Below are 72,089 nucleotides of genomic sequence, written 5' to 3' on the forward strand. Positions count from 1 at the left end.
CCCATAATCACAGAGACTGCAAAACATACTGATATTACAATCTATTCTGAAAGGACCAAAACAGTTATCATCATTGAGCTTACAGTCCCAACTGAAGAAAACCTGTCAAATACCAATGCAAGAAAGAAAAGCAAATGCCAAGATCTTATAGCCGACTGCGAAAATAGGGGATGGTGTACGCACTACTTCCCAATTGTAAATTGGAAGCAGAGGCATTTACAACATCGCTGACAAAATGCATCGCTGCTCTTGGAGTACCAAGTGGAAAGAGACGTAACATCATGGATGTGGCTTCTAAATTCGCACTCAGAACCAGCTATGTGATATGGTTATGCCGTCAAAGTAAATCATTCCGACAGATAGACCTGATTCAAAGCTGGAAACCGTCTCCAAGTGAAGATAAAAAAGACGAACCAGCACAAGACACTCAGATCTAAATATGCCAAGTGACACTTCAACTGATAGTAAGACTAGGTTCCTGTGACCAGTCTTGACTTAGCACGCAGGTTTACGCCACTCATACCAGCTGTTCCTAGCCTAAAAGTAGGATGGAGTGCCCAATCTCTGATGATGGTTTAATTAAATCTATCTCTAAGGGAAGCGGGACGGTTGGGCCCATATTGTAAAGATACAAGATCCTCTGGTCCTCTTACTGTTCATATCAAAGATCAGCCCCTTGAATGTGTCCCATATTTTAAGTATCTTGGCATTATTTTTGATCAGCGGTTAACTTGGGAACACCAAATTGATAAAATCTGCATGTCACTTTATAAATATATTGGTCTTTTTACCGTATCAGAAAGTTTTTAGCTGTTGACACCCTGAAGTTGTTGTATACATCTGTTGTTTTACCTAAAGTTGATTATTGTGATCTAATTTGGTCAAATGCAGGCTTAACTCTCCTGAACAGGTTGGATCGCCATCAAAAACGTCTCGGTATAGCAATCATTGGTGTCCCAATGCGCACTCCAACTCATTTTGTCTTTGATTCCCTAAACTGGGAAACTTTTTCTGATCGTCGTAAATATCATATCTGTCTCAATGTTTTTAAATGTCTTGGGGGCTGGTACCCCCAACCTGTGCAATATTTTCACCAAGTGTATTGATGCTTATAGCAATCATACTCTCAGATCATCGACCGCTGGGAATCTGGTTATAAATAAGATGCGCACTGAGACTGGCAAGAGAACTTTCCTGTTCAGGGGGGCTAAGGCCTGGAATGATCTTTCCCGAAACATCAAAAATCCCCTTCCTGTCAATGCAAATGTTTTCAAGAACATATATACTAACTTGCAATAATATCTCTTTTATGTAGCACATTGTAAATGTAATTATCATATGTTATTTAAATTTCTTGTACCTAGTATGTGTATAATTTATATGGTATTAATTTTATGACTTTTATGTATATTTTAAATACTTTTAAATTCATGTTTGTTGTTTATCTGTGTTGTATCCTGGGCAGCAAGGGAGAACAGTGCTGGTCACTGATTGCATGTCCCAGGTTAAAGAAGAAATAAATAAAATAAACAAGTATTTGATGGAAGATTTATATTTGTCGGTGTAGATTTGATCCGACCATACTAGAACCCCAAGAACAGTAAACAAATTCCCAAAGGGTGGTCGGTTCTTTTAAGCATCCTGAACACTATGAAATATTTAGACTTATATTGTGAAAATGAAAGGTTTGATCCAAACCGCTTTTTGAAGAACATGCTGAATATCGCAATGGAGACCGATTTAACTAGTGCATATTTGGCGGTGGTAAACAGGCATGTATAGGTAAACCATTTGCCATTCTCCTGCTCAAAGTACTGCTTATTGAGTTAACACGTAACGTGAAATCAGAAGTACTACATTCAGATGATCTCAAGATAAAGATGATGCCCGTTCTACATCGCGTAGATGGAATGTCCGTTCAATTCATCAAATTGCAGGACCAGAATTCAAACAGTGTGAAAACAGTACCCGCTGCAAAAAGCAAGTGTGACTTCACAGACTCTTTACGAACGCTGATTGCAGCGTGATTCCGAAGTACTGCTTTACTAAGGACAGCTTACTAATCACTGCCTATGCCTGTGTATGTGCGGCGGCAATTTGCATTTGGTGACTGAGCCAATCCGTTGCAGATTCGTTCTGGTGAACAGGAACCACCAGCCGCTGCAGGTTCAACTGTAAGGGTGTTTCGGAACCACTCTGAAATTGTAAAACTTTATGCATTCTCAACATCTAATTAGAATGTATGTATATTGGATCTTGTAGATTCAAAAGGAAGTAGATATTTGCCTGTGATCCGCTCTATACAAGTGTTCTCACCGCACATGTTTTACAATTAGCACTGATGTATCATGTATTCTTTCTTAAACAAACCATGATGATCGCAGTCACCATTTGCGCTTGAGATGCCCAAAGCACAAAGACGCAGTATACATGCCCGATTTGACTCGATACTTCAGATACACAGAGTAAGCTCCATGGCCAGGGGACATCGCCTCTGCCAATTGATCCAGATGCTATCCAAATACCCTACCGGCACTGTGTGTGATTGTGTAAAAGGTGGGGATGGATACGCATGTTTAAAAGTGGCGGAGGTGTGCGATTTCATTCAGCAATCCGAATCTATGGGTTTGCTTGTGAAAGTTTGACGTCGAAGAAAATGTTCTAATTAGGCGACATACACCTGAAATGTAAGTCGGTTAGACTAAGTGACTAAAAGCAAAAACACGCATTACAAAAAGCAGTCTCAGTCGTTTAAAATTATAAAAATACAGGAAACTTTATGAAATTCAATCTTTTTTAGAAGTGGAAACCGGGTCATTTTATTCTTAATAAGTTTATAGGGTCAAATTGGGATTGTGTCCGCATTTTTCCGTCACTTTCATTGTAAGTAAGTGGTCGTAGAATAATTTACGCCACTACAACTTTCGTTTCCCACCAGTCTTGCGATTATTATGCATCAAATAACTCATATTTTTCACATCTTCAGTTTAATTTTAAAGAGTGTTGCTCACAAATAATAAGCCCCCCCCCCGATGGGGTCTCTCCCTGGTTGAAGGTATACGCAGATGTACCACGATTTTGGGGTACCTTTTCAGCGATTTTTTTATATCGATGGGTAGCTTTTCAGTGACGACGGAAATGTAAGTGATTTGGGGTGTTTTTTGTTGAACATTGGTATACTGTTGGGTAGTTATAAGTAGGTATAGAGAAAGTCAGCATCCGAAAGTCTGCGTGGCATATCCCCGTACATTTTTTTGAAGATCCCCCCACCTGGAAATAGGACATGCTCCAACTCAGGATCGCCAACAAAGCTCACACTTTGGACGGCTTGTGTTGTGATAAAAAATATTGGCAAATCCTGTGGATGCCTGACAAAAAACAACAACATAATTTTATGGCGTTGTCACAGCTCTTTAGAACTGCAGGATGGGACATGTACGAATTAGGGTTCTCGCCCGATGAACGTCCCCGTATTGATTATGTCTGGCCTCTGCTTTCCTGCTTTCAGCGGCGCCCTCTATACAAAAACTAGAGTTTCTTAAAAATATCTGGAGTGTGGCGTTTAAATTTGTTCATATAAAAAGAAAAGTAATGAATGTCATTGAAAACCAAAGAGATCAGAAAATTGTGTAATTTTTAGTTTCTTGATACAAGCAAAGAGATTATACCCAAAGACTACCGAGTCAAATCTGGCTCTTGTGTAACGCTATGGTAATACGCCATGTAGGGTTGTCTACCTCTGGCGTTTTGGGACAATCAGCCCGAAATCAAATGATAATTTGGGTCTTTAAGTTTGTGCGTTACAAAGGTTTGCGCATTCAGCGCTTAGCGGGCATTTTTGGCAAAACGTGGTACACGCAGAACACAACCAGCAAGTTGTGCTTTGAATCGAAGTTTGCCAGGCGCATAGTGAAATTATCCCGCGGAGGTACGCTATTTGCCCTTCATTAGCATATCTAGTCAGGGCCGTGACACTCGTATTCAATCTCTGTATAAAAATTTAAGCCACTTCACGGCAGTTTGATTGACAGTTGCTAAGGAGTTTGGTTCACCTAGTAACGCTTACTAGTCGCTTAGCCTAAATTTTACGTATGTGCACGACAATGTTATGCGTTCTACTTCAATAATGAAACAGACTTATCCCGTAGTTTGATTGACAGTTGTTGGGGAGTTTGGTACACCAAATTTTTCCAAGATGACATCGACTGCCAATTATTCGGACCCTTTCCGGCAAAAATACAGCTTATAGCCAAAGTCGACATAGGGGCATCGGTTTGAATACTTTCATAGCATATTGAGAAACTGCTAACTCCTCAGATACTTGGTTTTTCACAATAATGGAAAGAAACGACCAAATGTTCGCCGTTTTTCGCATTAAAAAAAAAATATCATCATCATCGTCTACGCTTTCCGGCTATGTTGCCATTTTGCGCACGCTACTACTGCTCTCCAGGCTATTCTGTCATTGGTCTGTGTAAGAGTTTGTTCATCTACTTTTTTCTGCATTTGCGCCACCCACGTTGGTTTTGGGCGTCCGACAGGACGCTTAGTTTTTCTTTGAAATTCAGCTAGGGCTTGACGTGCTGGAGTTTCTTCTGGAAGTCTGTATAGATGACCCACCCAGTTTAGTCTTCTTCTTTTGATGATTTTGCTCCATGGTTCAGTATTTGTGTTTGTATATAAATCAGCATTTGTCATTTTGTCTAGTTTTGTGATGGATATTGTTCTTCTAAGTAGAGTTCTTTGGAATACATCTATTTTGTGTTTAAAGCGACGACATAAACATGCATCACCTCTTACACAGGTCAAACTCTTCCACAGCACAGGCCGTCACATGCATGAACGCGCATTGAATGTGTGACTGACTTCATTTGCGCAAACGTGTGGCTTATCCTATAGTATATTATTACTCGAGAATCCTTGGTCCAGTTACGCCACTGCACGAATGCACACAATTTAATCATGTTTAACCCAGTGTTAGATGGTACACAGGTGCCTCTTGATGTTGATTAACAGTCATTGTCGCTAATTATGTACCATGTGGTGATAAAAGTGCGTCATGGATATTTTTATTAAGAAAATACGTAGATAGCATGTTACCACAAGATACTATAGCCAAATTTTTGCGTCCTGTCCATTTCGGTTTGTTGGGATAAAACTTCTTGAAATTTTGGACCAAAAAACCTCATGACACGATTATTTACTCATTTACATTCACAGTGAGCAAAATCCAAGGGGTAGGTGTGCACTCAGTCTATTTTGGCATGGAGTGACCCTGATGTAAAACAATGCGAAAATGTCAAATATCCCAATTATTTTTAACTGATACTTGTTTGAGAGCATCCAAATAAACTAAACATGAAGCAATTTTGTTGGGATCTTGTTGGCGCATAGATCTACCAGGACTCAAAAAGTGCTTTTTGCGCCGTGCAACAACTCAAATTGAACTTTGAGTGGATGTGCACTCAGTCTATTTTGACATGGAGTGACCCTGATGTAAAACAGTGCGAAAATGTCAAATTGTCTAAACTGAATTTTAACCTTTCTCAAAGTCATGCGCCAACATGATCTCAATTAGTTTTCAAGTGGAAATTGTTTGGGAGCATCTAAACAAACAAACAGGAAGTAATTTTGTGTGGATCTTGTTGGCGCATAAATCTACAAGAACTTAAAAAGCGCATGTTACTCCGTGCGAATGCCTTTCCAAATGCTGGCCAGCACTGTGAATGTGTTAATCCTCACCAAATTTGGCTATAATATTTTGAGGGTGTATGCTATCAACATTTTTAACCCACTCGTATCACACACACCCTAATATACAGCCTGTCTCAAAAAAATTGTGCAAGTGAAAAGCGCCCTCTGTGGCAATTAGAAAATACCGTTGTGACATAATGCTTACATCGACGTCAAGGGCATAGTCTTAGCTCTCAAATACCGTTTAGTCTGTTCAATTTGCTTGTTTTAAACTCGAGATATGCTTACTTAACAACGAAAAGGTAAAATCACAATTGTGCCACTTTTATAATATAGGGAAGAGGGCTGATATGTAAATCAATAATAGCATTAAGTTTATCAAGAGCTCCTTCGTGAAATCAAAAGAATGCATCAATTACACAACAATACAAAATTGTTTTTAATGTTTTATCATGATAAAGGTATAATGATTCTCTTTGTCCTCTTACGACAAATTAAACGATAAATAAATATTTCACATTCTGCTGTAAAATTAAATACATGTGCATGTCAATGATTTTACCACGGTAAATACTATTCTTTTTGTCATTCAAGACATGTTAAAAGACAAACAAATATTACACACTTTAATGACAAGTTCATGAAATTTGACAAATTAATGAAATTAGACAAAATATGCACGCGCGCTGGTGTTGATGCGTCTAATGCACGAGCCTCGAAGAGGGAAGTGCATTAGACGCATCAACATCAGCTATCATTGATTTACATGTACAGCCCTATTCCCTAGTAAAAGTGGCACAATTGTGATTTTACCCTTTCGTTCTTAACTAAACTTATCTCGAGATTAAAAAGAGCAAATTGAACAGAACAAACGGTATTTGAGAGCTAAGACTGTGCCCGTGACGTTGATGTAAGCATCATGTCATAACGGTATTTTCTAATCGCCAATGAGGGCGCTTTTCACTTGCACAATTTTTTTTGAGACAGGCTGTATGGTACAATCTTAGCGACAGTGACTGTTAACATGTAAGTTTATAGAATTGTTAAGATTATTAAGGGATCTAAAATGAGCGTTTATTGCGTTTCGACAGTATTTTTTGTGGGACATGAGAGCACCTCAGACCTATCGAATTGCATTCTGAATACGAAGCATGTCTTTCTGATATCAAATAATTTTCATTTTTGAAAATCACAATATAATACAAATTTTATGACAAATTATAAAAATTTGATATTTTTCAAATTTTTGATATATAACAGTCCTCGAAGTAAATTATATAAATCTAATGACATATTCTTAAAGTGTATGTAGCAGGGAGGAAAAGCCGACGAGTCAATTGAAAATTTTGACCTTTCATATTGAAGATATGGATTTTTTTCCCAAAAGACCTAATTTTTTTTTGTGTTTTGGGAAAAAAAATCCATATCTTCAATACAAAACGTCAAAATTTTCAATTGATCGTCGGCTTTTTATCCCACCTACATACACTTTAAGTATAAATCATCAGATTTATAAAGTTTACTTCAAGTACTGTTAAATATCAAAAATATCAATTTTTAATGATTTGCCATAAAATGTGTATTCAATTGCGAATTTCAAAAAATCAAAATTATTTGATATCAGAATGACATTCTCCGTATTCAGAATACAATTCGATATGTCTGATGTGCTCTAATGTCCCACAATAAATACTGTCCAAACGTTCATACCCCAGCCCTTAACACATTGCAGCGTCTAAATATTTTACACTATTAAAAATAATAGAAATGTTTAACTTTCAAAGTGTGTAAAAACACATTAATATTCAACTCCGTCTTTGTTACACTGTGGTTAAATTAATAACTAGATGATGATGTCATACGGACGTATAACAGTTAAAAGCCACTTGAACCAAACCAACTTTCCTATTCGCCGTATACACGCTGGTGAAGTGCTGTAATAATCGGATTAACTATCATAGCAATAGGTGAAAACAATTTTTGAATATACCGCGCTGCACTGGTACGTTCACGAGGTACCTCTGCATTGAACCATATCATTCGGAAAAACAGTGGCATGATCGACGGGAATTATATAAATAAACATTATTTTTCATCAGGTTCGCCGTCGCAAATAATAAAGGAGACAAGGAGAAAAAGTGATCCCGCCTGGGAATCGAACCCAGGACCTCAGGTTTACGAGACCTACGCCTTAACCACTTGGCCACGAGAGCTTCATGATTAGGCTGGTTGAAATTCATACCCATAAGCGGTCACCATATCATGCTGATCACTCGCACCTGTAAGATTAGTATCTTTGAAAAGACTGGTATTGTATTCAATCTATGCTTGCAGACATACACAGATGATGAGTGCAACCTGCTTGTAGAACAGCGTGATGTATTCAAAAATTGTTTTCACAATCTATGTTCACATATTGCTATGGTAGTTAATCCGATTATTACAGCTTATTACATCACTTCGCCAGCGTATAGAAGTGATGATGTAACAGGATTAACTACCATAGCAATATATATAGTTTTAAACAATTTTTGAATATATCGCACTGCACTGGTACGTTCACGCGGTACCTCTGTATTAAGCCACAGACGTCAAAGAACATGGATATGATAAAGACCTGGATCGTAATTCTATAGAATATTCATATGATGCTAATCACTTTCACCTGTAAGATTAATATCTTTGAAAAGAGCGGTATTGTATTCAATCTATGATTGCAGACATACACAGGTGATGAGTGCAACCTGCTTGTAGTGCAGGGTAATATTTTCAAAAATTGTTATAACCTATTGCTATGGCAGTTAATCCTGTTACGTCATCACTTAATTCTACTGTGAATAATATTACGCTGGCGAAGTTACGTAATTAATCGGATTAATTACCATAGCAATAGGTGAAAACAATTTTGAACAATACATAACTTGTTTGGTACAGTCTATGGTGGGATGTGCAGATTTTAGAAAAACATAAATTTCTTCCATGCATCATACGAAGCTGACCTGTGAAATTTGCACGCATAGTATAGGCAAAATTTTCTCAAACCATATGCAAATAAGTATCATACTGGAAAGGTTTGATATTAATGCATAAATACATTGCAACAATTTTGAATTGAGGCTGAAATATGCAAAATTTTCTAAGATATGAATAATATATCGAAATGTTAGTACAATTTTGACCAATTCAAAATTACGATAGGAATAATGTGCTTTTTCTACTTGTCTAACATTTTCAAGTGCGTGACTTTCTTCTAATGCGGGCCATACACGATCAATTTGATTCATGACTCAATATTTGGGATCCTAGATTCAGGTCTGGATACTAAATATTGAAGATATCTAATCCAGTTTGATTTTATTGACGGTTGAACAAAACAATAACATCACTGTATACAGTGCATAATGCTAGATTTTGTATCCACTCTTGTATCTAGGCCGTTATTCTAGGGCCTTTTGATATTGATCAAATTGATCGTGTATGGGCCGCATGCGGCTTTTACTGTAGTGGCATTGTCAGCAACATGCCTGTATAATGTATCTCAATTTGATATCTTTACAAACTAATCCCTTATCATTGTGAGCGATCATTGTCTTTTTAAACACTTCATCTTGTTTTAAATATAAGCGTACACCAAAGAATATTATATATATAAAAAAAAGTTTCGATTATGCTAGATTTTATTTCTCTTAATTATTCTTGTCGTGCTTAGAAGAGTTGACTCGTCATATCCAACGATATCAGCCACTTGACTTCTCTTTTGTGTACCGTGACCAACATCCCTATTGATCGGGGTCTACATGTACAACCTGCTCGCAACACTTGTACCCTGTTACATAATCACACCTATAGGCGGTCCTGTGAAATTAAGAATTAAAATAAATGATTAGAGTCATAAAATCAGCTTTTGGTCAATTCAGTTTTATTATTTTTATTCTTCGCAATCGCAAAAATATGAAATAGGCTAATCACGGAGCCTAATATTATAAGTAACAACTGTCAGGAAGATTTTCTGGTCATTTAAAGCCGAAATAATGAGGTTAGGACCAGAGAAGATGTAAAGAAAGGAGGGAGAACGGAATTATACCCTTGAGATAATCCCGTAGGTAATCCTGTCGCACCTATTCATAGTCCTTTATTCTCAAGTAATTACATATCTACTTGAAAGTAGCCTTTGATGTGATGTGTGTTGCCGACTACGGTTGATTAACTTTCACTCCAGAATTGAAACCACATCCAATGTTTCTATAGAGAATCCCTTGAAAGTATGACAAGTGTGTGTTAAGTACCTGATGTTGCTCTGAAGGGATACCACACGTGGATACTATAAGAAAGAAATGTAGTTTTGTAAAGATTCCAAAAAATCCGCCCATTTTGGAACATATATTAATGATTTAGGAGAGTGTTTTAGGATTTTGTTAGAAAAGGGATGATTTTTGATCATCTATATTTTATTGTTTTATGTATTTTCCTGTCATTTCCTGCAAACCCAATAAAGATATTTTGATAATTGAAAATAGTCTGTATCATAAATCGTAGAGGTTGAAAGCGTAACCAAGCGTGCAAAATTATTATTTGCCATGGAACTTCGGTCATATTTTATTTGAAATAAACTGGATGTTAGGATCTGCATGCATGGTGTGCATAGTATTGATGGTATACAGACACTGACCTTTCCCTAAAACTAGTAAGCAGTAACTTGTGTATCACACCCGTCATGGGTTCGAACCCTTTTGTTGTATTTTATTGTTAAACCTAAATAGCGTGATTGCTTTTGAATGAGCGGCAACACACATATTTTGTTTGAGGATAGCTGGATCTATCTCCTTTCTTTACATCTTCTCTGGTTAGGACTAAGGCCCATTCTCCAATTTCACGCATTCCTACACCTCAATGGCAGCCATAGCTGGGTTCCCCCTTAGGTCTAAAATGTGGAATGATGTGGCCTTGGCGGGGATATTAAGCTGCATTCCATCACCCGTGTTACACGTAGACAAAAGAAGCTAAAAGAATGATGAAAGTTTACAACACAATACAATTCAACATCGATTTTTAAGCGGATTTGATACACCCAATATGACAGGAACAACTGCAGTTTTGTGCACGGGACCCAGTAATGGCCAACTGAATTCTGACCATCACTTGGCTCGTTGGATTCGTTTATAGACGAATTATTATTAGCTAATTACTCCAGACTGATTGGTCGTATGTAGGTCAAACTACATTATTCTGAATCCTTGTGGGGAATATTTTGCAACATGTTTGAACAAAATCAGAACAATTTTGAGTTTTGACCCCTGCTATATTCTTATTCAATATACCTTAGATGTCAATATTAATGCAAAAATGTTACCCAAATTTACATTCACAAGCAAGTTCTATCCAGTAGCGTTACCCAAGGACAAAAAAACTGGAAAGAAGAGCAAAAAATACGGCAAAACTTAAGCAAAAAACTATGCTCACACCTAAATACTATAACTTTTGATCAGAAATTGGGAAATTTTTAATCTTGCACCCCCAGGCCTTAAAAATTGGTCCCACTCCTCTCTCTTTTGTGTCTTCTGCCAAAGTGTTGGGTATTTGGCTCCAGACTGACCTCAAATGGGATGGTCAAGTTGACCACATGTGGAAGAAATCCAATAGAAGGCTATTCATGCTTCGTTCTCTAAAGAAGTTTGGGTTCAATACACCCGAGTTAGTGACCGTTTACAAAGGATATATTAAACCCCTGGTTGAATATTCCGATGTCATTTGGCACTCCACTCTCACTTCCAAGAAGGCCATCAAGCTTGAGAACATCCAGAAAAGAGCTCTGAGAATTATCCTTGGGTCCAATTATGTATCTTATGACAATGCTCTTGTTGTGTGTAATCTTGATAAGCTGTGTGATAGGAGGGAGCAACATTGCCTTAAATTTGCTCGTACATTGTCCAAGTGTGATCGGACCACCAAGTTGCTTCCTCCCAGCAGAGGTCAGACTCATGGTAGACAATTAAGAAACAATGCCAATCTCTCCCAACTCCGTGCCCGTACTGACAGGTTTGCTAGGAGTCCAGTTCCTTACTTTGTTAGGCTGCTAAACAGCAACCCATCCTAATCCTGGTTCATCCCTTGAATTGCTTTGCTGTGGATCCTGTTTTTTTTGGCTGCCTTGAGTTCTGACCTCATTTGTTGTTTATATTTATTTATTATGTTGTTATATATATACTGCTTTTCTCGTTGTTGTTTTTTGCTTTATACTTTGTGTACAATGTAATTCGGCCTCCGGGCCGCGATTTTGTGCCAATAAAATCATATCATATCATATCATATATCATATCATATATATCATATCATGTCTGGTTACGCCACTGGTTCTATCCGACTAATAAATACGTTACATGCTAGCGTAAATTACAAGGTAAGTTTTGTCAAAATCTGTTGTTAGTAGCCTAAGCTTTCCAAAATGAAGTGAATTTGTGCATGGTGCTTGAATCATGTAAAAAATCAAACACTAGTAACGAAGGTTTCCATTTGGCTCAGAATAAAATGATTATTAAAATAATCATTTAATAGACCTTAAAATACACTGTGCATTTTCAGAAATTTTTGTTGAATGTTTGTGGTCAAAATATTGCGTAACCTTATTACATATTCATGCACAATGTCTTACATACGTGGCTTTCGGCTTAACCACTATTGTTATAGCAGGCTATGTTAGCACATCTACGACACTAACAAAGGTACCAAATTCTAAATGCCTAAGCCTTTAAGGGCGAATTTCTCGACGGGTGGCTAGAGTTAAGACTCGGGCTTCAAGAGCGGGCTAGGCTTAGTAGCCTCAAGGCCACCTTAAGACTAAGGCTTACTAAGACTCCTGTCGGGAAACTCGAAGTTGAGACTTACCTTGATACACGTCTAAGACACGTACTCCAACCCCAAAAACCACAACTATAACGTTGGCTGTAGAAGTGCTGGTAAGTAACTATCTTACATACGGAGTACGAACAACGCGGACTGAAAAGAAGAAACGATTTCAACCAAAAAAAAAAAAAAAAAAAAAAAAAAAAAAGAAAGTATGTCTCAGACACATTTGGTAAAAATTTGCAAATATGCTAATAAATTATGCGAATATGCAAATTAGAGGTATATAACATATTGGAAACACTTCGACCAAGTTATAAGGCAAAAGTATGCAAAATAAAAGTACCCTGAATATTTAGGCCTATGCATGGATTTTTAGCAAAATATTGGCAAAAATTACATATTAATGAGCTCCTCCAGTCTAGTCATTTTAGCCCATTAACTTTATTGATTATTGATAAAAAGCAATAAGATACAAAGCAAATATAAATTGATATATTTTGAAACCCGTATGTCCAATTTGCTTCAAACAAAAGCCATATTGAAAAGTGTGCTTTGCTCTACTCAATTAATCTGTTTAAAATATGTTTAATGCAATTCCATAATCCATAATGCCTCACATACCACCTTAAAGTCGTATTATGAATTTAAAATCCCCAATTAGAACACCACAGTCATAAGGAACACTACTAGCCTATTATTAAAACGCAAAAGTGCATAAAAGAAGCCTTGTTCGTACGAGTGTACGTAACGTTGCGATGTTGGCATTATTTCAATGACGAATATTTATAAATAAATTAAACTATGAACAGACAAATATGTGAATTTTACTCCAATCCATTGACAAATATTATGTCAATTGTTTACAGGGAATGATTTATATGCCCGGGATTTATGTATACATTATTATTTCAAAGGTTTCCATGGGTACTTGATTCATGAGAAGAATCAAGAATATTTTCATTTGTATTTTCATTCATTATAGGTAGACTTAGGTCTATTAATTTTATAAAAATATGGAATAACTTCCTCTTCCACTATTTTGCAGTCATCAAAGTTTCAAAATTCATAACCATAGAATTTTGAGCCAAGGCTTATAGACCTAAGCAAACATGCAAACATATAAATTAATTTCAATATAGTTTACAAAATTAATTCAGACAAAATAGGCAGATAATTTAATTATTTTTACTTCAAAATCGTCTGAACATTCTTTTAATAGTGCATTTTTCATTGGTTATTTCTAGCCAGACGAGTTAAAAGGTTTTCTACTCCTGCTTTAGATGGATGAGGATGACACTCTCATTAACAATGACAGATGAATAAACACGTTCACATTATTCCCAGTCCAAGAACCGCGAATGCCGAGAACCACTCTAGTTATCCCGCAAGTGCATGAATACAAACATTATATTAAAAAATATGATTTTACTCACCAAAAAGAGGGTTTTTCGAAGGCATAACTAATGCAACCCAGGTACAAAAAACAGACCAGAAACATGGTAACAACCCGTGAAGAAGCCATTTCGTCCAAATTGTTCCTGAAAATATATAAAAATTATAATAATAACACAACAACAATTACAACAACAACAACAACAACAACAACAACAACAACAACAACAACAATAATAATAATAATAATAATAATAATAATAATAATAATAATAATAATAATAATAATAATAATAATAATAAAAATAATAATAATAATAATAATAAATAATAATAATAATAATAATAATCATAATAATAATAATAATAATAATGATAATAATAATAATAATAAAATAATAATAATAATAATAATAATAATAATAATAATAATAATATTAATATAATAATAATGATAATTAGTTGATATACGGCCTTTGTTCCAAATATGACAAACGATGGCCAAAACGCGTTTCTTTAAATGCAATCTTGAAACTCAGTAAACTAATGTTGTGTTAGAAATACATCTGCTATTATGATACATGTAGTGTGTTTCGTCGCAAGTCACTGCCACTGTGAAATCCAACATGGTGTTACTCTCAACTTGAGACAGACATGGAAAATTTTCATTTCTCAACTTTGAGAGATTGCAAGCGCAGTTCTAAAAAGAACTGAAAACGTCACGTCGGCGCGCTCGCAAAAGCGTCGGACTATAAACTGGGCGATGGACATGTAGAACTAGAACTGGCTTCAGGTAAGTCCTGACCATGTCCTGACACATAAAATATCTTCTTCGGCATCATCGCCCGGGATCATCGCATCGCGCACTATCCTCGTCGGTTACAGTATCTAAAGCTTATATAATAAAAAAAAAAGAAAAGCAGAAGCGGTGAGAAGTAGCAATCAGTCATTTTTTTTTACAATAACATACCATTTGCGGTTCTTGGAGATGGGAATAAGTCCATAAACTGCCCTAATGCTGCTGCATGATGACTAATATTGTACGCTGTATTGAAATCAGGGTGTGGCCATACCTATTTGACGACATGCATATTCTACCAGGGAACCCAAATATTACGATTTTAGCGTTATTAATAAATTGTGATTATTATCATGATTATACGTCTTACCTTGAAATCTATACTTGTCAACAAAATCCTAGTAAAGCCAACAGAAAGTTAATAAAGTTGATATTTTGTTAGAAACCTGTTGAATGTAGTCCTCAACTATACATGAAAAACTTCCGTGTGAATTCCGAAAACAAAGTGTCGACCGCAGCCCGGGTATGTGATAGGCGTAACAATTGATATTCATTTAAGCATTATTTTGCCTAATTCTATCTACCTTGACCTAGATATGCCTATTCGCCGGCGTAGTGCACGTTAGAACATGACTGTTGCTAGGTCAACTGGCTCACGCTTTGTTTGTTACGAACCACTGATCGAAATGATCGCAACACCAAGCCTATAATGACATATCATAATTCGGAACAGGTGTATGAGCCCAGGCTCGAACCAGTAACCAATGGTTACTAACGTGCACTGCGTCAACGAATAGCACATCTCAGGAATCAATGAAAAATCGACGTCTTCGTGTGGTTGATTCTCGAGCAGCTCCAACCTTTTTACAGGATTGTACCACACCACTCCACGCCATACATAAATTCTTTAGGTCACATTTCCCCAATTTAAAAAAAGTTAAATTTTAATTTTACTTCTTTTAAAGTTTGGCAGAGGCGGGGTTCGAACTCACGGCGCACCACGCCGCTTTGGATATGCTCTATGAGCCTAGCGCCTTAGACCACTCGGCCACTTGTCTTGATGGAATCTACTATGAAACTTATTTGAAGATATAATCGCAACTTCAATATAGGCCTACCACGTGACAAGCAAAAGCAGAAAACGTACCATATTTTGGAATTTTATTTGCCGAAAAACATTAATGTGTATTAATAGCGCTCAATTGTTGTTAATCCGTCAATAAACATGATAAATGCGCGTCTATATGGACAATACATTGTATCGATTTTGACATGTGCTCGCACGGTGTCAGTACATTTATGGTCAGTAAAATACTATAGAGGAACCTACCATTTTTCTTGTATACACGTTCGATGTTTTTATCAATTACATAAAAAATCCATTTTAGACCCCAAATGTTTCTTCAGGAAATAGAAGATTAGATTACCATAAAAACGAAACAGTAATCTTTTGCCGGGTCTAATGTTATTTATACATAGAATTTTCAATGTTTTTTTTTTCCTTATTCTTGCTCAATTAAAAAAAATATTTTGGCGTATATAAAATTGAAATAAAATTCTCTGCCTCATAAACGACCTCAAATGTGCCACAATTGGGTATCACGAATCGTTATATATGATGTGCAGTTAATATTCATATTTTCTTTTATACAGAGGATGCTTCAGGAAAAATATTTTCTTGAAAACCCTCTCACTCGGTTATTTCAAAACGGTAACCACGCTTCCCTAGAATGTGCAATAATTTAGCATTAAAATTTTTCTTATTCTAACAGCAAGCATTTCTAGAATGCAGTATGGCGAAATGTGGTGTAGGATTGTACCAGCCTGTGTGAGTGGCGTATCCAAGTCCCCCTGTGAGAAGTCTTGCCCCCTCCCCCTGCCTTCCACTCAGTGGCGATTGTCTTTATAGTTGATAACTGAATCAACATCCTGTCCTTCCACAACTGTTAAATAACTGGCTTATGACCATTAATAAATATGATAAAGACTCGGTGACTATTGTTAGCCGAGTCAAAATTCAGCTGGGCAAAATCAATTAAAATCAAAACAACAAGAAAATCACATATTTCACAACTTAACAGTCTTCGTCGTTCACATGTTCACATGACCGAAATTCATCTGTATGCAGATGCCACTCTCCACGACACGGCATGCACACCACGTCTTGTGCCATGCGTCTCTGGAGTTCATCAAGGTATGCAGGAGGACTTGTGACATCCTTTGATTTCAGATAGCCGGCCCAAAAAATCCACTGAGGTGTAAGATCAGGGGTTCAAAGGGCCATTGCACATGGTGATTCAAAGCAATCACACCAATGCCAAATAATTCTGCAAGGCGTTCTGTAAACTAGAGCATTGTGACCAAATACCTCATAAATGTACTTTTTAATCTAATGACATTTTCAAAGTTACTTCATTTTGATACGCACTGTATAATAAATGTCATAAATACCAGGGTCATTCAAAAAGTTCTACTTCCACTCTCTTATCTCAGCTTCTGCAAGTAGTAGTATTATAGCCCCCGGGTATAGCCCATTCATATTTTCCAAGATGATAACATTATAGTTTCATCTAGCCGATGAGAAAATTAAATGCTGATTTAGTACCTTTTCCCGTTTGTTGTAAGCAAAGTAAAAATGAAACAAGGATTAAGGACTGCGGAAACGGAGAAAATCAGCACATAATTATTATATCCACAAAGTACACAAAAAGTAGACCAAATTGAGGTTACTATAAAATGCGATTTAGTCCCTTCAGATGGCTTAATTTGCATTGAAGCTGACATATGTAAACATATTGAAAATTATGTAAAACGACAACAAAACTGCACCACTCCAACAAAAACCGTTGCTGTTTCAAAACTTTGAAAGACAATAAAGATATCTTGGTTGTCCCTGCGGACAAGGGTAGGGCATTGGTCATGGTAGAGGCTACTGAGCTCCTGAGTGATGAGAAGATGCTGCATCAGCATGGAGTCCATATACATCTAGGGACATTGGAAACAGTCCAGCGCCAAACAGCCCGATTTATTTGTGGAAACTTTGATAGGCGGGCTAGTGTCACACCACTACTTCACCAGTTAGATTTGGACCTTCTTAAAACAAGGAGACTGTTCATTCAGTGTTCAATGTTCCACAAAATACATCATGGACTCATAAATGTCAACTTTCCACCCATCATCAAACTTCATCCAACCGTTGGGAGATTAACCCACCATCTCCGGTATCAGCCCCTCCGAGCATCTCGGGACACTTACAAGTATTATTTCTTCATCCGCACGATACCAATATTTGGAACTGCCTGCCTGTGGAAGCTGTAACATCAACATCAGTCTAAGCCTTCCAGTCAGCAGCACCCTGCAGTTAGAGCTTTACAGCCTTCTGCAGTCCACCAGGTTCTCTAAGCATCTAGAGTTCGTTTTTACTCGAACATCTTGTACATATCCTGCACTATTGGCACATCTGCACCTGTGTTTTGAGCAGCACATTTAGGCGCATAAAGACTGAAGACTGAAGACTTATAATAAAATAAAATCTAATCCCACCTCCAAATACAAGAACAAACTTATCAAAATATTACAAGGTGTGGAACGTAGTGGAGCGATTACATACGTCAAGTACAGGCAGTTGTATCCGACTAGTGAAGAGTTGCCCAAGTTTTACGGGCTTCCCAAAGTACACAAAACTACTCTGTCCTCTTCGCCCCATTGTTGCGTGCAGGGGCTCCATGTGGCCAGATAACCGCAGATATAATCTCGCCTTTAGTGGGCCAGTAGGGACACCACCTACAGAACAGTAAAGACCTTGTTGACAAGTTGAAAGATTTCCAACTAGAAAGCGATGAGGTGCTGGTCAGCTCCCGACGTTACCGCGTTACCCTGGTGAATGAATCTCTGTTGATCATCAAAGAACGGTTGCGCAATGACCCCACATTATATGAGCGTACTGAATTGTAGGTTGATCAGATCATGAGCTTACTGGAATATTGTTTGACCACCACTTACTTTCAGTACGACGGCGAGTTTTATCAACAACTTGAGGACGCATCCATGGATTCACCCGTATCACCAATCACCGCTAATCTCTTCATGGAGGATTTTGAGCAGAAAGCGCTGTCATCTTGCCCTGAGCCACCCAGGTTCTGGGGCCGTTATGTCGATGACACGATCGTGATCATCAAACAAAACCAAAGTGATCACTTTACGAACCATATTAACTCGTAACATCCGGCTATCAAATGTACCATGGAGAAGGAAGAAGAAGGAAAGATCCCGGTACTAGATGTACTCATCTTGCGGGACGATCGCGGCCACTTATACCGGAAACCCACACACACCGCACAACATTTAAGCTTCTCTTCCCACCACCCGCTTCAACACAAGTTTGGCGTAATTCGGAAACTATAAAGTGACAGAGCAAACACCATTGTGTCTTCTGAGAAGGACAAACAACAGCAATTGAAGACCTGAGCGCAAGAAGACCGTAAGCCCACTTGGCCCCTCAAAATGTATACACTCATGTTGCGTATAAATTCGTATATAGTTTGGTAATGTTTTAAACATGTTCAGGGGCCAAAACAAATCTTTCACTACCTTTCATGATGTTTTCACCCTGGAACATGTATTAAACATTATAAAACCCTAAGAAACTATACGTAACTTTAGTGCATACATGTTGAGGGGCCAAGTGGACTTACGGTCTTCTTGCGCTCAGGTCTTCAATTGGACAGAATCCGCAGCAGTGTGCGGCTATCAGGACTGGTCCTGGGACACGTTCACGAGAAATACTGTCCGGGACGAAAACAGACTACCTATAGACACAGTAATGTTGTGTCAAGAGGCAATGTGTCCATCCCCCCTAATGTGGCAGGAGTTACTTAGTCCTTGCAAAGACCGTTCCGCTCCAATGGCATCAGCACTCACGTCAAGCCATAGAACACTCTAAGGTCGCTTCTGGTGGCATCTAAGGACAAAGCTAAAATCTCGACAAGTTCGGTGTTGTATATCAGAATCCTTGCAAGGAATACACATCCACTTATGTGTGTGGAAAGTGCCAGAACCCTCAAACTCGCCTGGGTGAACACACCAGACCCCCTCTCCATCCAGTCGGCAAACATTCGGCCACTTTTAAGCACTAGATTGACTGGGAGGGGTCCGAGGTTTGGACAAAGAACAGAACTGGTTCAAGTGAGGAGTTAAGGAGCCAATTAACATAGGAGAACCAACAGCGACCTAAACAAAGACAGAGGACGCCACCACCTTCCAAGATCATACAACCGGCTCATCGCGTCACGTGATTCTAGTCTTAACGGGCTAGGTCACGTGACCCATCCAACCTCCCAGTAACATCAGTTGGCATCGAAGGTCGATGGATGTCGGCCGCTGGCCACCACAGCTTAACAAGTAAGTCGTGAGAAATTGGTTCAACCTTTCATTCATTCAAAAACCGTTGCTTTTTAGCAGAGAAAAGATTAGAGCAGATAAGAAGTGTAATCAAATTTAATGTTTTAAAGGAGTATTTCGTGATTCTAGCATCCTCTTTTTATGACATTTTTCAGTAGATATCCACGAAAAAAGCTTATTCCCAAAATTTCAGTTGATTCCGATTTTGCTTTTGGGAGTTATGCATGATTATGTGTATTACACTGCTCCATAGAAAACGTGTTGTAATTTCGAAATTCAAATTTCACGATATCTTTGCTAAACGAATTAATCTGCAAGATAATTTTTGTACATAATCATTATGTAGCCAGAGGTTTCCAGTGATATAAAAAACTCAACTTTTTTGAGAAAAGTGGGTGATGATGCTGTGGATCACGAAATGCCCTTTTAAGTGCCCAAAAGACTTTTAAGCAGAATTCTATTACTCTTACGACCCATTATTCAAAATCTCGCACTGTGATTTGTTAAAACACGTCACGTGAGAGCCCATTATTGCAGTAATGGGTCAAGCGCCGTAACACATTCTACGCACAGCATTACGCCTGGTTACGCGGGCAATATTTCCGCGATACGCGCTGTCACTTACGCGTACGCGCTCCACCTTGAAGTAAACAACTTAAAATATTTGTGCCAAAAATGTTATTTTCTCTTTAAATCGCACTATTTTCTGGTAATAGAATAGAAATAAAGGGTGCATCATTATCCTTTACAAGCAAATAATGTGTCCTCGACAGTAAAAACGTTTAAATAATGGGTTCGGCTGCGCCTCACCCAGTATTTACGTTTTTACTACCTCGAACACATTATTTGCGTGTAAAGGATAATGCTGCACCCTTTATTTCTTAAATTGTACGTATTGGGAAAAAGGGCTAACTGGAACCATATTAAACCTGCTATGGAAATGGCACCTTGGTAATTAAACAACAAGGAAACTAATTTGAAACTAGCAAGTGACAAAAATGGTTGGGTATCTTTGTTTTTAACTTTGAACTTTGAGCTCTCAAGACTTTAAAGTTTCAAGACTTTTAAGTTATTTCATACAGATATGGTCCCAAAACAGATTCGCAAGCGCTGAAAGACTAGTATATAGATACAATATTATAAATTAGATGCTCGGATAAGTTTTAAAGATAAAATGCATGTTTTATCTTGATGTTGGGTTACATTTGATGATATTTGGGTTACAATCTGCTAGCATAATCATAACACTTGCATATCGAGCTAATCTTGTAAAGGGATACGCACATGTTTTCATTCAAATGTTTTACGACTTTTTACCTTTTCCGGTATATGAAATCTTAGTTTGGTTCTGAGGTCGCCTACAAAAATCTGGAATAGGTATTAATATACATTTGCAACCAAAAGTAAATGATATTCCAATGGATGAGTATGCCAACAAGTTTGAAGAAGCTACCATTTACAAAAGCAACGTTTATAAGAATGGAGGTAGAACCTTTTGAATGACCCACGTATATTCAATACAATTTGAAAGCACATTTACCAGGACCCCAATTTTAGCATCTATTCTTCTTTGTATAATGTCTCATATCCCTGGTATAATGTTACTGTGGTTATAATGATAATAACGACAAAAAGTTACTACAAAATCAGGTCCCGCCCACGTATGATATTCATTGACCAGGCTCATTGCGTTTATTGTTATGAACTATTGTAGGCGGCAGCCGTCATATTACGTCGAGTTTAAAAACACACGTCGAATTTAAAAACCGCACGTCGAGTTTAAAAACACACGTTTGAGTTTTAAAATGACTTCGAGTTTTAAAAAATGACGTTGAGAAACAAAGCGCCACCTAGAGTTTCTGTTAGTTAATGAGTTATAAGGGCCACTCTGGGGACAGCCAGTGGCATATTAAACCACCTCCCCTTGATGTTTCTGGCTGGGTATTTTGGTTTGTTTAAAATAATATTGCATAATATCACAAGGTGATTGGTAGAAACAAATTACAGAAGTTGACATATTTTCTCTCTCGCTGCTCGCCCAATAGCAGTCAGACTGTGGCCTACAATCCACGAAAAAAGGTTGGCGCACTTTGCCTGTCTTTTGGTATATCTCGACCCCCGCTCCCCCCAATTCAATGTTGGACCAAGCCATGTTGTCAACAGGTCCGTGAGACCCTCCAACATTGAAAGATAGGGAGTGGGGAAGGGTGAGATATAGGGGGGAGTCTGTACTTCACATATATTGCATGCATGTTTCCCTCGCCTGCCCAATTTTAATAGGGCACGCATTTCCATTGTTTAGTGTAAGTGTGCCAACTATTAATTTCGCGGATTGTAGGTCTATTACGGGCCCAAATGATAATCACACGCTGTATTAAGCCCAGCTCAAGGTGATCATAGCGGATATACTGCTATTGATAACAAGTATCTTCCTGTAAAACGATTCACCTGAATAGCCACTATCAGAGTCATTCTGGACCACTTTTTCATATAATTTCATATGATTTTCTAAACAAAGTACTCACATTTTATGGAGACTCGACGTTTCGAAACCTTCTTGTCTGGTTTCCTAATCATGAGTGATGACTTGATCCAGCAACACTGGTGGTGTTTCTAGAAGATGTAGTGTTTCTAGAATTGTTCTGGATCAAATGGTCATAACTGTGACTGAGGTTGAATGCTGCGCCCCCTTGGTTGTTCATTGCTTTGTCTCCCCTGCGACGAATCCATATGGATTCCCTTATCCATCTGGGATATCTTTCATCTTCTCGGTGGAGGAGCTTTGCTCCCTCCCAGTCTATAACGTGGTTTGTTGCGGCTACATGGTCTGATATGGCCGATTTGTGTTGGTCTGATATTGAAGAGAGTCTATTTGCTCTGGTTTGGATTTTATTGATGATTTTGTCCGCTTCCTTCCTATGTTCTTTGATACGTGTGCTGAGGAGTCTTCCAGTTTCGCCCACATAGACAAAGTCACAGTTGTTACAGCCTATTTCGTATACGCAGCCCGTGGTCTCTGTGGGTTCGCGTTTGTCTTTTGGATGCACAAGTGATTTTCTTAGTGTGCTGTGAGGTTTGAAGGCGGTGGCGATATTATGTTTCTTGAAGACGCGTTGGAGTTTTTCTGAAGTTCCTTGCACATATGGAAGTACTACCATGCCTTTTGACTGTTGGTTCTGGTCAGTCTTTTTCTTGGTTTGGGGCGTCGCAGGGGAGACAAAGCAATGAACAACCAAGGGGGCGCAGCATTCAACCTCAGTCACAGTTATGACCATTTGATCCAGAACAATTCTAGAAACACTACATCTTCTAGAAACACCACCAGTGTTGCTGGATCAAGTCATCACTCATGATTAGGAAACCAGACAAGAAGGTTTCGAAACGTCGAGTCTCCATAAAATGTGAGTACTTTGTACATGGATATGCTTTATAGAACTCAGACTTGTAGTCGAGTCACTGAAAGTCGAGTCCGAGTCGAGTCGAGTCATCGAGCCCTCGAGTCTCGAGTCGAGTCGAGTCATGAAGCCTTCGAGTCCGAGTCGAGTCGAGTCATTTGAAGTTGTCAGTCGAGTCGAGTCGAGTCGAGTCAGACCATTCTGTCGAGTCGAGTCGAGTCGAGTCGGATATATTTTGTCGAGTCATTTCGAGTCACTTCACGTTTTATATGCTCATGATACCAGTTGTCAACTTGATAGCCCAATTTGCATGAATTTGTACTTTTTTGAAATTAAAATCCCAGTGAGAGTACATAATATTAATTTATGAATCTATGTGCTCCATCCAGTGCATTGTGGAAATCAGTAATCAATCAAGACTTGTAGTATTGCCATTAGGACCCGCCATGAGTATGGGTACGGGTGCGTGTCCCGGACCACGAGTACTTGTACGGGTACGGGTCCCAGGCCATGGGTACGGATTTCAGGTCATGGGTAAGGGTACGGTTACGGATCCCTAGCCATGAGTATTCAGTACGGGTCCATTCCAAAAGTACTAAAAGAGATCAAATATTTGTGGTCATAGTGAAACTAGCCTAAAGGTGGCATATTTTGGGATGCAAGTGAAAAAACTATGTCTATGTACAGTATGGACAGCCAGACTGTACTAATTTCAACATATATTTAGCAATTATGTAGCTTTCGAGTCTTATTATGCACATCTGGATAATTATATCCATGTTTTATTAATATTTTAAAATTCATATACATCCCAAATTTCAAATGGTAAGAACCTCTCTATTCATTTGACAAGCCCAAGCCTGGGCACAAGAAGTACATGTGGCTGGTGGAAATGCTCACACCAGTCAGTCACATTGCAATGTAGTTCTTCATGTGTGCAGCATGTAGAGGAGTGTATTTGGATGGGGAATAATCAAAATGATTAATAAAAGCTATAATAATGATATTTTAACATGATAACTTGAAAGTCACCACAAAAAGAAAGTATCTCGAAATGTTTTCCCAGTTTGCTGGGTTTTTTTTCTGTATTGATCAGTCATTGTGTGAATGAGACATGCAGCATACATGTAGGGGTATGTGCACAGGCTGTTACAATGACATGTGTGTAGCATTCATGTACATTTTGTGTAGCCAGGGCTGGATTTACCTTTTTCAGGGCCCAGGACCAGGCTAAAATAAAATTAAGGGCACTTGCTATAGCTTGCTATCTGGATCCATGCGTTACTCCCCACCCAACCCCATCCATGATGTAACCTATTTGTTTTGATTATGATCAGAGGACTCACAGTGGGATTTCCTGCATTTGTGTAGCCATATACTGTATGGTACCCATGGGTACGGGTACGTGTCCCGGACCATGAATACGGGTACGGGTCCAATGCCATGAGTATGGGTCCGGGTCCCAGGCCATGAGTACGGGTACGGGTCCCAGTCCATGAGTTCGAAGACAAAATATGGCATGAGTACGAGTACGGGTCCAAAGCCATGGGTACAAGTACGGGTACGGGTATGGAAATTGGGACTCGAGTACGGGTACGAACACTATTATAAGTCTGGTAATCAGCAATGATGGACAATGGACTTTTCCACCATGCCAAGTTTGAAGCATGTAAAAAAAATGGTGGATCCATTAGCCAGATCGACAGACAATCATACATGTACATTGTACACACATACATATAATTTATATTTTAAGTTATTATATAAAGATGCTGAGAGATAGTAAGCCCACTTTGTAAAATATAAGAATCACAATACACTGAGATGTGTGGAAGAAAACGTGCAGGTATTATTAGAAATATTAAGGTATAATTAATAGTTTTCTATTAATATTTTCGAGTCATTTTTGAAAAGTCGATTCAGCCACAGTGACTCGAGTCACAAGCCTCGAGTCATCGAGTCGAGTCATTAAATTTCGAGTCGAGTCGAGTCATCGATTCATCAACCCTCGAGTCGAGTCGAGTCGTCGAGTCACCTTGCCTCGAGTCGAGTCATCGAGTCACCAAAACTCGAGTCGAGTCGAGTCGAGTCGAGTCATTTCGAGTCGAGTCACTACAAGTCTGATAGAACTTAGCTACAATTGAACATTGAACTATCCAAATGAACCTCTTCCAGAAGATTTTCTAAACGTATTTGATACCTACAAATTAAAGGAGTATTTCGTGATCCTAGCATCCTCTTTTTATGAGATTTTTCAGTACATATCCACGAAAAAAGCATATTCTCAAAATTTCAGTTGATTCCGATTTTGCGTTTGCGAGTTATGCATGATTATGTGTATTACACTGCTCCATAGACAATACGTTGTAATTTCGTTCTGGTGCACCAGAACGAAATTCAAATTTCGCGATATCTTTGCTAAACGAATTAATCTGCAAGAAATATTTTGTACATAAACATTATGTAGCCAGAGTATTCCAGTGATATAAAAATCTCAACTTTTTTTGAGAAAAGTGGGGGATGAGGCTGTGGATCACGAAATGCCCTTTTAATAAGTGTATTTATGTACAACTATTGTCTTAACAATTACCGAACTCGTTTAATAACTTCTTTACAACACGCTCTGATATCCATAGCTATCACACAGCAACAATCAAACAAGAAATAAAAAAGGTTTTTACTGATCAAGCAGTCAGAATCACAGGCCCTATCCTATGGAACTCCCTAAACGAAAATATCAAAGAAGTTTTAACTTCAATGATTTTTAAAAAAATCATTGAAAAACTTTCGAAAAAATACAAATCGCATCTTTTCTCATCTTCCAATTAATTTGTGGAGCAATTTTTTATGTCTTATGTGTCTCTAATTTTGCTTTTCTTTTTTTTCTGTTTTATTGGTCTTTTGGTTATTCCCTTGTTTTGTTTAATCTTTCTTTGTAGTAATGTATGTAATAAGTATTTGTCTGTTTTTTGATTTCTATTGTTGGCAATATCAAAATGTTTACAGAAAGAAAACATTGCTTTTGTCAAAAATAACACATATTTGACCACACATTCCAAATAAAATAAAACCTTTCCAGCCCGAAGTTTATGTTCTTAATATTCCAAAAGGCAGCACTCTCCATACTTAAATCGCAGGAAAATCTAAAATATTACAACAATACCTCATTTCAGTTCCATTAACAAAAGCGACCCATTTTCGGCCAGGGACTGTAGTCCATTGATTTTATGCAAATGCTAATACATAATTAAGTGTGTGATATAATTTTTACATGTGCTGTTTGAAAGACAAAGGTACTGTGTTTATGTGATCATAGAGAAATGCCATGAAATTAATCCATAAATCGGGTTACAAGTCAACCTTTAGTACATACTGACCGACCCTCGTGTGATGGGCATCTGAAAGGTGACAAGGAGACAATAAGACTGTTCCAGACATTTATTGTAGAAGTGTCAAGAGGACATAACGTTGTTTAATACAGATTCATATGAGTTACGCTTACCATAGGCTTGTCAAATGCACAAGCTTTATTTTCTGCTATCCCTGGATTGTATAGGTGAATACAGCAAGAGTTGTCTGTTTTATTTAATTGAATTTGAAAAGCGACTTCAGACAATATTTATAGTGTTTATATTGCAAAGTATAGATAAAAGGATTACAGGCAGAATTCAACATTGCCAAAATAATCACAAAACTATGTAAAACACCTCCAAAATTGATGTATCCTCCTAAATTGAACTGAAGAAATAACAGTTGATCTGGAGCCCAACAAATAACATACATCAGAAACACAAATGCAAGAGTCTTGGTTACGTTTCGAACATGCTTTTTTGAGGGTTGCCTTTTCGATTGGTCGTCAATCGATAACTGATTTCTGGCCGTTTCAGATTTTCCCACACGCTTCTTTTGCTGACGAATTTTGACAGCGATTCGAGTAAAAGAAAATGCCATTATTAGGCAAGGAATAGTGAAGTTCCACAGAAACAGTGCCACTCCAGTCGCGGCTTTTTTGCCCACGGACGGAAACAATAAGATACATTTACCATTTCCTAATGAATATTGTGTGAAGGCTAATGTGAGTTGAAGTAGAGGGGCAACACACCATGCCACAGCAATGAAGATAATGGTCGTGTTCCTTGAAAAATGGTGTCGGAACCATGTGGAATACACAACTGCGACGTACCTTTCTAAAGATATGGCTACTAAATTATAAGTGGATATCACGAACATGGTCCACATGCAAGTGCGCGGATGCCATAAAACACAGTAGAGGTATCCCAAAACAGGGTTTTGAGGAAGTGGTGAAGGATATAGCTCAGAGAAAGTTGTTGCAATGAGTACAAGAGATGCAAGAAAGTCAATAACAGCCTGTGAGACAATCAGCCTGTTGGTAGAGTTCTGCTGATGAGAGGAGCGCATTTTGGCAATGACGAGGCAGACGCTAAAATTACCCATTAAACCGATGATTCCAATAAATATTTTCGTCGACGCTAGTGATAACTGAGCAACTGTCTTCGGAGTAAACTCTGGTCCTGACGCACCAGGTGACGCGCTTGAGTTGATCCAAAGCAGGTCTGTTTGATTAATTGGTGTTGCCATTTTATGTTGTAAATATCAGTCTTGTAAGTTGGTAAACGTTCTGTTCAATAAAGGAAAGAAGCATTTATGATATTTTAATATGAAAAGGTATGTAGCATGACATGACTCAAAGGTAGTTTTAAATTTAAGGTAAAATTAATCAGAGATCCTTTGCATTGGTTGCAGATGATTACAGTTGCTATGTTTAATACCCCAGGAAAAGAAGAAAAAGAAGCTAATAATTATTTTGTTGATAGTTTGGCAAAATACTCATTTAGTTGCACTACTCACAGTCCTTATGTCAGAGGGTTACTCGTATTTTGTTATTTTTGTTTCGCTTGTGGCCAATTATGCGCTACGCTTAATTTGTAACGCTACAACATTAATAATTTTGAAAGAGCTGTTATTTTGATATGTTTAGAAATTGAACTCGTTGATTATTGTTTTTCTTTTATATCGTATTGGATGGAATTGATATGTTTAATAGCCCCAGAAACGCCTTTTTTAATTTGTAATTAACGTAAGATGTGCATCGGAGAATTAAACATCATGTGATTGGTAAGACGGCTTCGATCGGGTGATATGCAAAATAAATCTATAAAGCGGTTTACAACAAAACTGTTTCGAAGCGCTTATTATACTATACAGCTGACTGACTTGAGAGAAGCTTGGAACGTGACTGCGTGCACAGTATAGAAAACAGAAAATCTTGAAAAAATAAAATCACGTACTCGGTTCTTGATTCCAGTTGCTAAAGTAATACAGACTTGGATGATTTGTGAAAGCCGCGTTGATATGTATTCGTTGTGTGTACATTGCGCCAGCAGAAGTAAAAATGTTGTAATATGTGTAGACCTATCATGCCTATAGATCATTTCAAAGACGGTTGAAGTTATCAGTGCCTCCATGTAGTTGTAAACCGTATTATGAAGTCTTCATGTTACCGCATTGCCTTCAAATCTCTCTTCAAAACCGTTGAACGACAAGAAAAATCAACATTTTATCTGGGTTACCACCACATCATGATCACAACTGAAAATTACAATATTGTTCAATCTGTTTCTATGGCAATATTTTCTGACATTACAACTAATTGCGTTTACCATCCATTACTGTCGCAATAACTATTATTTTAGTAGCACGTTCGTGTGCGTGACTACTAGGCTTATGTCATGACAAATAATTATTAAACCATTGCTATGACGTCTAACTATTCAATAAATAGATTATTTTCTACGAATCAACATTTTTCTGCACGAATCTACAGTAAGTGTTGATTCGGCCATTATACTTTGATTTGTGTCATATTTCTATTATTCCGCTAAGATTTGCTAGTGTTATGTTCTTTCTTTTTCTACTATTTTTAATTAAAAACATTTCTTTTCTAAATCCCAAAATCAAAAATTGCAATTTTAACGATTTAATTGTGTCTGGTACATTATGTGCTTTATTGATTGGCCCGTGGTGCTGTGTGCAATACAACACGCGTTCCCATTGAAAATCGTTAAAATTGCAAATCCTCATCATGGACTGGAGTCTTGACTTTTAATAAGTCGTGTTTAATAAATGAAAATGTTAAATGCTTTTAATATTGTGCAATCATTGTATAGGATTTTACTTAATGTTTAATGTTTATATCTGGCAAATAAAATTAAATGAAATGAAAATAAAAAAGGTCGTTCACTGCAGACTATCCCTTGTCAACAAGCAGATCTCGCCTATCTGCCAATATAAAAGAGAACAAGCAGATCTCGCCTACCTGCTGATATAAAAGAGAACAAGGAGATCTCGCCTATCTGCTGATATAAAAGGTTTGGTGGCTCTGAAAAGAGCCGTTCACTGAAGACTGCCCCTTGTCAACAGAGAACAAGCAGACCTCACCTATCTGCTAATGTAAAAGGATTGGTGGTGATGGCTCTGAAAAGAGCCGTTCACTGAAGACTGCCACTTGTCAACAGAGAACAAGCACACCTTACCTATCTGCTAAATTTAAATGTTTGGTAGTTCTGCCCCTTCTGATAACAGAGAACGAACAGACCTCGTCTATCTGCTGATCCAACTGCAGCGTTTGTGACACAAGAATACAAGATGGCCTTTTTGAGTTTCACATGCACAGAATGCCATTTGGCTTGCATAATGCTCCTGCTAGCTTTCAAAGGGCAATGCAAAAGGTATTTAGAGGTCTCAAATGAAAGTTCGTTTTATAATATTAAGATGACGTCATCATTTTCAACAGCTCATTGACATAAGTCATCTTAGGCTAGTTTTTAATCGACTTTGCCAAGCTGGCTTAAAATTACAGCCAAAGAAATGTACATTTGATTGGGTCAAACAGACGTGAAATACATGGATCATGTAATGAGTGCAGACGGAATCGCGACAGATTATGACAAACTGAAAATTGTAAAAGAGTATCCAGCTCCTGCCAAATTCTCTGAGGTTCGCTCATTTTTGAGTTTTGTATATAGGATATTATAGAAAATATATCAATGACTTCCGTAACAGAACCTCTCAACAATTTGTGACCGTACAGCACGAATGAGCCGTAAATGTCCTCAATTGTATTCTGAGTTACAGTGTAAAATGGGCATGAAGGTCGTATTCATAGGTACCTCAATTGGGTGCTACGTGTACCTCATTTAATGAGATACACGTAGCACCAAATTGAAATACCTATGGATATGACCTTCATGCCCATTTTACACTGTAACTCAGAATACAATTGAGGACATTTACGGCTCATTCGTGCTGTACGGTCACATTTGACAAAGGTCCGTAACCCGATCGACAGCATCATCCCCCGATTTTTTCATTGATGTTGATGAGGTTTTGGTATCACATAATAGATACTATTTTTCTCATTACTATCCTGAAATTTGACGCTCCAAGTCGATGTATTCCGGAGAAATCATGAAACACAGCGGTTTTTACAGGCTACCATTTTGTAAATAATAAAAATTACTTCGGATTTCTGGGCAGGGAATTAATTGCGAATCATCAGTCTCCTCAATAGCTACTTTGGTTTCGCGTCATACACATTCTGTGAAAAAAGCGAACCACACTAACTGCTGAAGAGACGGTGCACCGTATTTAGTTATAAAAATTCCACGATGGACGTAGTGGGCTGAATGGCTTAATTGGTTAGCGCATTATGCTTTACCCGATAGGTACCCGGTTCAAAACCCGGTATCGGAAGGGTTTTTTTTCCTCTCCATTTTAACCCAAACTTTTTTATATTCATTTGAAATGTACATATTGCAAGGGGAAATATATTTTGTTTCCTTTTTTTCTGAAACGGTACGAAAAAAACCCAAATATTTTCCGTTCAATACGGGCCGGGCATTGTACAGCATGTCAGCATTTAGACTTCTCCGTAGTCCACTTGCCCATTTTACGAGGTTTTATATAAAATGGGACCTTCTCCAGAGCCGTGGTCTAGAGATGTTGAAAACTTAGGCTTAACAGTCACAACCTACTCCAGAGGAGACCTGTTGTAGGTCGTGTTCAGTCTGGACTAGTGCTCTTTGGTTTTCACCCTTCCACCTTGGTTTCTCCAACATATGGAATACATCCGTGGCAATAACTTGACGTTGTTTTAAGAGCATAAAAATCTAGAAGTGAATACCAAAGAGCTGTCGTTCCGTTCTACTGCAAGCTAACCACGACAAACTCCAGAGAAAGCGTAATCGAAATTCAAAGAGGTGTTGTTCATGTTTCTGCTGCTCCCACCTGGATCAGGGCGGTTCTTCCAGACACTACGTCCAGTACAAGACATCACAGAATTTGTCTAGATAGCTTGTAAGTATGAAACACTTTTGTTTCACCTAATGTATACAAATTAACATAATAATGATAAAAATACTGTAAACACTATTTGGAGTTCCAGATAAGGTCTGAAAACCTGTGACCCTGTTTGTGTTATCTCGTCAAGGGAAGTTGAGCAGTGCAGTACTAACGAAGAAGACAAGTTAAGTTTGACATGCTCATGTCTAAGCGCAAAAATCATGCGCGTATTTGGGGGGGCTTTGGGGGCGCCAGCCCCCCGGGGTCAAAGCAGGGGGCGGCAAAATCGAAGGGGCGGCGGGAAGAAGAAGGGGCGGCAAAAAGAGGGGCGGCGGAAGAAGAAGAAAAGAATCAGTAAAGAAAAAAGGGCGGAAAATGTGAAAAAATTGTACTATACATCAAAATGTGTTGCTTTTGGGGGCAGGAGCGCCTATAAATCAAACGTGGTTCCGGCATAATCTAATGACGGCGGAAAAGAATTATGTAAAGCGCTTTGAGGCTGTTTACGGCATAAAGCGCTATATAAATATCTACATTTATTTTTTATTTAATGGTTAACCAGGGCATGGTATAATAAAACGACAATAATAGAACAAGTAAAAAACACAAAATGGTTAACCAAGCCATAGAAAAATGACAACTATCCACGTTTTAATGGTTATAAAACCAAGATATGGTAAAACGACAATATCAGCAAGAGTACAATGGTAAACCAGGGCATGGTAACACGACCACAGGCAACAAAGGAGAATCAAGCACTAAACTGGGTTCCTTTCAATAGTAGCATTTTTAAAAGGTAAACATTTTAATGTATATGTACATAAAGAGGCTATACAGTGTTCATTCAAACATGTAAGACAACTTTGAAGTTGTATTCAAATGGGGGCGATGTGACAAAATCAAATAAATGCCAAATGTGTAGTGTCACGCTGCATGCATACGAGTTGGAAACTCGGGACCAACTCCAAGTCTATGTACATTCAATATTAAATCCACACGCACACACTTAGTCTGAACCGATTGTCTAGCATTTTGACAAAAGAGAGTGTCAGTCTAACGTAATTTGCCGTTACTTAATGAAACACTCAGGGCTCACATAATCTTATGCTCGGCAGTACGGAGCCAACAAAATTTGACGTCGAAAAAACACAAACTGACATGCCGGTGTGCAAAATGACAGATGTGATTTAAATTATGCACTTCTATAAGCTTGGTGTAAGAGACTGTTAAACAGTTCTTATCCGAATCGGTATATGCAGTTTGTACAGAGTATCGCTAGCCTGATACGTCACACCGATTCGAACATCGTTACTGCGTCATGATGTTCGCTAACGATTTGCGCATCGGCTGACGTAGTGCGTCCAATCGCAAAGGGTTTCAGGATTGATCGAAGTTGTCAATTGACTTGACTAGGTCAAAATTCATCCAGATACCGTTGCGTTGGTTCTCCGCATCTGTGTATATCGAGTATTTTAAATATTCGGAATTTAACGAAAAGGTCAATATGAAATGTTCTTGTCAAAATAGAGGGTCCACTTGTCCCTGATACGCTTATACGTGATATTCAATGATCTTTCTTCTCTGATCTTGATCATGGTCTTCGAAATATTTTCACCATTCTTTGTGTATATTCTGTGACAAAGAGCTTTTGTCCGTCATCTGAAATAGTCATTTTTGTTGGGTCATCTAGGTCTGAGATGATGCATCCTAAGCAATGTGCGCCATTCTCCTCATAACGGTAAACCCCTTTCCGGCCTTGCATGATAAAAAGCTCGCCTTGTTTACTGCAGCAAATACACGTAGGATCCCATGAGGAAAATCCGTGTGGCGGTTGTATCTCCTTGATGGTGTTTCCTAGGTAGTCCAAGATCATAACGGAATACTGATCTTGTCTGCTATTACCAACCGCGGCCGCAATGTGCCCGCTTGATGTAGCGGCGAGAGCGAATCTGGAACAAGGTGCAAGTGGTGCAGGAAATTTGGATATGAATTCTCCATTTGTTTCATGGATGGATATTGTTGTGCCTCCAATGCCTGCTATGATTCTGCCTTCTGAATCAACAGTTAAGCACCATGGATCGGCAGGTTTGTTGTTCATATCATAAGTATTGGCAGTAAACGCCAGCATACTACATGTACCACGATCATCGAAAAATAGAATAGAACCTTTTCCAGGGAGGATATATCTATTGTCAGGAGTGATGGCGATATCTAATAGATCTACATGAACGCTACCAAAAGGATAATTAAATCTGTACTTGACTTGGCCGTATTGTGAGAATATGTTAACATCTTTTCCAATCCCATCAGTGACCGCTATGTCGCCGTCTGGATGAAGAGTTATTCCCCACGGTTGGAGGTAATTAGTGCTAAACTGGTCAACCTGCTCCCATTTTTCACTATCCTTCACTTTCACTACATCTGCAACACATATCTCACCCATTCCTTCTATTTTTATATACCCCAACGCGGGACTTGCTGTTTCAAGAAGATAAAACTTTTTAAGACTGGTTGACAATGTAGCAAATGTCGATGTAATGTCATAATCCGATCCCATCTGTGTGACATTCGAAGCAAGATCGCAAGCATTCTTCACTTCATTCAAAGATGCTTGCAGTTTCTCTGATGTTTCATCAAGTACATTGAGGCGTTGCTCTCTTAAGTCATTCACATGCGTCTTATGTTTAGCAACAATCACCTCTACCTGCTGTTTATACTTCTTTTCTATCGATTCAAGTGTCGCGGCAGCATCATTGAAATTCTCTTCAAGACAATTCTTGACGGATTCAGTCTTCTGGATCGCATCGTGACATTTCTGTTTCAAAGCTTCTCCTTGACTCCTACGATCATTCAATTTCGCTGCGTACTTCTCTGATGCTTCTTTTAATGTTACATAGTCATGATCACGGCAGTGTGGTTTCATCACGATGCAGTCTCTGCATATAAGCTTCTGACACGTCTCGCAATAAAACCGCTTGGTCTCACCTCCATGATCTTCACACGTTTGATCGTGTGCCGTCTCTACTGGAACATCATCAGAGGGGATGTCTTCGATGTTGACCACTTTGTGTTGTTTGAAAGGTTTCCATGCATTGTGGGACATATGACATTTATTACAGAGATTTCCGCTGCAATTCAGACAACGAACCGTGGCTTTCTCTTCATTACAGTTGCTGCATTTTGTATCTTTCGCTGTCTGTATCTGTAATGTAAACAAACAAAAAACATCACAAATTTATAAATTTATTTTAAACAAAAGTCACAGGTTATGTTGAGTAGTAGTATGTCTAACGCTACCACGTTCATTCTACCTTCAACTTTCAAAACACTTAAACAACCCTTACAGCCCTCATTCATGTTTAACGCGGGTCGTGAAGGCCACTAATCGCCCCGAAAAGTTGAAAGTATGAGATGTGGTAACGGTAAACATTTTATACAGTGTCGACAGTTATACCACACTCAGATATGCTACCATACTCAATATGTTGGAGTTTGGCTGTTATACGGATATATGCCACACTCAGAATTGTTAGTGTGGCATTTATCGGAATTGCTGTTATAAATTGCTACCACACTCAATATGTTGGACTTCGGATGTTTGTTATTGTGGATTTATACCACACTCAGAATTGCTGTCATACGTATAGACGTATTAAAGATTAGGGACTGGTAGTGAACTTTTACAATACATGATGCAGTCATGTCTACAATAGAATTCACCACGACCTTTGCAGGACTTAAACCCCATTAAAAGCTATTAAACCAAGATAACACTCATTGAAAACAGCTCAACTGATTAAATCATATCTTCTCTGGTTAAATACACACAACATATGTTTCTGCTTTACATGTACAATGGAGCAATGAGCTGATATTATAGTTTCAGTTGGGTGAACGATTATAAAGCGAACGCTAGAGAACAATTCTGTGTGGGCTTTTGTTTACGAAATGAGACAATACTCTGCTTATTGTTAACCAGCGTTTTTGAAAATGAGAAGCATGGTGGTTTGCAGAAATAATTTCTTCATATTTTTTGGTGTTATCTGTCGTTTACCCATCCTTCCTAAAACACCAAAGTACGAATATTTCCAAACATCTAAATTAGCTAAAAATTTATGACATGTTACAAAACTATATTTTCTAGAATTTTGGAAGCGTACTTTTAATTCACACAGCGACGTTAACTAGGCAATGTACTATTACCTATAACATACACTAAAACACCAAAGTACGAATATTTCCAAACATCTAAATTAGCTAAAAATTTAGGACATGTTACAAAACTATATATTTTCTAGAGTTTTAGAAGAGTACTTTTAATATTGGCCGGTTATTTTTCACACAGCGACGTTAACTAGGCAATGTACTATTACCTATAACATTAACTAAAACACCAAAGTACGAATATTTCCAAACATCTAAATTAGCTAAAAATTTAGGACATGTTACAAAACTATATTTTCTAGAATTTTAGAAGAGTACTTTTAATATTGGCCGGTTATTTTTCACACACCGACGTTAACTAGGCAATTACCCATACTTTTAACATACGCTATTTGTAGAGGTTACGCGTCAATGGTAAGAGCACTGTGTATTGTGTATAGGAAAACGGACAGTAACTGCAGTATGAGCAATGGCACTATATCTCATATCTCCTGTGAGTCAACACATGTTCTGGCTAACGCAAACAAGTTAACAGTTAGCAAAATACCTGCATGCAAGCTCTATATATAATGAATACGGGCATTTATGGGCACGTAGCAAAATGTTTCATATTAAACTAACATTTCAATAAAGTATAATATTAAACACCGGGATTAAACATATTGAGTATGGTAACGTTTTTGAGTGTGGTATAACTGTCGACACTGTATGTTTAACGCTACCACATCTCCAACTTTTCGGGGCGATTATAAATGATGACCTTCACAACCCGAGTTCAGCATGAATGAGGGCTGTGAGGGTGGTTTAAGCACTCTGAAAGTTGAAAGTATAACGAGTGTGGCACAGCGTCGTCATCCCTATATCTTCGTGTCAAAAATTGCCGTGATAGTACGGCGAATCCTCTCGTTTATCAACAGCTACGCATGGCGATTTTGGCCGAGCGACTCAGGCTAAGCATACCATTTACACGATATGAGATACCACAGAGCCTGCCACAGAGTTTCTATTCTACACGATTTTACGATTTGTGGATGATCATTACCCCATATGATATTGCCATTACAAGAAAATTCGATTTGTTGTCAGGTAAAACCCAGGTTTTGTTTCCAATACACTAACTGGAAATGCAATACACTAATTAGCGGCGATTGCTGTTTGCTGCGGATATATTTTACTGCATTTTATCCATAACGATTTTTAAATCGTTCATCAAAATTGTGATATATTAAACTGTTTGAGAATTACAATTATATAAAGGAACACGTGCTGTATAGAATATTAAATCACAAGTCTATAATACAATATACATATCGACACACTATGCCACTTTCTTTATCTGCGTCAATAGTAGAATATTGATTTCAATCGAATTGAATATATCTCTCCATTTTGAGTTTGTACTTCACCACTGAGCGATCTAGCGATCGATTTCTAGCCAATCAGATAGGACTCCTTTTCTTGCGTTCGGTGAAATACCAATCGCCCGTCGCTCACCAACGGAGTATTAAGTTTATATTTATAATACAGGGTGTCGACACTGTGTGTGGTAGCGTTAGACTAGACATATTACAATGAAATAAAAGAAGACACAAATTCTATAAAGAGTAACAAATTGTTTTCATATTTTGGTGAAAATGCAATTTTAATTCAATTATCACAGTTAGCGATCACGATTGAAATATTGTTTTGTCATAATTGGTTTTGTAATAATTTTGGTACAATTTGCCTCATTAAAATCAATCAAATTTTATCAGACAAATCCGAATTCACAAAATCAGTCAATCACATTCGAAATTTCACATTCGGAGTTGTAAAACATAGGCGTATAGGCGTATTATATTTCGGTTTCCACAATTGGGTTGTTTCGGGCATACGAATGTCAATGGACCCCGTCATTTGAAATCTTGTAGGAGTAAGTGTAAAGCTACTTTTTGTGGACGCCTTTTTCAAAATTGTGCTATTTCAGGCATTTGAATACGTTAATGCATCCTGTCTAGCAAGATTAAAGGAGGATTTCGTGATCCTAGCATCCTCTATTTATGTCATTTTTCATTAGATATCCACGAAAAAAACCTATTCCCAACATTTCAGTTGATTCCGATTTTGCGATCGCGAGTTATGCATGATTATGTGTATTACACTGCTCCATAGACAAATTTCGTTCTGGTGCACCAGAACGAAATACAAATTTCACGATATCTTTGCTAAACGAATTAATCTGCAAGAAATATTTTGTACATAAACATTATGTAGCCAGAGGTTTCCAGTGATGTAAAAATCGCAACTTTTTTTGAGAAAAGTGGGGGATGAGGCTGTGGATCACGAAATGCCCTTTTAATTAGTTCCACATAAGTTACAAATACTATTGGTGAACACACCCCTACCCCACATCCTACACACATCACCCACCCAAAATGATCACATCCAAGCAACACACACACACCCTATAGATATCTGAGGCAACAATGCATCTCTGGTTTCATACAGTGTATAAGTTCCTACCTTAAGTCTCTCCATATGGACAGTTTCCTGTAGACTGTTAACCATAAAATGCGGCGGAAAACCAGCCACCCCTTTCTTGGGTACTGTTGTAGGTCGCTTACAGTTAGGACATAATATCCTCTTCCTTCCTTTGCAGTATTTCACCAAACAACCGTGACAGAAAGAATGAAGACATGGGAGGCCTCGTGGTGTAGTAAATCGATCCAAACAAATGCCACACTCTAAAAATTCTCTGTCTAGCTTTTCTACAAGCTTTAAACTGTCGGCCATATTATGCCACCCTCGCCGAGACCAATGTTAATTATATCGAAGCTGTTGAACTTTGGTAGATGATATATGATGAGTCAATATTTTTATCATCACGTATCTTCGGCTGTCTCGGACGTGGAAGCTATTTTGTTCTCTGCTACTAATCAGTACTATCATGATATGGACCGTAATATGCCTACCCGTTTACCCTGTGATGATCTGCTATGGTGCTACACCGCGCCGAACGGGCTGTACTCCCGGGGCTGTACTGGACATTCAAGATACATTCACACAGAAAAATTATTAAAAAAGCACTCTTTCGTTCACAATAATATTTTATTTTCCAGTAGCTTCCAATCACCTCCCACCATTGAACTTGGGTTATTTAGAAGTGGTAATGATCAATTGCCTTTGTTTGCTAGCTTTGCTTTGTTGTTAATATGCTTTGTTGCTCTTCGATGCGCGTGGTTTGTTGCACAGACTCCCGGATTAGTCCACCGCCTTCTGTTGAAATTTAAGAGACTTCTCACTTTTTGTGCTAAAGTTGCTACAAATATTTTATGTAATATGAAGCCATTTGAACAAAAAATGAATTTGCAACATTCGTTTCACTGCAGCTAACGGGTTGGGATAATTTTTAAAAAAAATTGGTCCTATTGTTTGGACCTTTTAGCTACAACACATTGAATAACATTCTAGAAATGTCTACAAATAGCCAATAAGTAACATGATGTTTGCATCTGGTGCCAAGGAACACGTTTATGCCAGTTTGGAATTATTTGCAGATTTGCGATTCAAGATGGCTGTCAAATATGGTGTCCAAAATGGCCCCAGAAGTAGAATTTCAATCAAAATACATTGTATCAATATCGTAAGCAAACACCTCAAATGACTGCATATACAAGGAACACACTTCCATTAGTTTTGAAATACTTGCATGTTTTAAATTAAAGATGACCGCTAATATGCTGTCCAACATTACCGCCAGAAGGAGCATCTTAATTAAGTCCATCATATCAACATGTAAAAACCTGAAAAGACGATTGCATATATGAAATTGGTCACATGAAACACCGGTATTGATTGTAATCGAAGACTGTGCACGTGTCAGTTGACAAGGAATATTTCTGAATAAACCACTCGTAAAACGTATAATTTTTTATGTGATGTTTTAAAACCATAATGTACCAAATGTAAGGGTAGCCCATTAAAAAATCTAAATTTTATGTTTTTCAGATTCACCCGACATCCCCTATTGTGCTGGCATCTTCAAAAGAGTCTAGAACATTTGAACGGGGTATAAACCGGTAAACAAATTACGTGGAAAACTAGTCCATGTTAGGCCCCGTATCCATAGGCTGTTCCCTTGTGGCGTGAACACGGAACAAGGGCACACGCCACAATGGAACAGCCTATGGATACGGGGCCTTAAGGACAAGCCTCAGAGACAAACAATCAAACGGTTGTAAGTGTGGGGATCTGGACTGCACAGAAACATACGTATTTTAGGTGACATAAAACAATCCCTCAAAGCTAGGCTTGACAGCATATTAAAGGTCCTAGTTATACTGACTGGCAACCGGATTCCGCTATATATACTCACGCTAAAACATCCGGACACCAAATTGATACGAAGGACATTAGCTGATATTACCAGTAAATCGTGAGGTAATTCGAGCGGGGAGTTCGAGAAGCCATTTGGGAACGATTGGAGAAACCATCCCTCAACAAACGAGGGGCCTGAGATTTCAACTTTCACATGCATTGGATTCACCAATAGTCCTAATCAATATTCCTTGGCGATTGACGTGACTAGTCTCCGACTACGATCAATACCGGAGCATCTTTGCAGTTGCCAGATGAAGGCCAAAGAGATTGGATGAAAACCTGCAAAATTCGAAAGTATTTTATTTATAATTCTCCTTCTGATTTAAAGCTATAGCCATTCCAGTTCTGAGTTTCTTTATATTGATACGTAATCCTCTCTAGCAAGGCCAGGTTGGTTGCTAGGGTATTATTGCCGTTAGGGTGAAGTGAGGTCGAACTAACTTCTCTGTTGCTTAACAGTGTGTTTTCTGCAGTAGTACTATACAACCATTGCTTAGTTGGTGCTGAAAGTACTGAACATGCTGAAGAACCAAGTTGAGCTCAGGGCCACGGTGCTGAGTGTCAGTCCAATCTTGTCAGTTTGGTTTGTTTGTTTATTTCTTCTTTATACTGGGTCCATATTCAGGGGGAAATTTAAGTATTCCCCTGTTCTTCCATATGGCCCAAATGGTTTCGTCCATTTGACCATTTAGCAGGTACGGTAACAACAAATAGATAGAAAACTATTAATATACAATAATAATTATCTAGAATTTTTTCACTTCATATTTGCACTCATATTTGTCATGTCATAAACGCCTTTTTTATTTGCCTGTTCACTTTATATTAATAATGTTCCAAATACTTCCGTTTACAATCAGCTATAATCATGATAATAGAAGTATCAACATTATTGCTCAAGATTTAGTTGGAAACCCCGGCTGATTGCTTTGTGGGGAAAATACAGTGACCTGGAACTGAAATGACATAGCAACTTATTCGTAAGACGTTCATCGTCGTTCATGGCGCTCAAAGAATCCCTAAAACAATGTGAAATGATAACGGAGTCCTGTAATTTCCCAGGCTAATTTTAGGTTATATTGCACTGTGCTCACTAGAAAAAGCAGCCTGTGTTGGATGGAAACCCCCAGTATTTTATGAGGTTTGATAAAATAGGACCTTCTCCAGAGCCATGGTCCAGAGAGGTTGGAAACTTAGCCTACTCCAGAGGAGCGGCTTTCTCTACACTGTTGTAGGTCGTGTTCAGTCTGGACTGGTGCTCTTTGGTTTTTACCCTTCCGTGGCAATAATTTGATGTTGTTTACAGAGCATAACAATCTAGAAGTGAATACCAAAGAGCTGTCGTTCCGTTCAACTACAACCAAGGAGAAACTCCAGAGAAAGCGTAATCGAAATTCAAAGAGGTGTTGTTCATGTTTCTGCTGCTCCCACCTGGATCAGGACAGATCTTCTAGACACTACGTACAGTACATGACATTACATAATTCGTCTAGATAGTTTGTAAGTATCAATTAACATAATAATAATAAAAAATACTGTAAACCATATTATTTGGAGTTACAGATTAGGCCCGAAAGCCAGTGACCCTGATTGTGTTATCTTGTCAAGGGAAGTTAAGCAGTACTTACGAAGAAGAAGAAGAACCCCTAGTTGGATATATACAAGTCAAGTTTGACATGCTCATTTCTAAGCGCGAAAAAGCTATCTCAAACTGTGAGTGAATAACAAGAAAAATAACTATTCTAATCAATTGAGAGGGACTGATAGTATTTTGAATGAGATTTTTTTAAACAAAGTGAACAGAATTGTTTCACAGTTGTTGCCCTTATTTAAATCGTTTTCTGGCATAAAGCTTTTTTAACCAAAGGGAACTGCCTTTGCATTGTGTTTCAGGTAAAACATATCATCAAAAACATTCGGTAACATCTTTGTTTAAACATGATTATGGCAGTTAAAGATTGAATGTGCCCTCAATATTTAAAACATCGTATTTAATAAGAAGAGGTTTATTCCTACGAGAACTGTTACTGATGATAAGAGGTTCTCGTTTTTGGATTTTGTATAATTGATTTATGTAAGTGGGACATGCTGCCCATGCCAACATACTGAGATACGGATGTAAACACAAACAAGATCTTCTCCATACAGTACAGGGTGTGCAGATCATTGCTTGGAGGAAGAAAGTTTTTCAGTTTTTTAATAACACCAATATTTCTCAAACAAATTTGAATATAGTGTTGTACTTGTAGCAGCCCTAAAAATTTAGTACTGGGCGTTCTGGTATAAGGAAAGGAGAGTTTTCATTACAGAGTTTTTCTCCGAATCTAGACAAACACTCGGGTTCTGGTTACCATGAGTTCACTGTTGAAGACTTTCATTTTTTAAATTGCCTGTCAGATGAAAACAAGATGATATCATTGGCATTATTAATAAACGACAATGGGCCTCATATTGATCCATGCGGTACTTCGCAAATAAAACTTAGTATTACTTTGCCTCGAAGAAACGCCAGTATAATATACATATTGTTACCTATTACTTAGATAATCTTTGAGCCAATTACGAGTATTAACATTACCTCTGAATCCATAGTGGTTTAATTTGTCAAGCAATATGGAATGGTTCATGGTATCAAATGCCTTCGATAAGTCTAAAAATACACCAGCAGCGTTCTGTGGTTTTATTACAAGATCTATAAATGCCATGTACGTGCTATTATTTTACTTGAACTCCAGGATTGGTTGAGTACGTGCCTATCAAAGGTAGCAAAGTCATTGCAATAACGTGAATCCCCCCGCCGTATAATATATATTAAGACATAATTAAGGGTTATTCCGATTTCATCACCTCCAAGTTCAAATAAACCAAGTTCAATGATTTCAGGATTGTATAAAGACTAAGATAAAGATTTACTAGGGCGTGGAAAGAAGCGTGATATCGTTATTGTTAGCCTTCACATTTTGGTCACTGAAGTAGAAACGATCTTTTATACACCGGAACCAAATTATTGCATATACTGTCAATATGGAAATTCCGGTGTAGTGCTATCTTTGTTGACAGGGCCAGGGAGTATGAATTTCAAATGTGGTTACCTAAATGGGAGAATCCATCTGAAATCTATACCCCCGGTGTAGGATATTAAGGTCATGTCTTCCATATAGAATATGAATTTCAAGTGGAATAGCCCATTAACTCATTATCCCATGGTATTTTGCAATATTAGGTATAGTTAGATCGAGCTTTTTGTTACAATTCTGAATCAAATGTATATATTTATAGTAAATTTCACGGTATATCCTTGCTGGTATTTACCAATAAATACCGGTATTTCCAATTATTTTACACACAAAAAAATTAACCAGCATTCCATACAGGCATCAATGCAGAATTATGAAACATGATCTTCACCCGTGGCATTTCCTTTTTTAAAGACAGTTCTTGTTTTTAATAGCTTGGAATAGTTGCAGGCCTATAATAACTTCATATAGAAATATCCAACTAGTATACTAATCGTAAGGGCCCTCTCTAGTCAATTATTATAATTTTTCTAATGGGTAATTTGGCGTTTCTAGAAAAAAAAAAAAAAGCAGGCCCTACTAATATTTGCGAATGGAGTGTGTTTAGGACACATACTTTTGGATACGATCACTTTATACATACCTGTCCTTAAAGGTCTAACATCGTTGGCCTGGTAAACTGGCAGGTTTCTGCAGGAACTAAATACCAACAATTACTAAATGTTTATACTAGGATTTGGGCAGGTAATCACAATGTTCTTTTAGATGGTCAGGACCTTGGCGAGTTGGACACTTTTATTATCATGGATTATGTTATGCCATAAAATGCTGAGCTTGTTTAACACTTTATGAATAAATTCAGATGTGCTGTTAACTCTTTAAGGAATCGGATAGGTAGGACCTGAGGACACAGGAAATGTCCTTCTGCTATCAAATAATTTTGATTTTTTTGAAATTCGCGACATAATACAAATTTTATGGCAGATTATTAAAATTTTATATTTTTGATATTTAAAAGTCCTCGAAGTAAACTTTATAAATCTAATGATATGTATTTAAAGTGTATGTAACTGGGAGATGAAAAGCCGACCATCATTTGAAAATTTTGACTTTTCATATTGAAGATATACATCCCCAAAGACCTACATTTTTTGTTATGTTTTGGGGGGTAAACCTATATCTTCAATACGAAAGGTCAAAATTTTCATATGATGGACGGCTTTTCATCCCAGCTACATACACTTTAAGTACATAGCATTAGATTTATACAATTTACTTCGAGGACAGTTAGGTCCCACAAAAAATACGTGAAAGCGTCGCTATCCGAGCCCTCAACCAATCCACCTTTTTCGTAATTTACCACTTCGCTGCCGTTGGCGGCGCTTGGCTCTGCTAACTCCAATTATGCCGGAGTTTGCTAAGCGGAAAACTGAAAGCGAGACAAAAGATGTAAATTACATACGCCCAATTATGCAAAGTCAATTTGCCAAGTAATAAGGATGATCTAGCTGAGCCTGCTACAGGTACATATGTAGTATAAGTATACAATAGAAGTAGATTACGTTTAGCATTTTGCTAATTTCAACCTGCATAATTAATTACAGGCTATTAGAATTCATTTTAATTTGTCAAGAAATTAACCCCAATTAATTATTCAGATTAAAATGAGCAAAATGCTACATACAATATACTTCTATTGAGCTTGTAATACATATGGACCAAGTCTCAGCTAGATAGTTAGTTGGCCAATTAACTTTGCATAATTGGGCGTATGTAATTTACATCTTTGGCCTCGCTTTCAGTTTACCACTTCTTATAACTCCGACCTAACTGGAATTAACAGAGCCAAACGCCGACAACGGCAACGAAGTGGTCAATTACGAAAAAGGTGGATAACGAATTATTTATGTTCTGTTTCTTTTTAAGTTAACGTCGCTTGTGCAGCTGTATTTTCAATTGGGAACTCAGAAGTTGTAACAACATGGCAAGGGTGTCACATTCCGTGAAAATTACTCTCATTACCCGGGATGTTAACGACGATACCTTGGTAAGACTTGTTATTTTATTATACCTATACGTTGGGCAGGACACACGCTTACTCAGACATCGATAGGTTTATAGTTAGAAAAAGACATAGCGTGTGGTAACAAAATATAATGTATTAAAGGTTAAACATATCCCCTCCCAACAAAAGAAGAACACTTGACACCCTAAATATATTGCCTGGCATAAGCGCGTCTATAAAAGCGCGTCAATAAAATTTACACTACATGGAACCGAATATAATCGCAATAAAATTTACACTAAATGATGTAACATGATTATTAGCTTAATCTTGATCTTATGAATGACCAAGTGGTTCAAAAAACGTGTACGATAAACGCATAAGGTTACATGTGTAAGATTGCATCTTACACGTGTAAGATTGCATCTTATACGCTTAAGATTGTATCTTATACGCTTAAGATTGCATCTTATACATAAGAATGAAGCGGGATTCTTAAATTGACGAAGCAGGGAATAAGAAATCACAAACAACCAATCATCTCACGCGTAGCAAACTTCGACCAATAATATCTCTGGGAGTACTCATAGACGAAAACTTAACATGGAAGTGTCTTATTAACTGTATAGCAAAAACAATTTCAAGGAATATTGGTGTAATGAACAAACTCAAATTCTTTGTACCATATCGCATTCTTTATACTCTATATTGTACCTTTATTCAACCTTATTTGAACTATGGAATATTAATTTGGGGAAACACTTGCAAAACATATTTGGATAAAATTGTGAAACTCCAAAAATGGGCGATAAGGACAGTAGCCAATAGTCATTATAGAAGTCATACAGCCCACTTGTTTGCCAAATATAACATTTTAGCAAACAATGAAACCTATAAATTAGAATTGGGAGTTTTTTATGTACAATATGTGAGGGATGGCTACCAATGGCCTTAGTGGCATTTCGTACATCTTCATGATTTGTTGATGGTATTTTGGAGTGATGATATTTTAGTGCGTATTTTCCTATACCGTGTAAGATTTGGATTTTAGTGATCGACGATACGCGATATTATTGGCGGCGTACCGAGGATAAGTAGAGCTCGTCACCAACATCGTAATTGTATGAGTGCTACAATATATTGTATGCTGAAACTGTGTCAGAAATTGTTCCGATTGTTGGTCCGTCATTGTCACAGCCCGATTTATCTCATTTTCTGGCTAGTTTCCTCATTTATCTTGAGTCAATTTATACTCAATATCAATTAATTTCAAGAGATGAAAGTAAAATGATCACGTTTGCCATAGGCGTAGATCCCGGAGTGGGGGGAGGAAGGGGGTAAATCCCCCAATATTTTGCCAGGGGGGATGGTCGATATCGGGGCTGAGATTATTGGCGCTCGTCGTGTGTACCAGTCAAATTGGAATACCGTCCATCCCAAGGCATTTCTTACGCGTATAAGAAATGCTATGGCGAGATTCCATTGGTCGAAGACGAATACGCGTAAGATGATAGGTTGTTTGGGGTTTAAATATGGGTTCTTTATGATTCGTCAATTTAAGCATCCCGCTAGATTCTAAGACGTGTAAGATGCGATTTTACACGTATAAGATGCAATCTTACACGTTTTTGGTCCACTTGGCCACTCATATAATGTATCATATACCTCATAAAGAGTGTACGTATATACAAAAAATGAATAAATATATATATAATATATAAATATATTTCCAGAGTAAGGAGCAACGTGCCCAATGTGTGATAAAAGGACGCGAACTCAAAGTGAAAAATATCCAGAACAAGCATGACAAAGATTATATATTATTCACGAGCAAGATCACGGATTTTGAAACTATCACGATGAATGAAACCCGGAGTATCAATCGACACAGATTCGAAAATATCATATCTCTACAAAAGACGCAGATATCAAATTCCTAAAATTTGATTCGAGGTAAATTTATGATAACTTTATAATAGCATAAGCCATAATCAACTAACAATAAGGATGATAATTCAAAAAGAAGATGATGATTATTGATGATCATGATGATAATGCTGCTGCTGATTAATGATAAATGATGACGACGATGATGATAACGACGACTTTCCTCCTGTTTTGCACAGGCACCAAATGAAAGAGTGGTACAATCAACTTATGAAGCCTTTGAGAAGAGAAGGATGGATCGACAATGAAGATATAGAAGTAGATGGAATTAGACAACGTTCCGCTACTAATCCGGAAGTATTGAAACGACCAAATCGGACAGAACAACCAAAGACACATTCTGCTTACGCCGTGTTGGATGGTGGATTTGATAGTCCTACCTCCATACAGGACAAGAGGAAAGCTGCAGTATATGATGAAGGTATCATTCCGTCCTATCATGCCTAAGCATGACAAGCATCTAACACTAGGATCCACAACATGCTCATCTATCAGGGGTACAGTTCTTAAACCCCAATACATTTGTACATTCATTGAATGGCCTTTGAAGATTTGGGTACAAAAACTCATACTCTGTAACTTGAGGTCAAATTTTGCACTATGATTATGTAATTGAGGTTATTGCACTATGCCATTGGGATGAGGCTCTTGTGGTCCATAGTGTAAATGCCAATGCATATACTTGACGACATTGTGAGTCTGGAGATACTAAATCCTGACATGTCAAGATATTTTATCTCACTATGTCATCAAGTAGGATGGTATTAGCTTAGACTTAGAAACTCACGCTGCGCTGATAATAAAATGCATCGGTCATTCTAAAACATAACACATGCAGCACTCAACTGTATAGCTTTATAACTACAAGTACAATCTATCCAAGCCAAAGCTTTATATTGGGTGCATGTATTGAGGGATAGGCAAGGAATCTACCGTAAACAGGACCATTCGGACAAACGTAAATAATTGAACATGATCCACTATTACCATTCAACAATAACTTCTTGACACCAGCTTTTCAAATCGCAAAATTGCTTTTGCTCTTTTACAGATGACTATCTTTTACTTGGAATACCTGATGGAGCAGTTGGTGGAGCAGATGAAGGAGCAGTTGGTGGAGCAGCTGAAGGCGCAGTTGGTGGAGCAGTTGGCGGAAGGCCTAGTCTGCCAGAGGATGGTATGAATATATCATCTGGTTTAACCATCACCCGCGTTGAAGGGGATCACAACATCGTTATTAACCATCCGCGTGATAGTGAACTCAAGTTCCAAGTTACTTGTGGTAAGTGATCCGTAAGAACAAGCAGGTATTGTGCAGTAAAGATTTTTATAATGTATTCATATTTTCTTAAATTTTTCGGTAAATGGCAATCATGATCACTTACGGTCTGCGGCTCCCCGTAGAATCGAGTCGCAGCGCTAGCGGTGATGATAGGCGAGTGCATCTACCCATACCACATGCGCCGACTCACCTCACATCTTGACTTTCCCCATGCTTTAGGAAAGAAACTGAAATGTTTAACATGCAAGTAAAAACCCACGAAAAACTAACACGGCATTCCACATTGTCTGTTCTTTTCTAGATGTGTCAATGATTGCTGAAATTGTGAATCAAGTTACCAAAGCCATTATACCACCACTGACAACACAACTGCTTTCAAAACTAACAAGTGTTACATCCAACGCGACCCGGACACGAACTAACCAACACGACCCGAATCAAGACCAAGCAATGTTAGAACAAGATTCGCTATTACATGAAGTCATTTCAACGATAGAAGCCAACGGTGGTCAAGCATACAAGGTCGAAAAAGGTTCCATTGTCTTCGCCATTCGCTTTGAAACAAAAGCAGATCTAGAGAGATTTTGGCAAGCCTATTTATCTGGAAAACTTGCCAGGGATCTATCAAAGTGTCTCATTACGAAAGAATTGGAGCAGAAATCTGGCCAAAAACTTGCTGTTCAGTTGCAGATCCAAGAATCAGAGTATAAAAAGGGACTAGATCTTTTAGGTATGTGTGATTTTTGAAGTAAAATATACTTACAATTGAGCCAGTGTCGATTGCTTCTTGCATTAAAGATTAGTAAGATGTATAAAAAACACACAATGAACAAATTTCTGACCCAACTTATCTTTTGCTTAGATTCCGGTAACGCACAGAAGGAGTCATTGTACGTTGTACCATCTGCGATGAAACACACCTATGTTAACGTAGACCATGTAGACATTAACGACAAACGCAAGCCACCCGTACCAGAAAGAAAGGAAAGCATGTCAGATCTGTCAACAAGACTGGAGAAACCAACCCAGATAGCACAGTCCAGCTTGTGCACTGATATCGCAGATTCATATGAAGTTCCCGTTATCCAGTCCACGAGTATAACCGAAAATATATATGATCAATCTCACCCTGATGAACATACATACAAAGCAACGACAGATTCTGTTTTAAAAGCTAAACTTGAGAACGTCCTCATCTTCAATAAAGGCCTCTCAACGGTGAAAATTATGCCTCCAATATCTGAAGACACCAAAAACGTTTATGATTATTGTGACATACCTGCTGATGGAGATTCCACACCCATGCACATGACCCACGATGAGCAAACATTGTATGAGACGGTTGGTGAAACAGACGGAACTTCAATACCCAAGTCAAAGTCACTTCACATATCAAGTTTCGAAGCTGCACAAAATCAGTGGAGAAGGCAGCAAACTGTTCCGGCTTCTTCTGCTCCACCAGCTCTTCTGAAAGTTTCAAACCCTAAGGAAAAGCCCTCCGATAAACCAATCATCCTTCCCATAGTAACTAATCCGTCTCAACCTCAAGTTCCTTGGCGAGTTGGAAAAACACTGGAATCATCAATAAAGTGAGTAGTTGATACAAGTAAAAGTAATATTATGGTATGTTAATTATTGTGCGAGGTACTTTTTCTTCACAAATATTGTGTAAAATATCTGATTGCTGTCATTTCTAACAGAATGTTCCAGAAACAACAAGAGGAAGACTATGTAACAGTGTACCTAAGCCCCAGGGATGCCATGCGTCTTGCCTTCGTAAAGGTTGACGGCCTGATGTATATTTGGTAAGACCTTGTACCAGGATCCTTACAAAGATAACATATGGAACGCGTTCATTAATGTAACGGTTTTTTAACACATGGCGTGTTCAACAGTGTGTATCAGTGTTCAAACTACAAGAACACCAGTGTTCAAATGAAACAAAGAAAGAAGGAAATAAGAACACGTGTCAAGTGTTCAAAAGGTGTTACATATGTGTTCTGAAAATGTTTTGAAATAAGTTTTGAAAATGTTGTCTTATTTTTCAAAATCAAATATTAATGTAACAATGTCTCCTTTTTGTGATAGTGCTAGGTAAGGAGACATTATTTAAGGCAAATTTTAGTATGGATATGCAGACATCTTTTCATAACTTATCTTGGAAACAGAGACAGAAAACTAGTGTCAAAGTTTCTATGACTTTTACAGTGTATGTATGTATGTATGTATGTATGTACACGAGTAAAATTATGCACTATAACATTTTGTTTGTTTGTATTTGTAATTAGGCTTAATCATTGGGATTCTTCAGGGTGCCCTCTGGAGGAAACAGTTCACCCAGGTGACCAAATCCAACGTATCAATGGAGTCGATATGAAGAACTTTGACATCGCGTTTGCAAAGCAAATGATGGAAAATATGAAAGAGGAAAAGGTATTCATTAAGGAACTAAGTAGACGATTTTTATAAATTCAATGTACTGGAACAGGTTAGATCATCTTATAGGATAAATAGGACGCATAGTATGAAATGCTTTTTCAGATGATCATTATAATATCGTCATATGAAAATATAACTACAAAGTCACGTGCAGATTCAGATATACAATACTCTATTGGGGGTAAAACACAGCAGTCCATCCTAAACTTAATTCACAAAATGTGAATTAAATTTCTGGACTTGCCAACGATTTTCAGTGACGTTGCGACCCATCAGACTGCGCAGAGACTTGATTGGCTAGGTTACGTGGTGGTGATCAGATCAATGAGGAGGTTGTTTGAAGCAGTCGGCGACAGGCGTGCATGCAACTGACACCTCTCTCCTGATTTAGTAATGGCTGCTCGGCTCTTTCCCCGATGGCTTCTTTCTCTCTCTTGAACCACATCACCTACTCGGGGATTAATGACGTCACCAGGTTTGAATCGGTGACCATCACTAAATAAGAAGGGAGGTCCCAGTTTCCTGCTATCGCACGTCTGGGACGCCACCTTGAAACAACTTCTTCCCCGATTAACAGTAACACCACGTGTCTAAACCACTAGTCACGTCTCTTCGTAGTCTGATGACGCATCGATACACTGAAATCGTTGGTGAGTCCCGAATTTTGATTCACATTTTGCCTATTGTAATCTACTATGGTTCAACACATTCAAATTCAAACAAATGTGCTTTGGACACCAAATGAATAATTACTATGTATAATGTAATAAATGTATATACTTTGTTACCCATAGATTCGGTTCAGCATCCGCCGTGCTCCTTATGCCAATGTGCTGCATATTCAACTATCTCAATTCTCTGGCGATCTCGGCGTTGACATCGAAGGAAATGTGGTAAGAATAAAATAAGTTCCTAAGGTTATTAATTATTTTAAACTGTTGTGATTTGGTAGTTCACAGCATCTTACGAACGGTAGTGAGCTTTAGCAAAAACTGCATTGCTCAATTCATAGCGAGCGTGTAGAAGAATTAAAATATCACAGATATACTTTTATAGGTGCTGCGGTTCTTGAGTTACGTTGTAAAGAGGGCTGAAACAACAACACTTTTGTAAAACGTACAGAACTCATTAACAACAATAAATTAAGCAAGTTTGCAAAGTATACGATTTGTAGAACTAACTTTTGCAAAACATCAAGGTGTTAATTTTCAATAATATATTGATCTTTAGGTTGCTTCGACCAACAATACCTCGTCTACCCTTAAACAATACCATCGGTTCCTGGCCTTGACATTAAATTTATAATATTATAGCTCCCTCAAATTTGACCTTTGACATTCGTGGACAATTTAGTAATAATCTTATATCTAATAAGCTTCCAAATGAGAGTAGTTCGTTGAGGTTTTGGTACGTTGCAATGTGGTATTATTTCCATAGACAGCGTACTTCAAAACAATATTAATCACGATACTTGATATTATTGTCTACTGCAGATCACAAAGGTGTACCCTGATGGTTTATTCCGCAAACATTTAAGGAGCAAAGCTACAGGAGTTTTGAGCCCTGATCTTGTCAACTGGGCTATTACTGAGATCAACATGCAACCAGTTAACCAAAACTATTCAACTTCACAGGTATGTTTCAAAGTCTATGTATGTTATTGTCTGCAATTTACAAACCTTACATTATTGCATTCTCTGGATTGTATAAAAAGTGCAAGAGACTCAACTGTGGTTTCAATTTGAATCCGATTTTCATGAAACATATTTCTGACGGTCAAAAAACGCATGTGTCTATTTTCATTCGGGTTTTTTTTTAAATTCGTTAACTTAACACCTATGGTATAAAGTACAAGCCTTTTGCAAAGAAGCTAATATAATACTTTGTTTTCATATGATTGATTTTGTTAGATACGGTATCTTCTGGATAAATCCGTCACAGAAGTGGCATTGGTAATACAGCCTTCTGATCTTATTCAAGCAATGAGAGACGCACTCCGTGACTGTGATCCTTAGACATGAACAGTTCACTGACAACTGCGAACGTTCTGTCCTATACTAGTCAATAATATAGACCCCTACAATAGGAAGGCATTTCAGTGAATCATCGTGGATAAAAAAAATGACGAATTGTAGCAAACGACTGACCCAATTCACATAGGGACTAAAACACGCAACGATGGTTTACAGATTCACGTGACGATTCAAACAAACATTAACCCTAAACCCTCTCTGCCTTTTGCCTAAGTGGAAGGAAAGAAGGAAGGAAGGAAGGAAGGAAGGAAGGAAAGAAGGAAGGAAAGAAGGAAGAAAAGGGAGAAAGATTGTTTTCCTCGCTTGGGATTTGACCTACCGACCCCTCGGGAGCTCAAGGGTCGGGTGCCAACCAGCCAGCAGAACGGTAGAAGGAAAGAAGGAAGGAAGGAAGGAAAGAAGGAAGGAAGGAAAGAAGGAGAGAAAGGTTGTTTTCCTCGCTTCGGATTTGACCTACGGACCCCTCGGGAGCTCCAGGGTCGGGTGCCAACCAGCCAGCAGAACGGTAGCAAGCTGGGCAAAGGTCAACGGTTTCGTACCTATAGGGCCTATGTAGTTTGACAGGATTCGCAATTGTTTGTATGGTCTAGTAGCGTTAAGATGAGATGTTTTCACAGATATATTTATATTGCTGCTGAGTTTTTGACCAGCTTGAAACAGTACTTTTTCATACACAGCTTATATATTATAAATCTACTAATACTTGCTTGTATTTTTGAAAATTAAAATACAAAGACAAAACAGGGAGGGAGGGGGAGAAAGTATGAGTCAGTGTGAGAGAAAATACAGCACTCAGAATCATACTCTTATTAACAATCACCCAAAAAAGCAGGTATTAGTATAGATACAAAGATATTAAATGTTGATGAAAATCTAGGTACGACCTTGAAGACTCCTGTAAATATAATCATCAATTTATGGAGTTATTTTACCAAAATGGAATGGATGCAGACAAATAAATCTAGTCTCTGTTTGTATTCCACTCTTATATTTACACTCAGCAACCTGGACAACCGATTCTTTTGTTATGCAAGGCTCACTCAGTCATTTAATGAGGCAATACAAACGATCGAATTTGGTGTTGAAATGAGCTAAATTTTGAGTTACACTTTTTCAATGTAAAATTAATTTTCTCGGCCAAATGAAAAGTAATCCTTTTCATTTTTTCAGTAAATGTCAGGAAAAATTGTAGTGCTTGATGCTGTATTTTTTCAAATCCTAGTGTTAAACTTAGGCGTGAAATTTAGTCATTTAGTGTAAGATTTTCGATTTTGATAGGCTTAAACTCTGCCCGCGAGCCTTTGTTTGGATCAACCTTTTAGCTTTTCAAAGTAAGATAGTTCGCTAATGAAGGATTTTTCCCAACTTTCTAACGCACATCACCGTGAGCGATATATCATAGTTTTGTCAGAATTTCCGTTTTGATTTCACCATCTTTTACTGTCGGCTGAAAATTTTTCAAAATCAACGCGTGAAATCTAAGGCTAATACTAGCATTATGGATCGATATCCCTGGGTTTAATAGGAATACCGGCATGGCTACAGTGTTGCTAGAACTTCAATATAGCAAAGAAATTCCCAGGCCTATTTAATATAATAGCGCTCCTATACTGATCATGTTTAACCAGAACACTCAATTGGGGATTTGGGCTACCAAATCGCTGGTCGGGCAATTTGCTTTCAATGGAAAATTGACCTGGATAATAACAAAGGAAATATCGACTATTTCTGCTGATTGCTCTCGAGATAAAAGTACTGACATTTTCGGAGCATGAAGGGAAAAAGGGTAAAACAAAAACGTAAATTCTGACAAAACTATAACATATAGACCCACACGATGTGCCTTACAGGGTGGGAAATATCTTTCTTTAGCAAACTATATTAGTTTGAGACGCTAAAACATGAATTCCGTAAAAAGCTCGCGGGCGAATTCAAGGCCTATAAAAATCAAAAATATCACACTAAAAGACACAATTTGATGCTTAATTTTAACACCAGGATTTTAAAAAAATGTATATCCAAGCACCAAGTTTTTAACTGACATTACTGAAGAAAAAAAAATTATTGCTTTATATTTGACCGAGAAAATAAATTTTATAGCAAAAAGGTGTATCTCTGAATTGTGCTGATTTTAACATGTATCGATCGACCTTTAGCGCGACTAAGCATTTCTAAAGAATCGGTTGTCCAGGTGGCTGACTGTTTAATCGGTATACAGGGCGTTCCATAAAATAATACCGGGCGAATGAATTTGGACGTAAGTCGAGAAATAGACATCGGAATAACCTGCACGATATTAAAAATGAAAGCTTGCAAAGCATGTAAGATGATGCTCGGTACTTGCAAATATCTATTTTCGTTAATGTTGATATAAATGTTGCATAATGAATTATTGGATAAAGAATTCCAGCTGGCTTAAAAAATTGTAATGCAAAGTTTAAATCTTTTAAACCTTCAACATGAATGTTGCATGGTATCAAAAATCACACGTAAAGCTGTAAGCACATGATCATTGTCATTCTTGGCGCAATATTCTTTGGAAAGTTTAAAATATAACATATTTGCACAACCTAAAGAATTGGAAAGTTTCCAATGTCAGAAATCAAAGTTTTCTCGGACAAACTGTTGTTCATCTTCAGTGAAAACATGAATGACATAACACCGTCGGATTATAAAATAGATAATATGGACTGAATTTGATGAGATAAACAAACTTTAGGAAGCGGTGAGCGAGTATGAATAGAGCTCCTCCTGTTCATCAAACTAGGAATGAACTGCATTGATGCGCGCATTATGTAATCGTTAATTTCTTCACAACAATCAACCGAATCAAATAAAATTTTCGTATTATATGTGATGCACAATAAAATTGGCTATGCGCTACATTTAAAATTGTTTGATTTTGATGTCTTTTTCTCGACTTAACGTTCAATTTTATTCACTCGGTAATTTTTGCTGGGACATCCTGTAAATATATTCTAAGCATTATAAAGAAAGTGTATATACACTTAAATATTTTAACATTGACTTCAAAGGCTCTGCTTCTTGTGAGCTGACGGAATAGTGGAGAAACGTGAAAGAATACCATGATCCGTCGCATGTTGTGCAATGAACTGTACATAATGCACCTAATCTGAATAATTTATGTATTTTAACAATATTTGTATTTTTGTAATGTAGTATGATGTATTCAAGAGAAAGATATATTGTTGGGAGTGAAATAAAAGAGTACGGGTATACATAAAAATCCAGGGGCAAATGTCGTTGTAGCCTAGGACTATGTCTCATCAGTATCAGCGTCAATTATATTAGGTTTGATTTAAATACCTGTATGAATAAAGATGCATAACATGGTACCTGTACTATCATGATCGTTTCAAGTTGTCCGTATTGCATTACAATGTTTTCGGTAACTAATTTGGTGTCTCCTTTGTAAAGTCCCCGATTTGATTGATACAAGCGATCTGCAGTCCCACGAAATGAGCGTAAAGTCGCAAGTTGGTAGTTTCTGAAGGGACTAAATCGTATTTTATTTGGTCTACTTATGTGTTCTTTGTGAGTATTATATACAGATTTTCTCCGTTTTCGCGGTTGCTTACAACAAACGGGAAAATGTAATGAAACAACATTTTCTCATCAACTAGATAAGACCATAGGTTATCATCATGGAAAATATGAATGGACTGCTGCTTGCAGAAGTTGAGATAGTGCGGGTGGAGGTACAATTTTTTACTGACTGCTCAAATCTATTTTTGCAAAACTTATTTCATGATATTCCTCACATCATATTAATAATTCAGAAAATGTATACTGAGTTTGATCTATTTACGGCTGATTGTTCCGTAGTTAAAGCCAAAAGGTATTGACCCGTACTATTTTACCTAGGCAGCAAAACATATCAGGTATTGCAAACAACCTTGATTGAAATTGTTATTACAAGTCGACACTTTGAGACCATTTCCATCAAAATCAGAGGAAATTTTCTATTCTAACCCATGTGGAGCCCAAACTTTTTAGCTCATAACTCCGGAACGATGAGTCGTAGATAGGCAAACTTATTCATTAATTGTAATCCTTATTCCTTTGACCACAGGAATAGTGTTAATAAAATTTGAGCAGCTTTAATTTTTGACACCTGTAAACTTTGACCTTGGAATTATGGGATAGCACAAATGGCTAACGTTGGCTAACGCATTTTTCCTAATAACTGACCCACTAGGAAAGTTTGTGCCAGTTCTGTTGATTGTATCACGTTGAGCTTAAAGGATGTCAACATTATGCCTTATAATTTATGTTAGAAAATTAATTATCAAGCACGAATCACGTGGTTTTATTTTAAACAAACTCATATTGACCATAAAAACGAATTAAAACAGCCGTCTCTCAACACGCGATATTCAAAATTCCCGGGCGCCGAGATGGTAGAGTGCATGCAATGACATCCCAATAATACAATTACGGCTGACAATAATTGAACACAAATAAGCATGACGTCATTGCGGGAATTTTGAATATCGCGTGTGCAGAGCCTGCTGTTTTTATTCATTTTTATGGTCAATATGAGGTTTGTTTAAAATAAAACCATGAGATTCGTGCTTGATAATTATTTCTTAACATATGAGGCATAATGTTGTGATTGCCGGAGTCATCCTTTAATTGATTCACTAATCTGCAGTACCATAATTGAAGACAGAATTAAAAAGACTAGTTTGCGTATGACCAGGGATCGATACAAAGGGATGGGCATCCTAGTATTACGTAACAAACCGGAAGATGTAGCCTAGGTCTAGACAATAGGCGGAATAGCGGCCATTTTGTCTTCTACATGATTTTATTCACGCACAGTGTCGACGTCCTATACGATAAATATAAATTTAATACTCCGTTGGTGAGCGACGGGCGAGTGGTATTTCACCGAACGCAATAAAAGGAATTCTATCTGATTGGCTAGCAATCGATCGCTTAGGTCGCTTAGTAGTCAACTACAAACTCAAAACTGAGCAACGTATTCAATTCGATTGAAATCGATATTCTATTATTGCCGTAGATAAAGAGAGTGATAGTGTGTCAATAATGTACATTGTATTGCAGCTGGATTTTACCTGCATTCCTTTATATTATTATTTTCTCAAAGAGTTGAATATGATCACAATTTTTACCCAGGATTTCAAATTTTTACCCGCACATTGCAGTTAAACATATCCACAGCAAAATACCGGTCCTCACTAATTGGTGTATTTAATTTCCAGTTAGTGTATTTAAGATAAAACCTGACAACAAATAAAATTTTCTTGCAATAGAAATATCATATGGGATACTGATATGGTATGCCGCAACCGCCACAACGTGGAGCTGCTACGCGTAGCTGACTTTTTGCTCCGTGGAGCCAAATTGACCAATCATGATCATGTTAGAGTTTTTCATTACTCGGAGGTAAAACTGACCAATTAAGTACGACTTACTCATTACGTGAAGCGAATTTATTCATTAAGAATTTGCCAGACGAGCGTCACGTAGTTGCAAGATATCCTCGGTCACGAAAGTTATGATTCAAAAAGTAGTTTATGAAAAGTACGAACTGACTTATTATTAAGATGGACATGCACTCATAAGAAACTCACACAGTATTGTACATAACTATATAGCTAGGCAGAGTGGTGGTAAACTATGCACACAGTTCTGCGATCTGCAGTGTATCGCCGGGAGCTAATTCGTATAACTTGCGCGGTGTCCCTGCGGAATTCGACCTTCAGCAAACTGCAAACCAGTTCGGATTTACTTTATATACTAGTAGTAGGCCATACATACTGTAGTTACTGTCCGTTTTCCTATGCACAATACTCAGTGCGCTCACCATTGACGCGTGACCTCTACAAATAGTGTATGTTAGAAGTATAGGCCATTGCCTAGTTGACGTCACTGTGTAAAAAATAACCGGCCAATATTTAAAGTATTCTCTGAAATTCTAGAAAATATAGTTTTGTAACATGTCCTAAATTTTAGCTAATTTAGGTGTTTGGAAATATTGGTACTTTAGTGTTTTAGGAAGGATATGTAAACGACAGATAACACCAAAAAATATGAAGAAATTATTTCTAAACCGTGTTAAGTCATTAAGCTTCTCATTTTCAAGAACGCTGGTTAACAATAAGCAGACTATTGTCTCATTTCGTAAACAAAAGCCCACAGTATTGTTACCTTGCGTTCGCTTTATAATCGTTCACCCAACTGAAACTATAATACCAGCTCATTGCACAGGTAAAACAGACACAAGTGCAGTGTGTATTTAACCAGAGAAGATCTGATGTAACATAGTTGAGCTGTTTTCATTGAGTGTTATCTTGGTTTAATAGCTTTTAATGGGGTTTAAGTCCTTCAAAGATCGTGGTGAATTCTACTGTAGACATGACTGCATCATGATTATTTTAAAGTCAACAACATTCAACAATATGATCACCGTGATAGTATGACAGTATCAGTACCGTGGGTGTCAGTGATCCTGGCCTGACACAGTAGACAAACAAACAAACAAACACGCCACACACATGACACATGCATGCAAGGTAACATTGACTATACACTAATCAAACAATGGTATTGATCCTGTACAACTGGTCGTGGTTTATTTACAATCGATTCATTTAAAATCCCCATAGTAAACATTAATTTTGGCAAGAGTTTTCTCCCTCTGGAACGTGGATGCATCCACTGGCTCCGCGTAATGAAAAGATCTAACATGATTGGTCAATTTAGCTCCGCGAAGCGAAAAGTAAGCTACGCGTAGCAGCTCCACGTTGTGGCGGTTACGGCCAGCCATATACTGATCATGCGAAAATCGTAAAAACATGGAATAGAAACAGTGTGGCAGGCTCTCAAAATCTCAAATTGTATGCTTAGCCTAAGTCGCTCGGCCTATCTCGAATAAAATCACCATGCGTAGCTATTGAAAAACGTGAGGATTCATCGTACTATCACGGCAATTTTTAACACGAAGATATAAGGACGATGATGGTGTGTCACGTGTCCTTATACTTTAGTACACAAGTATATAAGTTAACAGGTTTACAATTTTAAAATTATATTTTGTGTATACAATATATTCTGTAGTAAATCGATCAAATGATGGTGATTGTTCAGGTATTATATGCTTGATAGAATTAAATTGTCTGACCAGCTAGTATTCTCCTCCGCCGTCAGTGTGATTCCAGTCACTCCACGTACCGTGTTGCGAAGGTGGAGGAGACTAAAGCTGTATTGACGAACACGCATGCGTTAAAAATGATGTAGCCTTAGTCGAACAATAGCGTGACGTAGTTTCCGGCATTGTTCCTATGCACTTTCACCCTCCTGGTATGACGCCCTGTCAACCCGACCGAAAATGCAGGGCAGGTAAGCAACTAATCAGGTCACGCCTTTGCTCTGACGTCAGACCCAAACTATTTGTTTTTAATTCGGTCTTCAATTATATAACTTATCGTTCAAATTAACACTTATGAGGCCTATGGGACGCACATTTTACTTAGCCGACCCCAAATTCCAGCTCCCCCCACCCCGGACCTATGCCGTTCACTCCGGGGGTTGAGATGTGGCATCCGCACCACAACGTACCGCCAAACTGTTCTGTCCTCCGCTGTACGGCTGGCATTTACTAGTGGAGTTTAGGTCAGGAGGGTGAAAGTGCATAGGAACAATGCCGGAAACTATGTCACTCTATTGTTCGACTTAAACTACATCATTTTTAACGCATGCGTGTTCGTTAATACAGCTTTAGTCTCCTCCACCTTCTCAGCATGGTACGTGGAATGTCTGGAATCACACTGACGGCGGAGGAGAACACTAGCTGGTCAGACAGTTTAATTTTATCAAGCATATAATACCTAAACAATCACCGTCATTTGATCGATTTACTACAGAATATAATTGATTATTCAAAATATAATTTTAATATTGTAAACATGTTAACTTATATATTTGTGTACTAAAGTATAAGGACACGTGAATAAAATCATGTCGAAGACAAAATGGCCGCTAATCCGCCTATTGTCTAGACTTAAACTACATCTTCCGGTTTGTTACGTAATACTAGGATGCCCATCCCTTTGTATCGATCCCTGTTTAGGTTGGTCCTTTTGCACTCAGCTTGTAGACAGTCTCTCCACCTCTTTGGTGGTCTTCCCTTAGGTCTGACTCCCTGGATGTGGCATTCGAAGTCCATCTTTGGAAGGTGCGAGGGAGGCATTCTCTGGATGTGGCCAAAATAATGCAGTCTCTGCCGGGCTATTCTGTCCAAGATGGAAAACTCAACACCCAGGGTTTTGCGGATTGTGGTGTTTCGGATGCTGTCTCTCTGTGTTACTCCCATTATCTTTCTAAGGCACATCATTTCGAAAGTGAGCAGTCGATTCTCATCCTCTCTTTTCAATATCCAGGAAAGGTTTCTGCTCCGTAGAGTAATAATGATATAAAATTGGATCGATTGAGCCCATATTTATTGGTCGAGCTATGAGTTTGAAAAATATGGAACTCGACGTACAATATTTTTAAACTCATAGCGAGACCAATTAATATTGGGCGTAAAGCATCCAATTTTATCATTATTGTGTGTTGGATCCAATATTTTCACACACTTGGATTCATCAAAACATAATAATGATAAAACAAGGACCACGTATAGCTAAATCTTGGTGTTGGTTTGGATGTCCTTAGCGCTCCAGATACTTCAGTTTCTGTACAGCTCCTACGGCTCTTCTGTACAGGATCATATTTGGGTGATCTTTCCTTCCAGGTAAGTAAACTCCTCCACCTGTAGAAGCTTGGTATTGTCAATAATGTGATGTTCAGATGGTGTACTCTTTGCTTATGGCCTGTACTTCAACCACTACATCATAGGAGGCCAGTTGGAGCAGCCACCCATTATCCACCGCATGTGTTACCACGAGGCTTCTAAGCTACAGCACGTTCTTTCCCCAGATCCCAGGCTCCGAAGATGTGTTAGATCCATGACCTTGCGATTGAGATACCAAGGTCAAACCTTGTAAGCCATCACAGATTTTCTAGCCATTTATAATAGCCCGCATGTGGAATGCTCTTCCCGCGCATATGCTTGTACAGATCACGGGCTCGATTCAGTAAGGAGGTTAATCGCTCTCTGGTCAGCAGCTTCTATTAGTTTTTTAATTGCTGTTAATGCGTAGTTTGTAATATCGTAAAACATCGTCTACAAGCATATAGAGTGCTTCTGATGAAAGCTAGATTATTCCAGGCGCCATTATGGAGTTTGAGTAAATAAATTACAGATCCAAGCATATACAAACAAGTATTATTCTATGACCAATCTATTATATTGGTATATTTACGCTTGTTTCGTATTAGCTCTCATCAAAAACACTATAGACGAGGTTTTACGGTATCTGAAATCACAGACTGTAGATGCAAATACTTGAACACATGAGTCATATTAATCGGCGTGAGAGGGTTAGACGAGTAAGATCCTACATCAAGCCTGCAGTTGGGAGTTATACTTCAAGTTTAAATAATTACAAGAAATCCTATATAAAGTTGTAAAGAATATTTCATCAAAAATAATGTTGGAGTTTTATGTGCATACGGGATTTCCCCAGGGGGGTCACTCCCATTGTGGTATGTACACCATCCGCGATAATCAACTTTTGAAAAGCACCCTAAACAAGTATTTATCCCTTGGCTACAACGATACCCTAAACAGGTAACACGCGCCTGTTTTCACACCCTAAACATGGATTTTATTCCTTGCATCAAATTTCATAAATTTCATTTCCGCGTATTAGCAATTGCAATTTTGCTACCCTATTTTCCAATTTTTCATGTTTTTGACACCCTAAACACGATACTCGCGTATCGTGACTACCAACGAAAAACTACCCTTTTTACGCGTTTTTATTATCGCGGATGGGGTGTACAGGCCACAATGGGAGTGACCCCCTCCGTGGGGATTTCCGTGTTTGCGCAATAGCACAAACGAAGTTGTTATACTTGACTTGACTTGACATTACAACAATAGTTAAAGGTATGATTCATAATTCATTCATTCTTGGGAGAATAGCTGTGTGCACTTGAGTGTTGAAAATGCAATAACTCTATTGTAATTATGACAATCAAACTCTCATATTCACATTATTGAAGTTTTGGGGCTTTTCTTGCGGGAATTCCAAGGTGATATTGCAGGTCTGGAGGGTAGCATAGAGTAAAAATTCATTTCTTGGTACTCCAGACTTGCGTGATACCATATCCATTAAGCTCAGGTGGCATTTATCCTCACGGCTGGTATTTGCCATAGAATGGTACCTGCCATGAGCATTCATTTTAAGCGAGCGGTATATCCAAATGTCGTAATACATGGAATTCTCGGTTGTGTTCATTATAGCTACCCAGAAAACGTTAACTTTTAATTTGCAACGCAGCATGAATTGTGATACCTGAAAAAAGCTGAACAGTCTGTGCTGAGAAAGACCAATCTGCCGGCACCACCGTCATAACTACAACCACTGCCACGAACAACTACAACCCCACTGCCACTACCCTCTACCAAGTTGTAAGTTCTTTACAGATTATCTTAATTTTGCGGGAATATGTTTTACCGTACTTTAATATGATCATGAAAGTCGTTATGAACAGCATATTGAACTCGATACCAGATTCCGGAAAGGTAACACTTATCGGTATAGATTTTGGGAAGAACAATGCTATCATTATCATGATTATTTGTGAATTTATAATAAGGCAAAATGTATAATGTTATTTATGTCTTGCTTTATGCCTTATTATTGTGATAAAATTGGTAATACGGAGTTGTAAGAAATTATTGAAAAGGTGAAAACACTATACGAATGTTAGTATCAACAAAATATTGTATTTGTACCTTTATTGTAGGGGGCAATTGTATAATTGGGCGTGTGCATGTGGGTATTATGGAGGGGTAATGTGGGTACGTGCATTTGGTAATCTGACAAAGTTGAAAGTAGTGCACTCTTTCCGTTTCAAGGTGCACTACGCAGTGTGCTTATTGGCTTCTGTTGTGTGGGATCATATCCCTGGTGGGATACAGGTGTTTGTGTGGAGGGTGTGGTGTTTGTTTAGGATGTGGATATGAGTACGTGTGTATTTGAAAATATGACAAAGTTGATAATAATTGGCATGTAGTATTGGCAATATGGTAATCAAGCGATAATTGGGACTTATGATGTGGGTGTGTAGCGTGCGCGCCGATTTTGGAAATTTACATTTTAGAGAGTGCAGCTGCCCCCTTGCACCCCCGGCGAAGCCACTGTAGTGGTTGTAGGGGTGGTAGCGCAGACACGATTATTATTCATGATTATTATATTGATACTCTAACCTGTCACCATACATGTATGTCATTTCGGGATTCCCTATGATAGTACCCTACGTCCCTACGTGAATGCATGAACCCTCGGAATGCAATCATGCATTTTGAAAAGAAACAAAAAAGTTTCCGCGGCTTTAATGGGACTCGACCAGCGACCCGTTACTTCCATAGATTTCAAGTTGAACTTGAACTTGAACATGGATTTCCAATGCTTTTTCAACTAAATATGGAAAGCTTATGATATAACACTCTAAATCTAAATTTGGTCAATTTTGTTTAATTGATTTTTACATTAATCATTTGCTTTATTAATGTTATTTACATTTCAGTCAACTCATGGCTTCCAACATAACTCTCAAGAAAGAAGGTGTTGTTGTCAAAGTTGAGAAAAAGCGTCACATTCTAAAGGTAAAAAGATTGCAAGATTTCGGCAGTTATCGTAAATGCTTTCATCTACGTCTAATAGTAGATTTGATCTTTGAGAAAAGATAATAGAAGGCATTGGCTGGTCCTCGACCACTGTCCGAAATAGGGAATAGGGACGAGAGTATCAAGAAAACACATCAAGGCCGCAAGCCCAGCAGGGCTGAGGTCGTAAACGCCCATTTTTGCAACCATGGCAACTAATGGAGTTCTAATACAATAATGGTCCGCAGGGCAAGAAAGCAAGAGTAACCTTAATGTAACATTGACCAACAGTAACCTTAATGTAACATTGAGCAAAAGTAACCTTAATATAACATCGATCAACAGAAGGGGTAATTTCAACCGAAAGTAACCTTAATATAACATTAACAGGGTGAAAATCATTATAGGACATAGGCATATTGATTCACTCAGAGCTATAGGTCTGAGCAAAAAATTCTTAAAATGTTAAGATTAGCCAGTTTGGGCTATGAAATATAGGGTGAAATTAAACAAGAATGAATGTTTGAAATGAAAACAATGATTGTGAAACGAAATAATGATTGACCATTGGTGTCGCTTTATTGATAAGCGAGTCATTAAAATATTAAATTTGGAACACTGAATACCATTCAGCATGTTGAAGATATATCTTGCACGTAGTGAAAATATTATGGAACAAAAGAAGCGTTTCAATGTTACGTGTAAATGTATGAGGCCCGCGGGGCTGTAAAATTTTTTTAGTCTTCTTAATCAGTCATTGTTACCTTTACTTTTCTTCTTTTCTAGGACGAATGGAAGACCTCTCAGTGTTACGCAGAACTTCAAGAAAACTTAAGCACCTCCAAACATGTAATCAACTTGTACAGTTGTGAAGGCAACAAGAGAGGTTCAAAGCTGAAAGAAAGGATAGAATTGACAAGTCTGCAACAAATTAGTAAAGAGTCGACATTTACTATTGAAAAACACAGATTTGACAACTACATCTGCATAGAAAACAGCAATAAATGTCTTATCTTTCTCAGATTTAATACAAGGTAAATCAGAAGTATTAAACAAGTGAGTTCATGTATCGGTATGGACAGTGTATCGGTATGCATCGACAACCTGTTATCACAATGTTTCTTGAATGCATTACTTTTAATTTGGATATTATTAATCTGAATTAAGATTGCGACATTTTCTTTATCCTTCATACACAGTAATGAGAGGGAAGATTGGTACAATGCAATAATAGACGCACTAACACCTGGTATTAACACACCACAAAGATCAAGATCTGTAAATCAACCGCGGAATGTCCTGAAAAGAGGTCGGATACCGCCCAGGAATGTCGTGTCAGAACCCATAGGGAGTGGCAGTGGATTTTGTGAACACATCCTTGATGATACAAAGAGCAAAATTAATGCAACTCCTGTAAGATCTCTTCATTTTCATTATTCTTTATATTCTTCTTCTTCTTCTTCGGTATACTCTCCAACATTCCACAAGGAATCACACAAAGAGGGTGTGAGTGGGCAATGCTGTGCTGCTATTTTGTCTCTGATATTGTTGGTTATGACTTATTTTCCGAAGAATTAAGATTTGCTTTTCTTGAATTGGAAAGTCTTCTGATATTTCCACTTCAAGGATAGAATTTCCCAAACTATAACTTGTCTTGATGGGTGACCTAGAGTCAGTAATTATGAGGAGAAATCATTTCTAGGCATTGCAATTCATGAGCCACTTGTTTTTCCCATTCAGATAACCTGCCAATATCATCCTGAGGGATTTAGCATCATTGATTATGTTGATGTTGTTCTGTATAGCACACAGACATCCGCAAATAATCTGACGGAAGACGTAATGTTCTCCGGCACATATGGAAAGGTCTCTTATAAACCATCTATGCACAGTTTCCACCTCGATACACCTGAGCACACATTTTCGTCCATGAGCTTCCAAGCAAGCAGTGAATTGTCTCTACACAGTCTTTGATTACACTACACGGTTGAGTGCATAGCATCGTAAGAGCTGTTTGAGCTTCTAGCTGGAAAACAGGCCTCTGTGATTGGATTTTGTCGAGACCTCAAGTGTTCCCTTCATCCAATCAGAATTTTTTATATCAAACGAAAGCTAACATTTCCCCCTAAAAACACTGTCAACAGATAACGCAATTCACAATTCAATGTTATCGTAAGGCGAATGTGGTAAATCTGTTGAAAACTACCTATCCAAGCACATTTTTTGACCAAAATTTTCGCCTGTTTTGTCATACGGTCGTAAAGAGCGCTTACAAATTGATATGGATCATTTATATAGACTAAAAATAGCAGTGGGCCGAGCACTGTACCCTGAGGTATCCCAGTCTGGATTTTCGCCCATTGGGATTGCTCGCCCTCGCCAACGCCTTCGAAGTCAAGGACTAGATCAGTTAGATCCATTCTGACTTCAACATCGATCCATACATGCTTTAATTGCGAATCTCAAGTCGTGTAAAGTGTCAGTGCACTCATTTATAATTTGAGTTCGGGCCCTTTTTTGTTTTGTTTAAAGCAATGATACCGTATAGTGTCAAAATGATGCACCAAATGGCTTCAATTAGACCTTCATTTTGCAAAATTTCCAAACTTCAGAGGGGCGGGACATCCCCCTCAGACACCCACCTGCGTCGCGCAACTTTATGTATAATTTATACAATAACAGTGAAACTTGTCTATGAATGCTTCAATTGGGCCGCAATTTCCCAATCTTTCGGGTTTTTTTTCAAACTAAAATTGTACACAATAATAGTGCCAAAATAGTCCACCAAATGGCTTCAATTGGGTCTTCATTCTGTTAACGTTTCTCACTTCTGAGGGGGTATACTGAGGGGGTATATCCCCCTTAACACACTCTCTGCGTTGCACAACTTTATCTGTAAAGCAATAATTTATACAATGACAATGAAAACTTGTTCATGCACGAATGGCTTCAATTGGATCGTCATTTCACAAATTTTCGGCTTTTTCAAACTAAATTTTACACAATAATAGTGCAAAAATGGTCCACCAAATGGCTTCAATTTGCACAAGTTTCTCCCTTCTCAGGTGGCACATCCCCCCAGGCACCCTCCTGCGTCGCGCAAGCGCGACACAATGGCAGCTTCGCGGCAATTTTTGACATTTTATAATTTTTTTCTCAAATTGGCCCCACCCTCTGACTGCTCTAGATCCGCCACTGTCGTATTCAAACCATTGAGCATAATTATACTTGATATAATAGTTATCCTTGCACATTTGAGCATCATACAACATTCAAGTGCGTGCGTTTAATAATGCTGACTCTCTTAAGGCGAGTAGCATGGTAGAAGCCATGATTGTCCAGTTTTAACCATGTACATTGTAACTAAAAGAAACTCAGTACAATGTACTTCTTAATATTAATACATTGATCTTAAAGGAAATAAGTCAGTTTATTGATCTTATAGGAAATGAGTCAAGGAAGCCAATAGGCCTAATTGCTTTATATTTCCATAGGATTTGTGGTTCTTGAATTGAGGCCAATAATATATCAAAACAAAAGTTTTGAGCATTTCCCTCTTCCTCCCAAGAAAAATAATGCACATGGGGAGAAATGATACCAAGCCTTGTGATCACCGTCATAGAACACATACCATTCTTCTTGTGTGTCAGCTTGATTTGTCTCAATATTTTAGTGCAAGCACCGCTACTAGGCAATGCTGAGTGATAACCTGTTTTTTATTGCAACGCACAGGTGCTGACCGAAGAATTTGATTCCACCAGGGACGACACGCGGGCATGTTGTGCACGACCACAGCATAGATACGACGATGAATTTGGTAAAGCATGTAAAGTATTCACGTAAAGTATAAAATGAATCCAACTTTAATCTAAGAATCTATAAAGAGATCTGGAATGAGCGTTTCGACAATATTTTTTGTGGGACATGAGAGCACATCAGACATATCGAATTGCATTCTGAATACGAAGAATGTCTTTCTGACAACAAATAATTTTAATTTTTTTGAAATTCACGATATAATACAAATGTTATGACAAATTATTAAAATTTGATATTTTTCACATTTTTTGATATTATATTAACAGTCCTCGAAGTAAATTTTATAAATCTAATGAAATATTCTTAAAGTGTATGTAGCTGGGAGGAAAAGCCGACGATCAATTGAAAATTATGACCTTTTAATTTCACAATTTTACACTTGTGACTGCCATTTTAGGATACGATACATGATTTACCGACAAGTGGCTCATTTCGGAATGCAATCATGCATTATGAAAATAAAAATAGTTTCCACGACTTGGGTGGAACTCAACCAACGATCCTGACAGTCGTTATTTATGCGCCCAGGTCTTTACCTCTGGCCACTCAGGCAGTTGACACGAGAAGTACAATAAAACAAAAAATCTCATAATGCTATGTTTACATAAAAATAACACATTTTGTAAAGATGAATTGGCCGTTCTACTATAAATAGCACAAATGCTTAGGTATCAAACAAATAATGAAGACACTGATCTCTCTCTCTCTACCAAATGTCAGAATGTTTAAGGTCTGAAATAGAATTTAAGTGAGGTTAACGCTGTCAACAAAACGTTTTGTTTACAACCTTTCAGATCCACAGAAGGAATATCTCAACGTGCATGATGTTGGGACGACAGAAGAGGAATGGCGTTGCCGGGTCCAGAGGAACAAGAAATTGGTCGGTGCTCACAATGACGTGTATCAAGATTTCCATGACCTTGTAAAAATGCAGACTCAACATCCAAACCATGAAGAAGCCTGTCCACAACTTCCAAAGAAAACCCAGCGACAATCTACCACCACCATGACACCGTCCACAAAGCCGAAAGAATCTACCGGCTCTCTTGCAGAGAATGATGGCCATGTATACCAGAATTGTAAGAAATGCAGCAAACAACCAGATAAGCAGGTTGGTAACTTGTGTTTCTATCAGTTTGATAAAAATAGTTATTCGGAAATTTAGGACCAGAATTTGTCAGCTTACTCAATGAAAGTGATTAATTATTCATAAATACATTGTATGCAAGCAAAGCTTAGCGAAGCAAATTAACCGGTTCTACACGTTCTAGCGCGTAAGACGATAAAACAGATTGATATGCTGTCACGTTTCAAGCAAAGACTCTGTTTCCCTTACACAAATGCAATTTTCCATAACCTGCTACACACCCACTGACAATGTATGACCCCTCATGTCTTATATGAAACTTATTTTTGTGTTTCTAGTCATCTACGGATACGAACTCGACAAACAACCAATCATGTGCTCCTGAATCTAGAGGTAAACAATAATAAATATTAAACCGTTTTTCTTTTAATGAACACCGAATTTAATTGAGATCAAAATCCCTGAACTACATAAACAATGGCGGTGTGTTTTTTCTTTCTTGTTTAAAAGCTGCAATAGAATCAAGATACTAAAGTGACATTAAGAACCATAATTTCCAAGTAATTTTAAATTTTCATGTCTTGCTATTGTCACAGTTCCAAGTTCGGAAGATGGTGTCCCGCAAATGAGACATGCTCAATCTTCCAACTTTGAGCCGAATAACACGAAGAGTGAACAACAAGACGCACAAATCAACGTGAATGGTAATGACAACATGACTGTTCATCAAGGAGCAAGTAGCGTCCTGAATTTATATCCTATCACTATAAAACTTGGTATGTATTTATTCGCTACATATTAAATTTTAGCTATTAATTAAATGATCTTCATTCACTGATGTTCTTATATCACTGGCATCTTCTCATTACTGTCATTGTATTTGGCTGCTTCCTCGATCACTTATTCTGTCATTGCATTTTATCAACATTTATGTTTGGACCCATAAACATTAACAAAGGCCCTTAAAAATTAAGACACCAGGGTCCAAATTGCTCTCGAAATGTTTGGCTTAATATTTAGCTTATAGTTATAAAGGTGTCCCATAAAACATGCGTTTCACGAATATTGTGATATTTTAGAATTTGTTTTCACCAATCGTTCAGTATCATTTGCAAAACACCTGAGCTCAGTTTTGAAGATATGACCTCAAGAATCGTGACACATTGAGCCACAAACGGACGCTTGTAAGCTTTCAAAACTCTTCATCGAATGACGCATTGCACGTGTGTGCACGAGTAACCAGTAGGAAACCTACGTTGTGACTTGAAGTCAACAGCCCTTGCAAAATTTATCCTGCAACCAAATTTACATCCGAGATCATATCGTCAATACAGTTTTATAAATAAGCTCTGTTTTTGTTGTTTTTTGTAAATGACAGTTAAAAGATGTAGCTTTCACATATATGTAAACACTGAATGATTGGTGAACACACTTTTTAAAATATCACAACATACGTTTTGAATCCGTTTGTTATGGGACACCCTGTATAAGAAACACCGACCATTTGGGGCATAATTCCATACGGCAGTATTTCACTTTTTCCTTTATCTTCCCCACCTCCCTTCCTCTTTTTCCTCCTCCTTCTTTTCATTTTTGACCTCCAGTTTTTTTTCTTCTTCGTCCTGCTCTTATGTACTTTTCATTCCATGTTCTGACGGCAAAAACAGATCTTTCCGCTGAGGTAGTAGACAAAAGTCAAAGTCCTCCGAAGAAGAAGCAGAAGACAACATCGAAATTACTCAAGCACTTGAAGAGAGAGTCGTCCAGCGAGGGTTGTTCCAGAGGTGAAGCTTCTTGTCCCAATTGTCAATCCTATCGTGAGCAGGTTTCACACCTCTGTCAACAGAACCAGACCTTACAAAATCAGAATCAGAGCTTACAGACTCAAAATCAGACTTTACAGAATCGGAATCAGACTTTACAAGACACATTCCTAAACAGGGTAGGCATGTTATTTAGAGAGAAATACGGAGCGATGCACGAGGATACGCAGTCAGGATCGATTGTTTTCAAACTCAAGTTCAGCAACAAAGCAGATTTAGAGAGATTTTGGAAATCCTACAGGTCTGGACAGTTGGCGAAAGAACTGTCACAACTTCTCTTAGAGAGTGATTTAGTGGATTTGCAAGAACACACAGGCAAACTGGGGATACAACTAAATATTGATGAATCCAAGTACAGAGATGGGCTAAAAGAATTAGGTAAATAAAATTATTTTGTGCAAAAAACAAAAAACATGTCAGGGTATCTGGAAGGACCCTTGGCAATTACAGACAAGAAAAT

General features: G+C 37.9%; 4 protein-coding genes and 1 long non-coding RNA gene across 5 annotated transcripts in view; 2 read left to right on the plus strand and 3 right to left on the minus strand.

Moving 5' to 3' along the window:
- Positions 1-7,161: 7,161 nt before the first annotated feature.
- LOC140152090 (uncharacterized) lies at positions 7,162-15,210 on the minus strand. The gene is made up of 4 exons (XR_011859014.1): positions 15,099-15,210; positions 13,971-14,075; positions 12,577-12,687; positions 7,162-9,549 (listed from the first exon to the last, which is right to left on the minus strand). It is a non-coding gene; the product is annotated as an uncharacterized lncRNA (long non-coding RNA).
- Positions 15,211-27,108: 11,898 nt separating this feature from the next.
- Positions 27,109-28,931, minus strand: LOC140162645 (trace amine-associated receptor 4-like). The gene is made up of 2 exons (XM_072185926.1): positions 28,833-28,931; positions 27,109-28,162 (listed from the first exon to the last, which is right to left on the minus strand). The coding sequence occupies exon 2, from the start codon at positions 28,120-28,122 to the stop codon at positions 27,109-27,111; it is 1,014 nt and encodes a 337-aa protein (XP_072042027.1). The 5' UTR covers positions 28,123-28,162; positions 28,833-28,931.
- A 3,637-nt stretch (positions 28,932-32,568) lies between these two features.
- LOC140166811 (E3 ubiquitin-protein ligase TRIM45-like) lies at positions 32,569-39,030 on the minus strand. Its single transcript, XM_072190302.1, has 2 exons — positions 38,551-39,030; positions 32,569-35,086 (listed from the first exon to the last, which is right to left on the minus strand). The coding sequence occupies exons 1-2, from the start codon at positions 38,818-38,820 to the stop codon at positions 33,476-33,478; spliced, it is 1,881 nt and encodes a 626-aa protein (XP_072046403.1). The 5' UTR covers positions 38,821-39,030; the 3' UTR covers positions 32,569-33,475.
- A 2,547-nt stretch (positions 39,031-41,577) lies between these two features.
- LOC140152095 (uncharacterized) lies at positions 41,578-53,788 on the plus strand. Its single transcript, XM_072174395.1, has 12 exons — positions 41,578-41,907; positions 45,351-45,471; positions 47,163-47,382; positions 47,556-47,797; positions 48,428-48,658; positions 48,960-49,388; positions 49,521-50,247; positions 50,359-50,463; positions 50,947-51,091; positions 51,892-51,990; positions 52,591-52,731; positions 53,008-53,788. Exons 4-12 carry the CDS (start codon positions 47,563-47,565, stop codon positions 53,110-53,112), a joined length of 2,217 nt encoding a protein of 738 aa, XP_072030496.1. The 5' UTR covers positions 41,578-41,907; positions 45,351-45,471; positions 47,163-47,382; positions 47,556-47,562; the 3' UTR covers positions 53,113-53,788.
- A 9,546-nt stretch (positions 53,789-63,334) lies between these two features.
- The window catches only part of LOC140152104 (uncharacterized), a 14,169-nt gene continuing 5,414 nt past the window's right edge, over positions 63,335-72,089 (plus strand). Inside the window, exons 1-9 of the mRNA XM_072174403.1 lie at positions 63,335-63,700; positions 64,822-64,900; positions 65,687-65,934; positions 66,100-66,313; positions 68,633-68,717; positions 69,514-69,830; positions 70,145-70,199; positions 70,403-70,582; positions 71,474-72,007. Coding sequence (XP_072030504.1) covers positions 64,829-64,900; positions 65,687-65,934; positions 66,100-66,313; positions 68,633-68,717; positions 69,514-69,830; positions 70,145-70,199; positions 70,403-70,582; positions 71,474-72,007 — 1,705 coding nt within the window. The 5' untranslated portion in view covers positions 63,335-63,700; positions 64,822-64,828. The remainder of the gene's footprint in view (positions 63,701-64,821; positions 64,901-65,686; positions 65,935-66,099; positions 66,314-68,632; positions 68,718-69,513; positions 69,831-70,144; positions 70,200-70,402; positions 70,583-71,473; positions 72,008-72,089) is intronic.

This window comes from Amphiura filiformis, chromosome 1, assembly GCF_039555335.1.
Source record: "Amphiura filiformis chromosome 1, Afil_fr2py, whole genome shotgun sequence".
In the NCBI taxonomy this organism is placed as follows: Eukaryota; Metazoa; Echinodermata; class Ophiuroidea; order Amphilepidida; family Amphiuridae; genus Amphiura; species Amphiura filiformis.

What these genes read in the sequence shown, in the direction of transcription:
- LOC140162645 (XM_072185926.1), bottom strand. Translation starts at nt 28,122, where the DNA reads ATGGCAACACCAATTAATCAAACAGACCTGCTTTGGATCAACTCAAGC.
- LOC140166811 (XM_072190302.1), bottom strand. Translation starts at nt 38,820, where the DNA reads ATGGCCGACAGTTTAAAGCTTGTAGAAAAGCTAGACAGAGAATTTTTA. An exon ending in TCCATATGGAGAGACTTAAG is followed by an intron (nt 35,087 to 38,550) that starts GTAGGAACTTAT and finishes TTTACATTACAG; the next exon opens with ATACAGACAGCGAAAGATAC.
- LOC140152095 (XM_072174395.1), top strand. Translation starts at nt 47,563, where the DNA reads ATGAAAGAGTGGTACAATCAACTTATGAAGCCTTTGAGAAGAGAAGGA. An exon ending in ACACTGGAATCATCAATAAA is followed by an intron (nt 50,248 to 50,358) that starts GTGAGTAGTTGA and finishes CATTTCTAACAG; the next exon opens with AATGTTCCAGAAACAACAAG. An exon ending in TTGACATCGAAGGAAATGTG is followed by an intron (nt 51,991 to 52,590) that starts GTAAGAATAAAA and finishes TGTCTACTGCAG; the next exon opens with ATCACAAAGGTGTACCCTGA.